The 72,089-nt window shown below is 43.7% G+C and overlaps 4 protein-coding genes across 8 annotated transcripts in view; all 4 read left to right on the forward strand.

The window, feature by feature from the left end:
* The first annotated feature begins 34,099 nt into the window (after nucleotides 1–34,099).
* On the forward strand, nucleotides 34,100–37,421 carry LOC110493432 (ferredoxin-2, mitochondrial). The gene is made up of 5 exons (XM_021567696.2): nucleotides 34,100–34,312; nucleotides 34,889–34,940; nucleotides 35,197–35,303; nucleotides 35,655–35,742; nucleotides 35,927–37,421. Exons 1-5 carry the CDS (start codon nucleotides 34,135–34,137, stop codon nucleotides 36,081–36,083), a joined length of 582 nt encoding a protein of 193 aa, XP_021423371.2. The 5' UTR covers nucleotides 34,100–34,134; the 3' UTR covers nucleotides 36,084–37,421.
* A 673-nt stretch (nucleotides 37,422–38,094) lies between these two features.
* LOC110493431 (transcriptional regulatory protein GAT1) lies at nucleotides 38,095–46,254 on the forward strand. Of its 5 annotated transcripts, none has more exons than XM_036949283.1 (7): nucleotides 38,099–38,249; nucleotides 38,401–38,572; nucleotides 41,039–41,123; nucleotides 41,202–42,604; nucleotides 42,790–42,899; nucleotides 43,432–43,525; nucleotides 45,396–46,254. In XM_036949283.1, exons 3-7 carry the CDS (start codon nucleotides 41,049–41,051, stop codon nucleotides 45,529–45,531), a joined length of 1,818 nt encoding a protein of 605 aa, XP_036805178.1. In that variant the 5' UTR covers nucleotides 38,099–38,249; nucleotides 38,401–38,572; nucleotides 41,039–41,048; the 3' UTR covers nucleotides 45,532–46,254. The 5 variants fall into 5 exon arrangements, with proteins under 5 accessions (XP_021423367.2, XP_036805178.1, XP_036805177.1 ...); XM_036949282.1 differs by having other exon boundaries at nucleotides 38,100–38,249; nucleotides 38,397–38,572; XM_021567693.2 differs by having other exon boundaries at nucleotides 38,101–38,249; nucleotides 38,397–38,572; nucleotides 41,059–41,123.
* A 1,266-nt stretch (nucleotides 46,255–47,520) lies between these two features.
* On the forward strand, nucleotides 47,521–49,107 carry LOC110493437 (forkhead box protein D1-like). Its single transcript, XM_021567704.2, has one exon. It carries the CDS (start codon nucleotides 47,658–47,660, stop codon nucleotides 48,660–48,662), a length of 1,005 nt encoding a protein of 334 aa, XP_021423379.2. The 5' UTR covers nucleotides 47,521–47,657; the 3' UTR covers nucleotides 48,663–49,107.
* Nucleotides 49,108–69,999: 20,892 nt separating this feature from the next.
* lyl1 (LYL1 basic helix-loop-helix family member) overlaps nucleotides 70,000–72,089 on the forward strand; it is an 8,484-nt gene continuing 6,394 nt past the window's right edge. The window contains exon 1 of the mRNA XM_036949284.1: nucleotides 70,000–70,447. The gene's annotated coding sequence lies outside the window, so the exon portion shown is untranslated. The remainder of the gene's footprint in view (nucleotides 70,448–72,089) is intronic.

Below are 72,089 nucleotides of genomic sequence, written 5' to 3' on the forward strand. Positions count from 1 at the left end.
GTGTGGGTAAAATCACTGGGGAACAGTAGTAGGGTGTGGGTAAAATCACTGAGGAACAGTAGTAGGGTGTGGGTAAAATCACTGGGGAACAGTAGTAGGGTGTGGGTAAAATCACTGGGGAACAGTAGTAGGGTGTGGGTAAAATCACTGAGGAACAGTAGTAGGGTGTGGGTAAAATCACTGGGAAACAGTAGCAGGGTGTGGGTAAAATCACTGGGGAACAGTAGTAGGGTGTGGGTAAAATCACTGGGGAACAGTAGTAGGGTGTGGGTAAAATCACTGGGGAACAGTAGTAGGGTGTGGGTAAAATCACTGGGGAACAGTAGTAGGGTGTGGGTAAAATCACTGGGGAACAGTAGCAGGGTGTGGGTAAAATCACTGGGGAACAGTAGTAGGGTGTGGGTAAAATCACTGGGGAACAGTAGTAGGGTGTGGGTAAAATCACTGAGGAACAGTAGTAGGGTGTGGGTAAAATCACTGGGGAACAGTAGCAGTGTGTGGGTAAAATCACTGGGGAACAGTAGTAGGGTGTGGGTAAAATCACTGAGGAACAGTAGTAGGGTGTGGGTAAAATCACTGGGGAACAGTAGTAGGGTGTGGGTAAAATCACTGGGGAACAGTAGTAGGGTGTGGGTAAAATCACTGAGGAACAGTAGTAGGGTGTGGGTAAAATCACTGGGGAACAGTAGCAGTGCATGGGTAAATCACTTGGGAACAGTAGTAGGGTGTGGGTAAAATCACTGAGGAACAGTAGTAGGGTGTGGGTAAAATCACTGGGGAACAGTAGTAGGGTGTGGGTAAAATCACTGGGGAACAGTAGTAGGGTGTGGGTAAAATCACTGAGGAACAGTAGTAGGGTGTGGGTAAAATCACTGGGGAACAGTAGTAGGGTGTGGGTAAAATCACTGGGGAACAGTAGTAGGGTGTGGGTAAAATCACTGAGGAACAGTAGTAGGGTGTGGGTAAAATCACTGGGAAACAGTAGCAGGGTGTGGGTAAAATCACTGGGGAACAGTAGTAGGGTGTGGGTAAAATCACTGGGGAACAGTAGTAGGGTGTGGGTAAAATCACTGGGGAACAGTAGTAGGGTGTGGGTAAAATCACTGGGGAACAGTAGTAGGGTGTGGGTAAAATCACTGGGGAACAGTAGCAGGGTGTGGGTAAAATCACTGGGGAACAGTAGTAGGGTGTGGGTAAAATCACTGGGGAACAGTAGCAGGGTGTGGGTAAAATCACTGGGGAACAGTAGTAGGGTGTGGGTAAAATCACTGGGGAACAGTAGTAGGGTGTGGGTAAAATCACTGGGGAACAGTAGTAGGGTGTGGGTAAAATCACTGGGGAACAGTAGTAGGGTGTGGGTAAAATCACTGGGGAACAGTAGTAGGGTGTGGGTAAAATCACTGGGGAACAGTAGTAGGGTGTGGGTAAAATCACTGGGGAACAGTAGTGGTGTGTGGATAAAATCACTGGGGAATCCAGGGGGAAAAAGCGTGTTAATGGCGTTGTTGCTCTATAACCTGTTAGTGTAAAAACATGTTGACTCACCTACTTGTAGAGAAATGCCAAAACTATCCTCTTCTTCATGTTTCTTAATTAAATGGTATTTTTTGTTGTCCTAGCATACCTGGCTAAACTGCTTGCTATCCTTTCATGGGCAATGATGCGCCAGGCCAGCTAGTTAACATTAACCTACTAGCTACATGTTGAACTTCCATCCTCTCAGGCCAGGGGCACAATGTTTGAATTTATGGTTGGATCAGACACGCAATTATAATCATTGGCCAGTACAGAGAATGAAGTTAAACCACAAGTACAAACCGTTATCTCCGTTCGTGGCTAATTTAGGAGAGGGTTGATTTTAGCTAGCTAGCCACCAGAGGACAAAGACACAAGAGATGCAACAAATTCAACAAATGTTCAATGACGTTTGGCTTCTGATAAATGTGATTGGTGTGAAGCCAAATCCAAACAGGTGTCACAACCGAAGTTGGTCCCTCTCCTTGTTCAGGCGGCGTTCGGCGGTCGACGTCACCGGCTTTCTAGTCACCACCGATCCATGTTTAATTTCCGTTTTGTTTTGTCTTCATTGTACACACCTGGTTTCCATTCCATAATCATGTTCCTTATTTAACACTCTGGCTTCCCCTTTTGTTTTGTGCGTGATTGTTTTTGTCAAGGTGCTCCGTGTACGTGTTCTGGATTGTTCATGTTTATCCTTGTTGGATTATTGTTGATATTGAGTAAATATCGTGGCTTTACTCATACATGTGTCCTGTGCCTGACTCCAATTTTTTCCATTCACCTGGAACAATGACAACAGGCTTTGTTTTGGTATGCCAGGACCATTTCCAGCTGAGCTCACTCAGTTTAGCTCAACACTGATTGGCTATTATAGGGAAAAAAATATCAAGGGAGGCCAAATGCTCGCTGGTTTCCCTTGCATTCAATGCTACGGGCGGCAACAATGTCATACTCTTCTTGTCCACAGGATCAGATAGACACATAGGCTACTGAGACGCAGGGGGCGCTGTTTCCTTCGCTCCGATGCTTTCTCCAGTGAGATACATTTAGCCTCTTGCAAATTGAAGGACGTTTATGAGACACAGAGAGACGAAAGATACATTATTTTGTTTCTTGGTAAATGTTTTGGGAAGCCTGGCTTCCCTTGGCATCCACTAATACACGTCTATCCGCTTCATTAGGGAGCAGGCATAGGGTCTTACCTTCATCATGATACTGATAGAAAATAATAGCAATCTTAAAAAACGTGACTCTCCTTCATATTCACAACCTCCGTGGGCTTTTGGAGTAGCGATCTGGCAAAAAAATAATAGGCCTAAACTTGATTTAGGCTACATTGTGGCATGCTAAATGGTTCTGATTGGTCATAGATGATCAAGCAAATAGATGAGCCATATCACCTCCACTTATTTGCCCAGACAGAAACCATTTAACCAAATAGCCTACACAGATGAAGATTAAGTGAAACAAAATGACATTGATTGACTATCAGAGAAGTAAGGGAAGTCAGGTCCTGAGGCCTCGGCTACTAAGTGACTGTGAGTAAAGCAATCCAATTACTAAACTACATAACATGGCAAAATATTCGAATAAATGAGCCAACTAGACAAGATGATCAGGAACTAACATTTTCCCGGCCTAATTGTAGCCTAACCAATATCCAAACGGAGATTCACTGAAAACAAAAATCGGACATTTTTTGATTTGACAAGACTCGTCCCCAAGCTTGTCTCAAAGCAGCACCATGGCGAAGTCCCCGATCAAAATGGAGCTGAAATGATAATCTAATTGACCACACGCAGGTCCTATTGCATCAAAAGGGTTGTATGACTTTGGGAGTTTCAGTCAGCAACAATTTGATACAATTGCATTAGCCTACTTTATTCCAATATTTTCGTCACAGAGTAATTCATTCTTTGTGGATCCATCCAGTTGTGGTTTAGAAAACAGTGCATGCTCAGTGGTGGGCTATGCTAAGAGACGGACGGAGTGACTTCCCTCGCAACGTTTAGAACTGCCAGGAGGACCATCAAGAGTTAAACAGGGAAGTGTGTGCAATGTCCCCTCAGCATTATGGCTACGTGTCATATCAGTTGTAGGCAGAACTTTACTGACATGTTTAGGCACTAGGATACTAGGTCGTTTGGCGGAAATAAAAGTGTTGGCTTTACTACAGGCAATACCTTTCACATATCATGAAAAGGTGGTGGTATGGTAAAGTTGGCTGGAAAATGTCCGTATGAAAGGGACAGCCTATAATGGATCCATGGATGAGCCAGGAATACTTCAGTATGCAGAGACAGATCCTTCTCTAATTCAGGAGTGTTTAGACTGGAGAGAGAAGAGAGCCCTCAATAACCCCTCACTGGCCACTCCTGAACCCCTCTTTCTCTCTTCCCTTCCGCTGTTCCCACACTGACTGCGTGTGTCTTGTTTCCGCAGTGTCTTTGTGTCAGGAGTAGAGAAGAGATGTGTACACTCACACATCTGTGCTAATGTTTAGTGGAAACCGTAAGGTCCTGATTCCATGTTGGATTGAGATAATTGCTCTTGGTTTGACCCTGGGAAACCAGCTAGCATTATGCAACATATCTTCTACTAGCCCTATAGTGCAACATAGCATAACATGGAAACCAGCTAGCATTATGCATCAGCTGCAGCCTATCTTCAACTAGCCCTATAGTGTTTAATAGCATAACATGGAAACCAGCTAGCATTATGCATCAGCTGCAGCCTATCTTCAACTAGCCCTATAGTGTAAAATAGCATAACATGGAAACCAGCTAGCATTATGCAACAGCTGCAGCCTATCTTCAACTAGCCCTATAGTGTATAATAGCATAACATGGAAACCAGCTAGCATTATGTATCAGCTGCAGCCTATCTTCAACTAGCCCTATAGTGTATAATAGCATAACATGGAAACCAGCTAGCATTATGCATCAGCTGCAGCCTATCTTCTACTAGCCCTATAGTGTATAATAGCATAACATGGAAACCAGCTAGCATTATGCATCAGCTGCAGCCTATCTTCAACTAGCCCTATAGTGTATAATAGCATAACATGGAAACCAGCTAGCATTATGCATCAGCTGCAGCCTATCTTCAACTAGCCCTATAGTGTATAATAGCGTAACATGGAAACCAGCTAGCATTATGCATCAGCTGCAGCCTATCTTCAACTAGCCCTATAGTGTATAATAGCATAACATGGAAACCAGCTAGCATTATGCATCAGCTGCAGCCTATCTTCAACTAGCCCTATAGTGTATAATAGCATAACATGGAAACCAGCTAGCATTATGCATCAGCTGCAGCCTATCTTCAACTAGCCCTATAGTGTATAATAGCATAGAATGTATCTTGCACGAGGATTAGCAGCACAGGTCACTCATTGTGACAGCATAACATGTTGACATTCCAAATCAGAAACACTGTACAGCTGTACACTAAGGGGGTGTGCCCCAAAAACACCCTATTCACTATGTAGTGCACTACTTTTGATCAAGGCCCATCGGATAATATATCTGGGATAGGGTGTCATTTCAGATGCAGACTAACAGTTCCACTCATAGTGCTTCCTTTGAAAACAAGTCATCCACACAGGATTGCCCGTCGTACATCGATTTTACGCTCTCGCCACTCTACATCTGAGCTGTCGTCGAGAGTGCTTATTAATAAATCAACACTGAGCCTATGAACTCTGCAGGGTAACATGTTTGGTATGTGCTCAGTATGGAGGAGCCCCAGCTTGAGAGCAGCAGGGTCTCAGTTCATTAGTTATAGGAGAGGAAAGGGGGAATTGACAAGAAGATGAGCTGTGCTGGCTGCTGCATCACACATCACCATATATAACCTTTAGTAGCTACAGGTAACACACACACCTTCCTGTGTGTGTGTGTGTGTGTGTGTGTGTGTGTGTGTGTGTGTGTGTGTGTGTGTGTGTGTGTGTGTGTGTGTGTGTGTGTGTGTGTGTGTGTGTGTGTGTGTGTGTGTGTGTGTGTGTGTGTGTGTGTGCGTGTGTGTGTGCGTGTGTGCGTGTGTGCGTGCGCTCATGCGTGTGTGTGTGTGAGAGAGAGAGTTAGAAAACAAGGGCTATAGAGTGAAAGAAAGAAAGAGCGAGGTCGAGAGAGAAAGCAAGGAAGAGAAAGAGAGAGTGAGAGAGAAAGAGAGAGGTGGGGTGAGAGACAGACAGACAGATAGACAGAGAGAGAGACAAAGAAAAAAAGAGAGACAAAGAGATCGAAAGACAGAAAGAGAGAGTGAAAGAGAAGTAGGGAGATTGTATGGAGAGTGTATGGAAGAGAGAGTGTGTGGAAGAGAGAGGTAGGGAGAGAGTGTATGGAAGAGAGAATGTGTGGGAGAGAGAAGTAGGGAGAGAGTGTGTGGGATCAGCAGCTGGAGGGCTCTTTCTTTCTCGAGGGGGCCTCTGTTTATTTACTGTACTACACTTCCACTCCTCTTTTTCCTCTCTCCTTCTCCCGCTCTGTTTCATTCCCCCTCTTTCTCATCCTCTAACTCTCCCACTCCCTCTCTCTGTCATCCTCCCACTCACGTCTTCCTCCCATATATTTTAAATGGTTTCACCCACTCTCCACTTTTACCCTACTCTCCAACTCCGGGACTTCCCTTTCCCACTCCCCCTCTCTCCATTTATCTTTTCCGACTCATTATCCCCCTTTCCCAAATGGTCACTCTCCCCTCTTCTACAGTATGTGTTCTTCTGCCCCTCTCCCATTCCCAAACCTTTTCCCATATGCTCCTATATGCTATGTATGATTACCAGAAGAACTAAGAAGAAGAACATCCATTGTTCATCGGTTATGGTTCCCTGTGGCCATTTTTATATACAGTATAAACCATCACACAGCAGCATGCCAGTCAAGTGCAGCGAGTCGGCCTAGATTACATCTAAACTCCATGTTAGTTTCTGTCCCCATGACTCAGTTGTATTTCTTGGTAAAGGTTCAACTTCTCTGTAATTGATCTGGTTTGTTGGTGCACTATGATGAACCGTCATGTTTCCGTGTGTGTGCCAATGTTTCCACAGGAAATGGCCCCGGTCTTAACAGGGTGAGCAGGTTTAGGCTCTGATATGTATTCTGCTCTAGAACAGCCTGAGACACACACACCACACACCCATGGACGTACGGGGGCAGAGGCGCAGGCTTAATTTACCAACAAACCACATGTTCTCAGGGACACCACAGCAGCTCATCAGCAGTATCTTTCAGTCTGTCAACTTTGCCCTCTTACTGTCCTAAAGCTCAACTCCTGACTGAGAAGTTGTTTTTGATCCTTCCCTCCCTCCCTCCCTCCCTCCCTCCCTCCCTCCCTCCCTCCCTCCCTCCCTCCCTCCCTCCCTCCCTCCCTCCCTCCGTCATTGGAAATGACTCTTCGTGTAAAGTGCAGGAGAGTGATATAATATGCCCTATGTATAATTGAACTAATAACAGGTTGGAACGAGATCCCACAGTCACTGGGTCCTGCAGGAATGGAGTTAAAGAACCTGGTATAGCGGGACTAGCTCCAGATGCTTTGGTTTGTGAGTGTGTGTTTGTGTGTGTGTGTGTGTGTGTGTAAGTGTGTGTAATTACATGTGTGTGTATGTGTGCAAATGCATGTGCGTGTGTGCGCATGCGTGTGCATGCATGTGTGTGTGTGTGCCTGCCTCAGCATGAATGCCTGCTGCAAGGCAAACCATGTAGGATACAGGCTCCGGAGAATAAAGTTGTGTGTTTTGCGACACAGGAGAAGAATGAGAATGATCCCTAGCAACACAGCTAGCTCTGTGAAAGGATACTCTATTTGTATCATCTTGTGCTTATTTGGCTGTTTCCAATCACTGTGGCTCTTTCTAGAGAATCCTCAGGAGTACTGGAACTTCCAGAGCTATCTGGATGATAGTAGAGCTTCTCTCTCATTTAGACATTATCTCTATTTTCAGTTTCTAAGACAAACATCTGCTCAGTGGTAGGTATAGTTAGGTCATTTTAATGACTACAAATAATGGATTATTTCTAAGAAAAGAAGCTGAATTCGGAGATAGGCGATGGTAATGGTTTGGTCATATTTATTGAAGACAAAAACAATGTTTTGTTCTCGGAAAAGAAGCTGAGTTCGAGGCTGACGATTAGTTCATTTTAATGAAAGGAAAAACAAGGTCCATGTTTGTGCCTGTTGGACGTAAGCAGCTGGTACAGGTTTTGTTCAGTGTTCAGAGTGAAGGAAAGTATGTCGTCAAGTAGGTTGTTAGCTGTGGACTGACTGCTGTGTTAAGTCCAGAGTCCTTGTCATAAGAGTGTGTGTGTGTGCTCGCGCGTGCATGCATGAAAGCCCAGGAGGTTGGTGGAACCTTCATTGGGGAGAACGGGCTCGTGGTAATGACTGGAGCGCAATAGGTGGAATGGTATCAAACACATCAAACGCATGGTTTCCATGTGGTTGATGCCATTCCATTGACTCCGTTCCAGACATTATTATGACCCGTCCTCCCCTCAGCAGCCTCCACTGGTATAAAGCTTGGTGGATTCTGACTGTGTATGGTAAAGCACACTCTCCAGGCCCAAAATAATGCCTAATGAACCACACCCTCTAACCACTAACCACACTCTGTACTCTGGCTCTCTGTCTGGGGTAGAAACTTCAAACTTCTGGAGTCCATACATGTTGGCTTCCTTTGTTTTTATTCTAATAAATATATTTCCTTCATGTTTCTGGACAACACTATGCCCAGCATGTGTTCTGGCAGGGTTTACTCCCTCCAGTAAACGCACTGCCCTGAAGAAAAAGGCAGAAAGACTGGCCACCATCTCAGCGACGCCTGCCTGCGCTCCCCAACCCCAAACCCACAAAGAATGGGAACGGAGAATAGCGGGAAAGAGAGGGGGATGGAGGCAGGGTACGGGGGAGATGAGAGAGGGATTGAGGGAGGGTTTATGAAAACCATGGATGAAGGCAATCTTTAATAAGGGGGAAATGTGAGTTTCTGTGGTTACTGGTAACGGCACCAGTTGTCTAGGAGGAATATTGTGAGATGTTGAACGAAACAGTTTGTTTACCCAGAGGAGTGAACGAGTCCATAGTCAACGCCCCCCCCCCCCCCCCCCCCCCACACACACACGCATTCAGAGCCGGTCAGCTCTCATGGCTACACTCAATTATAATGGTCTCCATAGACTGACAACATTCTAAACAATCTACAGACCATGCCTCAGATTGATTATGGCCTGTATTGTATTCTCAAAGCATATTAGCCACGTAGCCTCTTAACCTTATATTAACCTTAACCCATGTCTCTTCTCTACAAGTACTCTGTGGGGGGAAGAATGTGGGGAATTTTCCCTTAATGTGCTTACATACCTCAGAAGTCCTTCATTAGTGGCAGGATGTGACATCACTGAAAAAACATGTGTGGGTTGGTTGTCCATCTACTGTCCTTAATCTACACTCTGCCTGGACTAACATCTACACTCTGCCTGGACTAACATCTACACTCTGCCTGACTAACATCTACACTCTGCCTGGACTAACTAATATCTACACTCTGCCTGGACTAACTAATATCTACACTCTGCCTGGACTAACTAATATCTACACTCTGCCTGGACTAACATCTACACTCTACCTGGACAAACATCTACACTCTGCCTGGACTAACTAACATCTACACTCTGCCTGGACTAACTAACATCTACACTCTGCCTGGACTAACTAATATCTACACTCTGCCTGACATAATGTGTGTAAGTGACTAGAGGAGTGATGGATCACTTAAAGATGCACTCTAGTGATTGTGTTACTTTATCACACAGATACAGTAAAGTTTAAAACAAATCTTCATGGAGACAGACAGGCCATTCGAGGATACGGTCTGATGGTGCCCTCTGATGTCATCGGCCTCCCCCCCTTGCTTGTGGAAACAATAGAGGAACCCCCCCCTCCCACTGGTGCCATGTCAGAGGATACCTCGACCACCTATTGAGATGGACATCTAGTTAAGTAAATCAGATGATAAATGATCTGAAAGTGAGACTGGAGTAGGACTTTAAGTATGGTTCATGTAAACTAGTTGAAGCTCCACAGACACCCCTGTGTTACTCCCTTTCCTATGTTTACTGTTAGTCATGGTCAGGGACACTGTCGTAATTTCACGTTCACACTCCCTGAACGTTGTCTACAAAATGTCTTGGAGGGAAAGTTCCAGCTCAACACAAAATGTTCTATATAAGTAATTTGGTTTGGATCAGGGTGCTCTCTCTACTGTAGGCTACATGTTCAGCTCTCCAGTGGTAAACATTCACTTACATAAAGAATGTTCTCCCTCACTGATTGTGCATTTGTTGTCTGGTTGTGTTTTTACTGTAAGCTTACTGCTAGCTGCCTGGGACTGAGGGGCCGTCTCCAGTGGCGTTTCACTGTGTTTACTCTAGGTCTGAGGGGACTGAGGGGCCGTCTCCAGTGGCGTTTCACTGTGTTTACTCTAGGTCTGAGGGGACTGAGGGGCCGTTTCCAGTGGGGTTTCACTGTGTTTACTCTAGGTCTGAGGGGACTGAGGGGCCGTCTCCAGTGGCGTTTCACTGTGTTTACTCTAGGTCTGAGGGGGCTGAGGGGCCGTCTCCAGTGGCGTTTCACTGTGTTTACTCTAGGTCTGAGGGGACTGAGGGGCCGTTTCCAGTGGCGTTTCACTGTGTTTACTCTAGGTCTGAGGGGACTGAGGAACAGTATGTTTGTCTAACCAGATAAAAGGTGGAGACGGCAGGGTGAGATTGAGAGATGGCAGAGACAAGGAGAAAGCAGAGCGAGAGCAGTAGTGCTGTACCTGTAAACATGATTACATGTACTATTATTTATACTAATTAAATGAACTGGTTTTCATGATCGTCATTGCATTGTAATGTATTTGCTGACATGCTGGACCACTATACTGCTTTGGCAATATCTACAAATTGTATTTCATGCCAATAAATCAATCTGAGAGAGAGAGAGAGAGAGAGAGAGAGAGAGAGAGAGAGAGAGAGAGAGAGAGAGAGAGAGAGAGAGAGAGAGAGAGAGAGAGAGAGAGAGAGAGAGAGAGAGAGAGAGAGAGAGAGAGAGAGAGAGAGAGAGAGAGAGAGAGAGAGAGAGAGAGAGAGAGAGAGAGAGAGAGAGAGAGAGAGAGAGAGAGAGAGAGAGAGAGAGAGAGAGAGAGAGAGAGAGAGAGAGAGAGAGAGAGAGAGAGAGAGAGAGAGAGAGAGAGAGAGAGAGAGAGAGAGAGAGAGAGAGAGAGCATAAATATATGGTAAACGTATGATACTACACTATAGTACATGAGCAATTCATTACTGCATTTAAATTAAAAGTGAATAAAATCAAATCCCATTTTAATCTTCACTAAATGTGCACATATGTTATAATGTGCTCAACATATTTTGGGTATTATATGTTGTACAATCATCAACCGCGTAGTCTATAATGTGGTAAAAAAGCAATTAAGAGTCCACAGGATAATTGTTCTTTCACGTCATCAGATATTTAACTCAAATTGAGACCGCTTAGGGTAGCAGAGAGATGCAGAATAAGCACAGCCACAGAAGCCAACACCACAAGAGAACACAACCGACAGTAACTCTGTGCAGATGAGGAGGAGGAGACGGGGGTTTAGTAGCCACCACATTGCCTGACACAGGAACTTCTAGATGCAGTTGGCTCAGTGTCTCTAGGCTGACTAAGCTTACTGAGGAGAAGCCTCCCTGGGAGAACACAATCCAGTGGTCCCATTTGGATGCATGTGATCTAAGCATTATGTGGTTAGACTAGAGTACTGCTTCTACGGTTCAGGGAAAGCTGAGGGTCTTGGCCGACTAGGCATACTGAGGAAAAACATTGGAGAATTCACATGAACTACATGCAAACCGTGATCACTGTCTTGCTGACATTATTTTGTTCTACTTCTCAGGTCTCCCTAACTGACTCCCACAGAGGCAGATATGTAGAGACTGTGATGGAAACCTGGAGCGGCTGATAAGGGCTGCTGTGGAGGAGGACGGGCGCGTATGCTGGGGGGCCACACACACACACACACACACACACACACCACCACCTCATCAAGCGAGTTCCCCACCACCAGTCCAGAACACCCAGATTGAATGAGAACCCTATTGCTCTCAATGGACAGATCTTTCTTGAAGATAACCCACTGAGGGACGATGTTCACAGTGGAGATGGTATCTGAACCTCCATGTTGGATCTCCAGGCCTGGGCTGCACTCCAAATGGTACCCTATTGCCTACATAGTGTACTACTTTTGACCAGGGCCCATAGGGTTCTGGTCAAAAGTAGTGCACTATGTAAGGAATAGGTTACCATTTGGGATGTAACCCCGGACTCTTTGATGGGCACAGGTCCATTATTCAGGAGAGAGGGAGGGGAGAAAGACTCAGTTACCATAGTTGGAAGCCTGACTGTTCCTTAGCAGTGATCTATGCTCTGGCCCTTACATGGGGGTTTCCACCATCACACAGTGTTTGTTTTCAACTGCTGAACGTAGCCTTTAAGATACATATGGGAGTTGTGTTGTAATAGAACGTTAAAGTCAGTATATCTTCAATGCCTCCTAGTTTGTGGTACTGTGTGACTCATTACAGAGGCCTGTAGATTTGGATCAGGTTTTAGAATGTAGCCAACTGTCAGTTTAAAATGTACCATTCCATCCTTGTTATTGTAAGGGTCCAGCGGTTGGAAACGGAACTGCTATTTAAACCGGGTACGTTTCCTAACACCCATTCACTCGGCTCCCTCGGCGTCCCTCGGCTCCCTCGGCGTCCCTCGGCTCCCTCGGCGTCCCTCGGCTCCCTCGGCGTCCCTCGGCGTCCCTCGGCGTCCCTCGTCGTCCCTCGGCTCCCTCGGCGTCCCTCGTCGTGAGTGTTCATCTAACACTCATATCCTCATATTGTACTGCAGGAGAACTAGAGACCCAAACCGAGCCCTAACCTTTCATTTACTATGAGCAATGGGAAAAATGTATGTCAACAGAATGTTTTGTAAAACGCAACCCAGAAATGCTGCTGTGGTTTTCACTTTTCAGAGACATCTGGTGGTTGTCTTTCATATTGTTTTGGACAGTGATTCCACTGGGCAAAGACGTCATAGCAACCCTCCAATTCGGATCGATTTTTTTCTGATTTGATTGAGAACTAAGAAACTAAATCAATGAAAATCCCTGTGTTGATGTATATTGAACTGGACAGAAATGGCTAACAATGAAAGACCACAACACCAAGGTTTCTCTCTCACATGGACATTTTCCACTCTGAGATGTTTAGGAGCAGTGGAAGACAGGAGGTCAAGAGGTCATCAAAATACTCCGTAAAAACACAACTGAAATGGCAGAGTGCCAAACTCCCGGGAACGTGATCTGGATCCAATTCCTGGTCCAATAAGCTGGACCCGGAATAGGAGCCAATATTCCGCTAAGCTCTTCCCATTCCCAAACCCCTCCGGAATACTTCATAACATTCCAAGATTCTTTCCAACATCCTTCAACAGTGTGCAGGTGTGCTATTAGTGTGATACTACAACAAACACATGTCAGTGGAAAGAATGTAGCCTAATGCCTGTTCACTTACTTAGTTCTGATCCTATAGGGTATGATGTTAGTCTGCCTTAAGCATAGTAAATGAGACATTGAAGTCTTTCTTCGAAGGGGGAATTCCAAACTGTGGCGGAGATCATTGTATATCTGTTCCACTGGAATGTGTGGAGATTCTTTCCCTTCAGCTACACCAGATAAGAGATCAAAACGCTCAGCTCCAAGTCTGTGGGTTACCATTTCATTAAAAACCGCAACCCCAAATGTTTTTTGGTGGATTCATTTTCGCACATTCATTGTCTTGGCAGAGAATCTAGATTCAAAGCCCAAATGCTGGGAAAAGCGATTAAATACACAGTCATCTATCTGTCTGGTGTCGCTGGTGGGTGTGTTTCAATGTTTGGTTGTTTATGCCTGGTTTTGCAGTGTGTATATGCTGTGGAGTTCCCTCAGTCATACCGTAGTAGACAGGTGGGTAGGGACTAGAGGAGGTAAGCGTGCCAGCAAGGCAATGTACAGGACCCTGTGTGTGTGTATGTGTGTGTGTGTGTGTGTTTGTGTGTCACTGTCTGTCTATGTATGTGAGTAAGCCCTCTTGCACTGTCTGTCTGGTTTATATTGATTGTCACACAGAGCGGTAGTTCAGTCGGAAGTGTCTTTGCCCCACATCAACCCTCTGGGCTGTCTGGATCTCCCTTTAATGAGGAGGGAGATGATTGAGTGATCTATCATTAGCAAGGATTTCAGTATATATTATGAGAGACAGTAACCACAGTTACAGTAGTATTTCTGTGTGACACAAGACAGGGTGTGTGAAAAAGTCTTATTAGAGACATATCCTAAAAACTGAAGATGACTCAGTGAACACTCAGTACTTTGTGCTTAGGTGCACTTTGTGTGTTTGTGTGCCAGCATGCATGTATGTGCTTGAGTTCGTGTGTGTGAACACACATCTGTGTGTGTGTGTCAGCCTGCAAGTGTGTGCCACATAAGTGTGTGTGTGTGTGTGTGTGTGTGTGTGTGTGTGTGTGTGTGTCTGTGTGTGTGTGTGTCTGTGTGTGTGTGTGTGTGTGTGTGTGTGTGTGTGTGTGTGTGTGTGTGTGTGTGTGTGTGTGTGTGTGTGTGTGTGTGTGTTTGTGTGCCAGCATGCATGTATGTGCTTGAGTTTGTGTGTGTGAACACACATCTGTGTGTGTGTGTCAGCCTGCAAGTGTGTGCCACATATGTGTGTGTGTGTGTGTGTGTGTGAGGTTAGGGGAAAAGCACAGGGGGATCTGGAGTGGTGGAGGGAAGGTTTACTTTTAACCCAACAGGAAACCCTGTGGCAGTAACTCACAGAGGCGGGTGACAGGGCTCCGCATGATGCCAGGGACTGATACACCCTCCTGGGCTTGGGGCCTGGCCACCCTCCCCTACTACCACCCCCTCTTCCAGGAAGAACCAGAGCAGAGCAAAGATCGTTCAACTGCCACCCACCCAGCCTGGCCTTATCAACATCCCTCTGGCCTGAGGGGTTGGAGGGTAGGGGGGGGGGGGGTTTGGCTGGTGGGCTGGCTATAAGGGGGCTTGGGGTGGAGAGGGTCACAAAGGCTGTTGTGGTTTAGATCTAGGTTTAACAATCCTTCTTTAATCTGTCTCCTCTCTACAATGATTCAAGTGGATTTAACAAGTGGCCTCAATAAGGGATCATAATTTTCACCAGGATTCACCGGGTCAGTCTGTCATGGAAAGAGCAGGTGTTCCTAATGTTTTGTACACTCAGTGTAGTTGAACTGAGACTGTGACTGACCACACAATAAAGTGTCTTCTCTAATTCTATTCAACATATTACAAATCATTTTTATTTATCTATCTAGTCCTTATTTGATCAGTTTGATTTTAAAATAGCTCATTTGCATGAGATTAGTTTTCAGGACAATTTGGCCCTGATGAGTCCACACATACAGACACAGACACAGACACAGACACACACACACACACACACACACACACACACACACACACACACACACACACACACACACACACACACACACACACACACACACACACACACACACACACACACACGCTCGCATGCACACACACACACACACAAATCTACCGAGACCTTATCCCGAGATCTCAGTACGGGTGGAAAAGTTCCCAAAACCACAGAATCAATGCTTTGTTTAAATTGTTGGTCCTTTCCCTAAATCAAGATAGCTCTTCACAGTGTGTGAAGACAAATGTCTCTCTCCAGGTTTTATGCTGAAGAAAAAAATGCTGTATATGCTGGGGTCAGACTTGTAGATCAAATCTGATGAATAGAGGAGTAACATCCCTGCTAGAGAACAGTGGGCTCTTTCAGTGGACCCATGCCGTAATCTGTCTTGGAATCAATTCATGGTTTAGGAAATCATTTCATCTAACTGCCTTTGGAATCATTCATTTTTAGTGAATCCTTTCAGTAATATACCAAACAGTTCAATTACTTTTAGGGAATCATTCAACTTATTCACCCAGGAATCGTTTAACTTTTAGGGAATAATTTCACCTACAGTACCAGTCAAAAGTTTGGACACACCTCCTCGTTCAAGGGTTTTCCTTCTTTACTATTTTCTACATTGTAGAATAATAGTGAAGACATCAAAACTATGAAATAACACATATGGAATCATGTAGTAACAAAAAATGTAGTAATAAACAAATCAAATTATATTTTATATTTGAGATTCTGTAAAGAATCCACCCTTTCCCTTGATGACAGCTTTACACACTCTTGGCGTTCTCTCAACCAGCTTCACCTGGAATGCTTTTCCAACAGTCTTGAAGGAGTTTCCACATATGCTGAGCACTTGTTGCCGGCTTTTCCTTTGCTCTGCGGGCCAACTCATCCCAAACCATCTCAATTGGGTTGAGGTCGGGTGATTGTTGAGGCCTGGTCATCTGATGCAGCACTCCATCACTTTCCTTGGTCAAATAACCCTTACACAGCCTGGAGGTGTGTTGGATCATTCTCCTGTTGAAAAACAAATGATAGTCCCACTAAGCGCAAACCAGATGGGATGGCGTATCGCTGCAGAATGCTGTGGTAGCCATGCTGGTTAAGTGTGCCTTCAATTCTAAATAAATCACAGACAGTGTCACCAGCAAAACCCCCCCACACCATCACACCTCCTCCTCCATGCTTCACTGTGGGAACCACACATGCAGAGATCTTCCGTTCACCTACTCTGCGTCTCAAAAAGACACGGCGGTTGGAACCCAAAATTTGGACTCATCAGACCAAAGGACAGATTTCCACCAGTCTAATGTCCATTGCTCGTGTTTCTTGGCCCAAGCAAGTCTCTTCTTCTTATTCTTGTCCTTTAGTAGTGGTTTCTTTTCAGGAATTTGACCATGAAGCCCTGATACACGCAGTCTCCTCTGAACAGTTGACGTTGAGATGTTTCTGTTACTTGAACTCTTTGAACCATTTATTTGGGCTGCAATCTGAGGTGCAGTTAACTCTAATAAACTCTGGGTCTTCCTTTCCTGTGGCAGTCCTCATGAGAGCCTGTTTCATCATAGGGCTTGATGGTTTTTGCGACTGCACTGAAGTGTTCTGTATTGACTGACCTTCATGTCTTCAGGTAATGATGGACTGTTGTTTCTCTTTGCTTATTTGTGCTGTTCTTGCCATTCTTGCCATTCTTGCCTTGCAGTCATGAGTGAACAGACAGTACAGGGCGGGACTGAGCACGCACCCTTGAGGGGCCCCCCGTGTTGAGGTTCAGCGTGACTAATGTGTTGTTACCTACCCTTACCACCTGGGGGTGGCCCGTCAGGAAGTCCAGGATCCAGTTGCAGAGGGAGGTGTTTAGTCCCAGGGTCTTTAGCTTAGTGATGAGCTTTATGGGCACTATGTTATTTCATAGTTTTGATATCTTCACTATTATTCTACAATGTAGAAAATAGTAAAAAATAAAGAAAAACCCTGGAATGAGTAGGTGTGTCCAAACTTCTGACTGGTACTGTATGTCTGCCTAGGAATCAAAGGTAAGCCTTTAGATTGGGATCTAAGGGCACAAAGGCACTGTTGCGGTAAACCATAGACTCTGTCTCTATCTATAATCCAAATGCAGCCTGGACCCTGCCTGCTGTAGACAGACACATCACAGGCAGGAAGGCATGCCAAAGATCCCTCTCTCTTATCATCTCTGTCTGTGTGGTGATAAGACCTTGAGGCTCAGACAATAACACTGCTGCTCAGGTACGGATGTTACACTCCACACGTTCCACTCCCAGGGAGTCAGACACAACAGGAGTAGCATTATGGATAAACCTAGGCTCCAATGGTATAGGTTTTCTTAAAAGAATACTTGAAATAGCTATGTTTGAGCTTGCCTGCTGCAATGGATCCGATCAAGCAGGCACCAACTAAATCAAAAAGCAGTGCTTGTAGTATTGTTTTGCCTGAAGTTTCTCTGTCCATTTTCTCCTAAAAGTGGTAGCATCAGAGCCCAGTTGGCAAAGATGTATCTCTCCAATTGATTAAAGTTTGTTCTTTGATTCATTTGGGGGTTGGATGAGAAGCGAGTGAGTGGGAGTGAAAGAGACAGAAAAGGAGAGATGGAGAAGTGAATGATAGGGAGTCTTCTGCCAGTATAAGCACTAGTGATATATTGACTTGGACTCGGTCAACAACTGACCTCAGTTCCAGGCCCGTTGAGACGCTCCTCTTACCCCTTGTTCAGGTCAAAGATGTTTGAAACAGAGATAAGTACAAAAGGTTTCACATTAGAAAGTCATGATGACCGAAGAGCTTTAAAGAAAACAACCACATTGCTACCATAAATGGAGTTTCTTGGTATTTGTTAGATCTTTGGAGCAAAATTGTCCTCCAATTTAACGTAATGGACAATATATGTCAAAGTCACTTATTGGCCAGGACTTCCTGGTTAAAAAAATATTTAATAGATAGAAGTGAAATGGTGGACAATGCATAAAGTGAAGAAGTAGCAGTGAAATGCTCCTTTCATTGTTGTGCCTTAAAACTCCACATCTATGACTGTCAGGAAAGCAGAAGACCCAATTGAAAGGTAGGAAGTGAATATGCATTTCTTTAGCCTGTCTGCCTGTCAGTGTCCAGCCTACCAATAGTTTCCCTACTGCTGGTTCCTACCATTGAAATAGTATTATTCTTTTGTTCCTCTGTCTAGCATGACTGCCCGTTGTTGGAGACGGCAGTAAGGAACATAGCTGTGGTTTGGAGAGGAAGAAACCATAGATCTCTACCAAATGGCACCATATTCCCTACATAGTGCACTTATTTTGACCAGAGCCCAGTTAATAGTAGTGCACTATATATGGAATAGGGCGCCATTTGGGATGAAACCCATAATCCATAATGAATTGGGCACGCAGATAAAACAATGTCAGAAAAAAAGAGCAAAGAGAGACAGACAGAGCGGACCGCACACGCACTAACGTAACACCAAAGAGCGAGGGAGTCTGTTGTTATGTGAAGATGGGAGACTATTGCCAAGTGGGCGAGTGTGCTCAAGCAACCGGGTCCAGTCCAGGCAGTGTGTGTTGGTTTAGCTGTGTGTGTCAATGTTGGATATCCTCCCCTCACTCTCTTCTGAATGCAATATGTGGTCTGGTGGTTAGGAAAATGTTGGTGGTCAGCTGAAAAATCACACTCTAGTTGGGAGGAATTGTTCTAGTTCGCACTTGCTGGGGCGAACACTTCATTGGGTCAACCAGTTTACAGAAATGAGAGATGATTTACAGCCTGTTTTTCTCCTTTCATGACTCCCCCTCATCAATGTGTGCCAACGTATAAATCAGTTACCTTTGCAGCTTTTTAGAGGTTGCTTAAAAACTGGAGTCTTAAAACATTCAATGGTATTACAGGAACCCATACTACCATTATGAACCCATACCACCATTATGAACCCATACCACCATTATGAACCCATACTACCATTATGAACCCATACCACCATTATGAACCCATACCACCATTATGAACCCATACCACCATTATGAACCCATACCACCATTATGAACCCATACTACCATTATGAACCCATATATTCGTGGAGTACAGCCACATGTGAAGTAAACCAGGACCCAGTTCATCATGGGGTTAACACTTTGTAATCCCTATGGAACTTTCTATCCAATGTCTCACAGGCCTCCAGTCTGAACCTTGACTAGTCAGACTAGGTTAACTGGGGTCACCAAACGTCCCTGCAAACAGATCAAGACATAACCCCCTCACTCCCCATAACTCCCCCAAACTCACCACCTCAACTAGGGGTCACGGAAAGTCCCTGAGACAGATCAAAATATAACCCCCCCCTCCCCACCTTAAACTCACCAGCTCACCTGGGGTCACCAAACGTCCCTGAAACAGATCAAGACCAGACCCCCACTCCCTAACCACCCCTAAAACCCCAACTCATCACCCCTCCAACTCCACTAAGTTATCATCCCCCCCACCTTTCAACATTACGAAGATATCCGGTCCCCAAGCCGCTCCTCTCCACTCCCCAGAGAGACCATCAATCATCCTGCTGTCATGACAACAGGGGAGGGCCCTGGGCTGGCTGATACTCCCAGGGTGTATCTGTGTTCTGTGTGTCAGACTGGGTAAAGTGATTGACAGGTCAGTCTACCATGGCAACTTGGAATGCTGTGGCTTTATTCGGCCCCCTTGAACTTTGCGACCTTTTGCCACATTTCAGGCTTCAAACATAAAGATATAAAACTGTATTTTTTTGTGAAGAATCAACAACAAGTGGGACACAATCATGAAGTGGAACGACATTTATTGGATATTTCAAACTTTTTTAACAAATCAAAAACTGAAGAATTGGGCGTGCAAAATTATTCAGCCCCCTCAAGTTAATACTTTGTAGCGCCACCTTTTGCTGTGATTACAGCTGTAAGTCGCTTGGGGTACGTCTCTATCAGTTTTGCACATCGAGAGACTGACATTTTTTCCCATTCCTCCTTGCAAAACAGCTCGAGCTCAGTGAGGTTGGATGGAGAGCATTTGTGAACAGCAGTTTTCAGTTCTTTCCACAGATTCGATTGGATTCAGGTCTGGACTTTGACTTGACCATTCTAACAACTGGATATGTTTATTTTTGAACCATTCCATTGTAGATTTTGCTTTATGTTTTGGATCATTGTTTTGTTGGAAGACAAATCTCCGTCCCAGTCTCAGGTCTTTTGCAGACTCCATCAGGTTTTCTTCCAGAATGGTCCTGTATTTGGCTCCATCCATCTTCCCATCAATTTTAACCATCTTCCCTGTCCCTGCTGAAGAAAAGCAGGCCAAAACCATGATGCTGCCACCACCATGTTTGACAGTGGGGATGGTGTGTTCAGCTGTGTTGCTTTTACGCCAAACATAACGTTTTGCATTGTTGCCAAAAAGTTCAATTTTGGTTTCATCTGACCAGAGCACCTTCTTCCACATGTTTGGTGTGTCTCCCAGGTGGCTTGTGGCAAACTTTAAACAACACTTTTTATGGATATCTTTAAGAAATGGCTTTCTTCTTGCCACTCTTCCATAAAGGCCAGATTTGTGCAATATACGACTGATTGTTGTCCTATGGACAGAGTCTCCCACCTCAGCTGTAGATCTCTGCAGTTCATCCAGAGTGATCATGGGCCTCTTGGCTGCATCTCTGATCAGTCTTCTCCTTGTATGAGCTGAAAGTTTAGAGGGACGGCCAGGTCTTGGTAGATTTGCAGTGGTCTGATACTCCTTCCATTTCAATATTATCGCTTGCACAGTGCTCCTTGGGATGTTTAAAGCTTGGGAAATCTTTTTGTATCCAAATCCGGCTTTAAACTTCTTCACAACAGGATCTCGGACCTGCCTGGTGTGTTCCTTGTTCTTCATGATGCTCTCTGCGCTTTTAACGGACCTCTGAGACTATCACAGTGCAGGTGCATTTATACGGAGACTTGATTACACACAGGTGGATTGTATTTATCATCATTAGTCATTTAGGTCAACATTGGATCATTCAGAGATCCTCACTGAACTTCTGGAGAGAGTTTGCTGCACTGAAAGTAAAGGGGCTGAATAATTTTGCACGCCCAATTTTTCAGTTTTTGATTTGTTAAAAAAGTTTGAAATATCCAATAAATGTCGTTCCACTTCATGATTGTGTCCCACTTGTTGTTGATTCTTCACAAAAAAATACAGTTTTATATCTTTATGTTTGAAGCCTGAAATGTGGCAAAAGGTCGCAAAGTTCAAGGGGGCCGAATACTTTCGCAAGGCACTGTAGGTATGTTAATTAGGGTTCATTTAAAGTTCTGTTTAATGATTACACCCGTCTCAGGCAAAGTTATAAGTACTTCAATTGAATCCAACAACATATGAAACAAAAAGGTTCATCAATTTGATATTGATTAATATGTTTTTAAATGTGTTTCTCCAAAGATTATAGAAAACAAACACCATCAGGACTGAGCGATGGCTTCCTTGATGTGTTGTGGTCTTTGAAATTATTTGTTATACAACCCTGTCACCCTTCTGTTTCTCTATCTCAGGTTAAAAGGTCAAAGGTTAACCGTTTCAAAAGGTCAACAGTCATACTGTCAATACTGTCTATTACTTGGCCAGACACTGGTAGCACACCAACGACTCACAAACAACAAACAAACCACAGACAAACCAAGCATAAGCCTTACTACTGAAGTCTGTGGGTTAGCAGAGCTGTGGTCCATGTGCCTCAGTTGGTAAGAATGTGGCTATAAACTGTGGAGTTTTGGGAGAGTGAATGGGCTCAATGATTGTGACAGCTTTTCACGTCATTCCACACATAAGGCATGGAAAGTATAGCACAAACCATACAGTAAATATATCTCTGAATCACCACATCAATGTCACAATGCCACAGAGATCAGAAAGATGTTAATTGACATAACAATCAAAACCTGCAGAAAGCACAGGCACAATTCACACACACCATCAAAATGTCACAATCAGTGTGCAAATGTCTCAGGGACATCACACATCATCAAATCTAGGCTCAAGCTATCAAACAAATAAAGAAACAATTAGTCAAACTTATCAAACCTTTATTCTCATGTAGTTTACATTTATTTATTTTTTTGTCATTTTGTAGATACTCTTATCCAGAGTGACTTACAGGAGATATTAGGGTTAAGTGCCTTGCTCAAGGGAACATCAACAGATGTTTCACCTATGTTTCACCTCGGCTCACAGATGTGAGATGTTTCACCTCGGCTCTGGGATTCGAACCAGCAACCTTTCGGTTACTGGCCCAATGTTCTTAACCGATAGGCTACTCACCAAACTCTGTTCCATAATTTTCAGTTTAATTTCATAGATATTCTTGCGTTCCCATGCAGACAGAGGCTTTCAGGGCATAGGGGCACATAGTAACCTGTTCTTTATTACTTACGTAGCTTGGACAGGTTGAGGTTTGTGTGTCATCTGAAGGACCTGAAAGAGAAAGGAGTCCCGATACTGCTTGTCTTGCACAAGTCTACATTCACTCAGGCAGACACAGAGCAGCTGCAAACATGAGATAACGATGAGATGAGACGACATGAAATATGGTGTTCAGAAGACGTGTTCTGACCTGCCCTTTCGCCGACACACTCTTTTAGAGGCCATCAAATATCCCAGGATGACAGGATGATGCAAAGTGGTATGGACGACCATAATATCATTAGAAGATGTTTGAATATTAAAATTCTTCAAAAACACATGCACACACACACACAACACACACACACACACACACACACACACACCAACCATGATCGAGTGTATAGAGTTTCACGTTTCAAGTTGTATTGGTCACGTGTAGAGAAACCCATAGGAAGAGTCTGCTAACATATAACTCTATCCCCGACGGCCTGTCCTGGGTGGAAAGACCTGGGAATATCAGAGTATCAGAACACAGCCATAGGCAGAACTGGAGACTTCTCAGAGGGGAGTTCCAGAGGAGCATGACGACTCCACTAACCTAACATGCCCAGGCCACCGCTGAGGAGGAAAGGTAAACCCAGGCCTGCCTCTGGGGAGAGAGAGGGGGAGAATGTCCACTGGTGTGTGAGCGTGTGTGCGAGTTTGTCTGTGTGTGAGCGTGTGTGTTTGAGTTTGTCTGTGTGTGAGCGTGTGTGTGTGAGTTTGTCTGTGTGTGAGCTTGTGTGTTTGAGCTTGAAGTAAGACAAGCATTGCTTTCCCATCGGAGGATATTCAACCCAATGCTTAGAAACCAAGGATAGAGCTGAGATAATATTGACACACTTATGCGCTCACACACACACACACTCAAGTCACCACAAGAATGGCAAGAGGGGACAGGCTCGCAGCTAGAGACCATTTCATCTGTAGGTCATGTGTGTAACAGTTTAACAGTCCTCCACCCACCACACCCTTACAGAGCCGCAGCTGACGACCCAAGGGCTCAAGGATGCACCGGGATGGGACACTTCCTGGTCCCTAATGGAATCCACAGGCACACAGGTGAAGACTCCCTGGATCCTAACATTAACTGAGAGACAGTTAATGTTCATCCCCCTAATTTTTACGGTTTACTATTCTTGTGAGGACTTTTGGCACTCACTCAAACACACACACACACACACACACACACACACACAACCTTCAGGATCAGTGTGTGTTACTGACAAGCCCTCAACCAACAATGCAGTTCAAGAAATAGAGTTTACTAAAGTAAAAAAAATCACAAAAAAAACAAACACAAGAAAATGACATAACAATAACGAGGCTATATACAGGGAGTACCAGTACCGAGTCAAAGTGAGGGGGTACAGGTTAGTCGAGGGGGGGGGGGGGGGGGGGGGGGGTTCAATGTAAATAGTCCGGATGGCCATTTGATTAATTGTTCAGCGGTCTTATGGCTTGTGGGTAGACGCTGTTAAGGAGCCTTTTGGTCCAAGACTTGGCGCTCCAGTACCGCTTGCCGTGCGGTAGCAGAGAGAACAGTCTATTACTTGGGTGACTGGAGTCTTTGACCATTTTTTGGGCCTCTACTTTTGGGCCTGCTCTATGTGGTTGAAGGATGAATGAACAGGAAGAGGAACCAAGCTAGCAATCAGAGCTGAAGTCGCCCACTCTTACTTAGGCCCCGGCGACCTTGACTGACTAAAGACCTTCCCTGAAGACTCATAGAAGAAGAAAGAATTACCTCTATGATATTTTATAGTGACCCGAAGGACTCACAGTAGAGGAACTCTATACAGCCATATTGGGGCTGGTACTGTATATTACTCTAGATTTAAGACTGACTTGGGGCCTGTAATGTATATTACTCGAGGTTTAATACTGACTTGAGGTCTGTACTGTATATTACTCTTGGTTTAAGACTGACTTGGGGCCTGTAATGTATATTATGTGAGGTTTAAGACTGACATGGGGCCTGTGCTGTATATTACTCTACTTATAAGACTGACTTGGGACCTGTAATGTATATTACTCTAGGTTTAAGACTGACTTGAGGTCTGTGCTGTATATTACTCTACGTTTAAGACTGACTTGGGGCCTGTACTGTATATTACTCTACGTTTAAGACTGACTTGGGGTCTGTACTGTATATTATTCTAGGTTTAAGACTGACTTGGGGCCTGTGCTGTATATTACTCTAGGTTTAAGGCCGTCTTGAGGCCTGTAATGTATATTACTCTAGGTTTAAGACTGACTTGGGGCCTGTAATGTGTATTACTCTAGGTTTAAGACTGACTTGGGGCCTGTAATGTATATTACTCTACGTTTAAGGCCGTCTTGAGGCCTATGGACAGATCATGATAAAGCACCAGACTTCTTACACTAGAGGAATGACTCATTTTATGGGGTTGTATATCACATCTCACATGTCAACAAGAACGCCCCACTGTGGAGTTTTTACTGCCATGAAAGCTTTAGTATTATTTGTTAGTCATGTCTCGAATGGACATTTCAAGGCTGAGGATGTTTACCCCTGAGACTGTTGAATTGGCCCAGGGCGCAGAAGAGGAGTGTGTGTGTGTGTGTGTGTGTGTGTGTGTGTGTGTGTGTGTGTGTGTGTGTGTGTGTGTGTGTGTGTGTGTGTGTGTGTGTGTGTGTGTGTGTGTGTGTGTGTGTGTGTGTGTGTGTGTGTGTGTGTGTGTGTGTGTGTGTGTGTGTGTGCGCGTTTAGGACCCCACCTCTAGACTCCAGTAAAAACATAATCTTTGTCTCTTCATCGTCCAGTGACCTCAGTCCAACACAGTCCCCCTCACTGCCTGCCTGGATCAGATAGGCCCTTGCCAGAGATATTAGAGAAAGTAGGAGATAGAAATCCCATTGGGAAATGAATGGAGAGACGTACAACGCCCCACCCAGCAGACTGTCGACCAATCACGTTCACGTTGTCATGCTGCGTCACGTAGTTGGTAAGCTAATCATCATGCAATCCCTTCTCAAAGTCAGGGTATGAGTCTATTTTCCTTGAAAGTACATAATATCATGATTCCAAAGCTATACGATATTACATAGAACAAGTTAATTATCTCACATCTTCTTGTTCACAAAATTCATGCTAATGTTGTTTTTATGAGCTAGCGCCCAATTGACTCCCAGTCACTTTTCTTCTTATTTTGTATCATGGCGTTTGCACATTTTGTTTGTGCATGCCGCCACCTACTGTGTTGTAGTGTGTGGTCGATCACGTAGCCTACATTTTGTGATACAAAAATAAAAAAATGCACCACCAACTAACATCTACAGTGGCAAGAAAAAGTATGTGAACCCTTTGGAATTACCTGTACTTCTGCATAAACTGGTCAAAAAAATGTGATCTGATCTTCATCTATGTCACAACAATAGACAAACACAGTCTGCTTAAACTAATAACCAACAAACAATTTTACATTTTCATGTCTTTATTGAACCCCCGTGTAAACATTCACAGTGCAGGGTGGGAAAAGTATGTGAACCCTTGGATTTAGTAACTGGTTGACCCTCCGTTGGCAATAATATCCTCAACCAAAATGTTTTCTGTAGTTGCGGATCAGACCTGCACAATGGTCAGGAGGAATTTTCGACCATTCCTCTTTACAAAACTGTTTCAGTTCAGCAATATTCTTGGGATGTCTGGTGTGAACCGCTCTCTTGATGTCATGCACCGTAATCTCTATCGGGTCGAGGTCAGGACTCTGACTGGACCACTCCAGAAGGCTTATGTTCTTCTGTTGAAACCCTTCTGTTGTTGATATACTTCTGTGTTTTGGGTCGTTGTCCTGTTGCATCACCCAACTTCTGTTGAGTTTCAATTGGCGGACAGATAGCCTAACATTCTCCTGCAAAATGTCTTGATAAACTTGGGAATTCATTTTTCCATTGATGATAGTCAGCTGTCCAGGCCCTGAGGCAGCAAAGCAGCCCCAAATTATGATGCTCCCTTCACTATACTTTACGGTTGGGATGAGGTTTTGATGTTGGTGTGCTGTGCCTTTTTTTCTCCACACATAGTGTTGTGTGTTCCTTCCAAACAACTCAACTTTAGTTTCATCTGTCCACATGATATTTTGCCAGTAGCACTGTGGAACATCCAGATGCTCTTTTGCAAACTTCAGATGTGCAGCAATGGTTTTTTTGGAGAGCAGTGGCTTTTTCCGTGGTGTCCTCCCAATAACACCATTCTTGTTTAGTGTTTTACGTATCGTAGACTCGTCAACAGAGATGTTAGCATGTCCCATTCTTCTTAACCTCAATGAGCATTCTGCTCTGTGCTCTTGCAGTCATCTTCGCAGGACGGACACTCCTAGGGAGAGTAGCAACAATGCTGAACTTTCTCCATTTATAGACAATTTGTCTTACCATGGACTGATGAACATCAAGGCTTTTAGAGACACTTTTGTAACCCTTTCCAGCTTTATGCAAGTCAACATTTCTTAATCTTGGGTCTTCTGAGATCTCTTTTGTTCAAAGCATGGTTCACATCAGGCAATGTTTCTTGTGAATAGCAAGCTCACATTTTGTTAGTGTTTTTAAAGGGCAGGGCAGCTCCAACCAACATCTCCAATCTCGCCCTGTTGATTGGACTCCACATTAGCTGACTCCTGATTCCAATTAGGTTTCGGAGAAGTCATTAGCCTAGGGGTTTGCATACTTTTCCCAACCTACACTGTGAATGTTTAAATGATGTATTCAATATAGACAAGAAAAATACAGTACTTTGTGTGTTATTAGTTTAGGCACACTGTGTTTGTCTGTTGTGATTTAGATGAAGATCAGATCTAATTTTATGACCAATTTATGCAGAAATCCAGATAATTCCAAAGGATTCGCATACTTTTTCTTGCCACTGTATATACCACTATTACATACCACCAACTAACCTTCCAACTATATACCAATATGTCATAAAGAAATTAAATAACCACCCCATTCCACTACTTTGACCCTAACTGATCCTGGTGCAGGTTTTCTTTCGTTCAACACACCTTGTAAAACCTTGTATGTCCAAGTACTTCTCTGCAGCTGCCACCATCTGTTGTCTGTGATTTACCTACAATTTGTGTGGTACAGTTGATAACCATGGTAATGAATGCTAAGAAGCCAACCTCACTGAAGCACAAATCCGTATCACTCTCTATAGGCCTCGGCCTACTACTCAGCCTTGACCCATCATCCTCTATTCTCTTCACTGCCTTAGCATACGACACCTTCTGTTCTACTCTGACCCTGGCAACCTCAACCTGTCTCACACTGGGCACTTCTGATCCCCAGCTAAATTGGCACCAAACAGCGGGAGTCACAGACAAGGAATCTTCTATTTCAGTTGCTACACCTCAACACTTAAAGCCACCCCAGTAATCACATAATCACTCTGTTCAAAGGCACCCTGTTCCGGAGAGCAAAGGTCACACGGAAAAAACATAAAAATCATCACAAGTCCACTTTGTGCTACCTTCACCGATTTAACAGTACCAAACTTAATTTCTACCCAGCACGAGACTACACATGGATCAGCCAAAAGGTAGGTATCCAATTTCTCCAGAAGTGTCACTCCCCGCACAATTGGCCTAGCGTCATCCGGGTTAGGGATGGCTTGGCCGGTAGGGATATCCTTGTCTCATCGCGCACCAGCGACTCCTGTGGCGGGCCGTGCGAAGTGCGCGCCAACCAAGGTTGCCAGGTGCACGGTGTTTCCTCCAACACATTGGTGCGGCTGGCTTCCGGCTGGCTTGCGCTGTGTTAAGAAGCAGTGCGACTTGGTTGGGTTGTGTATCGGAGGACGCATTACTTTCAACCTTCGTCTCTCCTGAGCCCGTACGGGAGTTGTAGCGATGAGACAAGATAGTAGCTACTAAACAATTGGATACCACGAAATTAGGGAGAAAAAGGGGTAAAATAAAAAATAAATAAAAAGAAGCGTCACTCCCACTGGGCCCAACCCAGCTAGCAATGAGGAAGCGGCCCTCTTCCGGGGGGCCGAAACTGATTGAATCGGCCCAGAATCGGGTGTCGGACTCGGCCCGGAATCAAAATGAATCACTGCCCAGAATCGGCCCAAGTACATCAATCCGTTTCCATCTACCGGAATTCAGACGACTTTGCCAGCATCTTACCAGAATCCCCCAGAAGCGGCCTGATGCAAATTTAAATAAATGTATACAAAATGACCCAATTTAGTAATTTTAAATATTACTATTATACATACAAATTATTACCCAAAATAATTGTGTCAGAGGAACCATGCGCCTAGCCCACCACAGGAGTTGCTACAGTGCGATGGGACAAGGACATCCCGGCCAGCCAAACCCTCCCCTAACTCGGATGATGCTAGGCCAATTGCTCATCACCTCATGGGTCTCTCGGGTTGCGACCGGCACGGGCATTGAACCAGCATCTGTAGTAACACAGTTTGCACTGCGATGCAGTGTCTTAGAACACTGCGCCACTCGGGAGGCTTCATCCACAAAGTTTTAATGCTTATCAATTGCCTTGCACAAAGTATCAAAATTCTAAAATATTACTTTAACAGGACTCTTAAAGAATGTTATTTAAATGTTAATTGTATTTTTGGATCACAGAAACAATAACAAAATATGGAAAAATATATAAAGAGAGAGTAGCCCCAATCTGCCGGAGCCCCAAGTAATACATTTGGGGCAGATAACTCACACCAGAATCGGCCCGAGCTCAATTCCCGCAACCTAGCCATAAGTATTACTGTCGAAGGCGGCCCAGACGTCGGCCGAGTCTGACTCTCAGCCGAAATCGTCCCAGATCCACTGTGCTTGCTGGGAAATCATCAGGTTCAATTTCTGAGCCATCAGAGCTATCACAGACAGCAGAATAGGGTTTGTACTTGGCGCCATTCTTCCTCAACACACATCTTCCCACTGCACTCGGCTCTTCTCCTTCTTCCTCTCTGTCAAAAACCACGTCTATCTGTTCACCACGCTCATACCACTCCTTCATCTGCTGTACTGCTTGCAGAACACCCACTGATGGCCTTATTCTTCTGTTCCATCTCTGGCCTCGCCATGCTCCCAAAACTTGCCACAGTCGCCAGCCAGGTCTCCTCCTCGTCATCCATTTTAGCAAACAATCCAACTTCACCACCTAGTTTCAGTCGCCGGTTGACAGCCTCCTACTCACTCCTTGAAGGAGAGGTCTCCAAACTTCCGGTGCCGACAGAGATGGCTGCCTCGCTTCGCGTTCCTAGGAAACTATGCAGTATTTTGTTTTTTTAATGTGTTATTTCTTACATTGTTACCGCAGGAAATCTTAGGTTTTATTACATACAGTCGGGAGGAACTATTGGATATAAGAGCAAAGTCAACTCACCAACATTACGACCAGAAATACGACTTTCCCGAAGCGGATCCTCTGTTTGGCCCACCACCCAGGGCAATGGATCGGATCCCAGCCGGCAACCCAAAACAACGGCGCCGTAGAAGGAGCAGACGGCGCGGTCCTCTGGTCAGGCTCCGTAGACGGGTACATCGCCCACCGCTTCCGAGCATACTACTCGCCAATGTCCAGTCTCTTGACAACAAGGTAGACGAAATCCTAGCAAGGGTTGCCTTCCAGAGAGACATCAGAGATTGTATCATTCTCTGTATCACAGAAACATGGCTCACTCGAGATGCTATCGGAGTCGGTACAGCCACCTGGTTTCTTCACACATCGCGCCGACAGAAACAAGCATCTCTCTGGTAAGAAGAAGGGCGGGGGTGTATGCCTTATGATTAACGAGATGTGGTGTGATCTCATAACAACATACAGGAACTCAAGTCCTTTTGTTCACTTGACTTCCTCACAATCAAATGCCGACCGCATTATCTACCAAGAGAATTCTCTTCAATCATAATCACAGTCGCGTATATTCCGCCCCAAGCAGACACATCGACGGCCACATTTATTGTAGCTGGGGATTTTAACAAGGCTAATCTGAAGACAAGGCTTCCTAAATTCTATCAGCATATTGATTGCGCAACCCGGGCTGGCAAAACCCTGGATCATTGTTGTTCTAACTTCCACAACTCACATAAGGCCCTCCCCTGCCCTCCTTTCGGAAAAGCTGACCACGACTCCATTTTGTTGCCCCCTGCCTATAGACAGAAACTAAAACAGGAAGCACCCGAGCTCAGGTCTGTTCAACGCTGGTCTGACCAATTGGATTCCACGCTTCCAAGATTGCTTCGATCACGTGGACTGGGATATGTTCCGCATAGTGTCGAACAACAACATTGATGAATACGCTGATTCAGTGAGCGACTTTATTAGCAAGTGCGTCGGTGATGTTGTACCCACAGCATCTATTAAAACATTCCCCAACCAGAAACCGTGGATTGATGGCAGTATTCACGCAAATCTGAAAGCGTGAACCACTGCTTTTAATCAGGGCAAGGTGACCGGAAACATGACCAAATCCAACAGTGTAGCTATTCCCTCCCCAAGGCAATCAAACAAGCTAAGCGTCAGTATAGAGACAAAGTAGAGTCGCAATTCAGCGGCTCAGAAACGAGAGTGATGTGGCAGGGTCTACAGTCAATCACGGACTACAAAAGAAAAACCAGCCCAGTCGCGGACCACGATGTCTTGCTCCCAGACAGACTAAACAACTTCTTTGCCCGCTTTGAGGACAATACAGTGCCACTGACACAGCCCACTACCAAAACCTGCGGGCTCTCCTTCACTGCAGCCAAGAAAGCTAAGGTAACTGAGCTAAATGACTACCGCCCCGTAGCACTCACTTCCGTCATCATGCAGTGCTTTGAGAGGTATAGGTCCACAGACGACGCAATCGCAATCACACTGCACACTGACCTAACCCATCTGGACAAGAGGAATACCTATGTAAGAATGCTGTTCATTGACTACAGCTCAGTATTTAACACCATAGTACCCTCCAAACTCCTCATTAAGCTCGAGACCCTGGGTCTTGACCCCGCCCTGTGCAACTGGGTCCTGGACTTCCTGACGTGCCGCCCCAGGTGGTGATCTCCACCCCGCTGACCCTCAACACTGGGGCCCCACAAGGGTGCGTTCTCAGCTCTCTCCTGTACTCCCTGTTCACCCACGACTGCCTGGCCATGCACGCCTCCAACTCAATCATCAAGTTTGCAGACGACACTACAGTGATAGGCTTGATTACCAACAACGACGAGACGGCCTACAGGGAGGAGGTGAGGGCCCTGGGAGTGTGGTGTCAGGAAAATAACCTCATACTCAATGTCAACAAAACAAAGGAGATGATCGTGGACTTCAGGAAACAGCAGAGGGAGCAGCCCCATATCCACATCGACGGGACAGTAGTGGAGAGGGTGGAAAGTTTTAAATTCCTCGGTGTACACATCACGGACAAACTGAAATGGTCCACCCACACAGACAACGTGGTGAAGAAGGCGCAGCAGCGCCTCTTCAATCTCAGGAGGCTGAAGAAATGTGGCTTGTCACCAAAAACACTCACAAACATTTACAGATGCACAATAAAGAGCATCCTGTCGACTCCATTTTGTTGCCCCCTGCCTATAGACAGAAACTAAAACAGTAAGCACCCGAGCTCAGGTCCGACCAATCGGATTCCACGCTTCCAAGATTGCTTCGATCACTGGTACGATCACTGTATCACCGCCTGGTACGGAAACTGCTCCGCCCATAACCGTTAGGCTCTCCAGAGGGTAGTGAGGTCTGCACAACGCATCACCCGGGGCAAACTACCTGCCCTCCAGGACACCTACACCACCCAATGTCACATGAAGGCCAAAAAGATAATCAAGGACAACAACCACCCGAGCCACTGCCTGTTTACCCTGCTATCATCCAGAAGGCGAGGTCAGTACAGGTGCATCAAAGCGGGGACCGAGAGACTGACAAACAGCTTCTATCTCAAAGACATCAGACTGTTAAACAGCCATCACTAACATTGAGTGGCTCCTGCCAACATACTGACTCAACCCTAGCCACTTTAATAATGGAAAAATGTATGTGATAAAAGTATCACTAGCCACTTAAACAATGCCAATTTATATAATGTTTACATACCCTCCATTACTCATCTCATATGTATATACTGTACTCTATACCATCTACTGCATCTTACCATCTTGATTTAATAAATGTATCACTAGCCACTTTAATAAACAATGCCACTTTATTTAATGTTTACATACCCTACATTACTCATCTCATATGTATATACTGTACTCTATACCATCTACTGCATCTTGCCTATGCCGTTCGGCCATCACTCATTCATATATTTTTATGTACATATTCTTATTGATTCCTTTACACTTGTGTGTATAAGGTAGTTGTTGTGAAATTGTTAGGTTAGATTACTTGTTAGATATTACTGCATGGCCGGAACTAGAAGCACAAGCATTTCGCTACACTCGCATTAACATCTGCTAACCATGTGAATGTGACAAATAAAATTTGATTTGGTTTGATTTCCCTGTCCCAGAATGCACCGGGCAGCCCATTGACGATGTATGGGCACTGTAAACAATGGTCATTAATACGATTCCAATCGAGTTTCCCATTTCCTTAAAAGTATCAATTCAATTCAAGGGCTTTATTGGCATGGGAAGCATTTGTTAACATTGCCAGAGCAAGTGAAATATATAATAAACAAAAGTGAAATAAACAATAAAAATTTACAGTTAACATTACACTCACAGAAGTTCCAAAATAATAAATACATTTCAAATGTCATATTATCTGTGTATACAGTGTTGTAACGATGTGCTAATAGTTAAAGAACAAAAGGAAAAATAAATGAACATACACCTGGGTTGTATTTACAATGGTGTTTGTTCTTCACTGGTTGCCCTTTTCTTGTGGTAACAGGTCACAAATATTGCTGCTGTGATGGCACACTGTGGTGTTTCACCCGGTAGACATGGGAGTTTATCAAAATTGGGTTTGTTTTCAAATTCTTTGTGGATCTGTGTTATCTGAGGGAAATATGTGTCTCTAATATGTGTCTCTGACCACCCCTACACACGCATGGCTAGGCCTAACTCAACGTATGTTTAATTAAAAATATATATATTCAACCTGAACTGAAAAGACAAATGATAATGTTGGTTGTACCCATAAAACCTCAACTACATAAAACAATAGAGCTCGAATTTGAGGCTTGCAGTATTTCATATTTCATTCGTTAACATTAATTAAGGTATCAGTACGCGCACTCCTTGGGGGTACATCCACATAGGATAAAGTAACCTAGTTGTTCTTTGATATTTTTTAAATGTATTTAACCTTTATTTAACTATATACAGACATCACAGATATACAGACATTGCAGACGAGGGTTGTTGGTACACAAAGACTGAGATTTAAACTTTTTTTTTTTTTTAAACATTAATATATGCGAGCACCAGAATTACGTTCTCTTTAGAATTTGTGATAAAGGCAAGTTAGACAAGTCAGACTAAAAATTGTTTTGTTCGATAAATGTGTGTTGCAACAGCGCCCTCTGCCGCTCAAATAACCGAAGACAGTCCAAACATGCGTATGTCATTGCTACTTTTTTATTGGCTGCTTTCATTCACGTGATCAAAACATAATCATGGCGGTCTCCGCTGGAGTTCGGTCGAGCGTGGGGCTGACTTTGAGACTTTCTAGAGTTATACCAGATTGTAGCACATGTCCTTTCAACAGGTTGAATAGTTATTTGAATGGTATAGCTAGTTCGTCGAATGTTGATCGTTTTCGGACGTTGAACCGACACTTGCAGACATCCAAAGGTGAGTTGATCGGTTGCTAACTATCGCAGCTACACTTGGATTGTTATCTAACGTTAGCTAATTGTTCAGCTTCCATGAAACCAATCCATTTATATCAATTTAGTGCTAGACAGCTGCTAACAAGTTAGTTAGTTATGTCTACGAACATCGTAACTAGGTACTATTGGTAACTGCATTTCGGGCACTTAAGGGCATTTAAGGGCACTGCATTTCGATGCTTGAGGCGTCACTACAGACATCCTGGTTCGATTCCAGGCTGTATCACAACCGGCCTTGACTGGGAATTGGGAGTCCCATAGGGCTGCGAACAATTGGCCCCGGGTCGTCTGGTGTTGGCCGTCATTGTAAATAATCAGTAGTTTTTTTTTTACTTACTTGCCTAGCTAAATAAAGGTTACATAAAATTACACCCACATTGGCATCTGTTGCTAAGAATGTTTGATAAATTGTGTAACTAATCTCCAAAGCTGCACATTCCCTGTAACTAAGTTGGTCTCAAAGTCGTACAGTAAGTCAGACAATCCGTAAGAGGATATGGAACTGAACGTCAACGATGTCTTTATTTTTTTTGTGAAGGTCTGTACCAAAGTGAGGCGGGTGCAAGTGCAGAAGACCCCCAAGAAGATGTGTAAGTAACCATTTTGCCAGTGCATCATTTAGCTAATTGATTGTTAGCTATTTATGTATTTGCAATTTTCACTCCATTACAGTACATACATGGTCAGGTTAGTAACCCTAACCCTTATGCAGACAAACTCAAGGGGATATATACATACTTTGTTACCGATTTTCCTTAATGTCAATTGAGGGCATCATGCATTTATCACTTGCATTGTCATTTGTGAACTGAGTTTTTAATATTGTTGTTTTTGGTCTGCTCTTAGGGTGAATGTGGTTTACATAGATAGATCAGGACAGAGGATTCCAGTGAAGGCCAAAGTGGGAGACAATGCAATGTACCTGGCCCATAGGCACAACATTGAACTGGAAGGTGAGTGCTAATAGGGTTTGTGATGACATCAATAGAGAATTCAGGTCAAAAGTTGGTGATTGATTTCTCCATTATTGTATTCCTGAAAACTATTTTTTATTTTATTTAACTAGGCAAGTCAAATTCTTATTTTACAATGATGGCCTACACCGGCTAAACCCGGACGGCGCTGGGCCAATTGTGCACTGCTCTATGGGATTCCCAATCACGGCCGGTTGTGATACAGCCTGGATTCAAACCAGGGTGTCTGTAGTGACGCCTCTATCACTGAGACGCACTGTCTTAGACCGCTGCGCCCGGGAGCCACACTTACATCTGGTTTCTTTCTTCCTGTCCATGTGTGATTTTAAGGAGCTTGCGAGGCATCACTAGCTTGCTCAACGTGCCACGTGTATGTGAACAGAGACCATGTCGACAAGCTACCAGAGCCTGACGAAAGGTACGAGATTGTTTTATTATAAGATATGCCATAGTCTATGAGAGCTCATGTCATTGCACGTCTTATGGTTGTACATTGCCCCTGTCAAACGCATACTATGAAAAACAAAACTTTTTTCATTGTCAACAAGACTCTTATAATGCAATGCAAATCAATGGCTTCAATTTGATTCTTCTCATCCCAGAGAGGATGACATGCTGGACATGGCCCCAGCGCTACAGGAGAACTCCAGACTTGGCTGTCAGATCATCCTCACCCAGGAGCTGGAGGGCATAGAGCTTACCCTGCCTAAGGTCACCAGGAACTTCTACGTGGACGGCCATGTTCCCAAACCACACTGAGGACACTACACTCCACACTAGCACCCTACTTAGTGTGAAGCAATGTATTGGGCATGCATTCTAAGTAGTATGCTAGTATGGATGTTGGAACACGGCCCCTCAGGACTGAGTCGTAAGAGAGAGAGAGAGAGAGTCGCTTGAAGGGTCCCTCCCAAGTCAAGAATGCTCTTACATATCCACATGACTGTGTGACCGAAGACAAAAGCTATATACCAGTCACTGGCTGCATTTTGACAGCGCCCCTGATGGGATTGGTCAAAAGACCAATTAGTGGAAAAAATATCAGAATTGGGCTGCCTGTGTAAACGCAGCCTCTGAAATGTGTTGTATTTGGCTCACACTGAAAGTAATGCTGATTGTGGAAGAAGAGTTAGGTGGTTTTCAGCATTCATGTATAAATATGTCATGTGTATAGAAGAGTTCTCAGGCCAAGATTGAGATGTCTATCTATCAATGTCACAAACAGTTCTTTGTTTCATAGTAACCCGAGTCAGCATTTCAGAAAGGCCTGTTGCTACGCAAATAACTTTGTGTTCTTGAATAGAACATTCCATGTTACAACTCATTTACAAAGGTCAACATACACACATCTCAGGTGGAGCTTCCAAATAGTCTTGTCTCTACAATAACAGCACTCACATACAGCTAATGAACAGGATGTTATGTCTACGTATACATAGCTTTCACCATTATATCTACTTATGGCCAGTTTCTAGGAATTTTACTGTTGTGGGTGTGTGGTGACTAGTCAAGACCGTAACAAGCCCATCCACAACACTGAAAGCCCTTTCCCTACATCAAGCCTGTCAGGAATCATTAACCGTCTCTGATGTAGCACTTTTGCAGTGTGTTTTGTAAGCAGAGGGCAGCTTGAGATCGATTGGAATGGAAAGGGTTGAATCTGTTAGATAACTAATGATGCCAAGGAGATACTTGGGCTGCATTCACACAGGCAGCCTCATTTTGATATTTTTTTTCCAATCACAGATCTTTGCACATCAAAGCTGATCTGATTGGTCAAAATGCAGCCTAAACCATTTTAAACTGACAGATGCATTTTGTCCAATTCCCAAGTCATTTCTGTTTCTGTCCATCCATACCCAGTAATGATTTGCCTTGTCAATTCACCGTTAGTCTCATAACTGTCCATCAAAAAACACCTGTATCCAGTATTAGTTGGCTCCTTTACGAACCTGGAATGCTTTCACTTGTACTGTAATGAATGTGTCTGTCATACGCACAAAACGTGTAGGTAGGTGTATTATGTATATATGGTATATCTCAAATTTGCAAGTCTATTTTAGATTTGTGCAATAAAAATACCAAAAGTTTGTACTAGTCTGTCTTAAGCCCTATGCTTTTTAAAAACCACAATGAAGGCAATTGAACACCACAAGTGCAGTATAACACCAGTCCTTGAGAGCAGTTTAAATCCTCAAAACCCAGGAAATGGAAACCAATTGCATAATCGACCAATTAGCAATATCATACAAGGGTCAAGAAAACCACCTCAGGTCCTTTGAGGACTGACTTTGAATACCACTGCTAAAATGGCTGCGTTTAGGCAGCCCAATTCAGATAATTGGTCTTTCGACCCATCACAAATCTTTTCCCGAGCTGATCTGATGGGTCAAAACACCAATTAGCGAAAAATGGTCATAATTGAGCTGCCTTTCTAAACAGCCAATGTGTCACTGCTAAATACTGATACATTGTATTTGTTTTGTGTGGGAGATCATTTTAAATGGTTCAAGATAAAGCATCGCAAGTCAAACTCAACAGTAGACCTACAATTTATACCAAGAACCTCACTTCACGTGTTTTGTAATGGATGACTATTCGTACAAAACATTAGTAGCCTATTTACCTGTATGTAAAAACGTTTTATATACAGAAGAAACCGAGGCGCCACAAGGCCGACAATTCGGGAAAATCCAGAACGCAAATCACTCAACCCACACTTGTATGTGTTTATGCAGGCCAATCAACTTCAATCACAGACATCTGTGGCATCCTGTAGGCCCAACAACAAATGCATTGCGGCGACGTGACTATCAATTTCCTGAAGCTCGTGATCAAATTGGGGGAAATAACTTGTCATCTCTCTCAAGACAGATTCAGTGAGAAAACCAAGGGTGATTCTGCATGTTGGCCCTGATCGCCTTGGTAAGAGACAACCGTGATCACCAACGTGATCAGGGCATTACATAATCAAACGATTGAACTCGATAGTTTCAATAACTATTTAATCCGATCGATCACAGGGATCTCATAATTCGATTTTTAACATTTAAATACTTGATATTTTCTAAGGTAGGATGTGGAGATATTGTGTGGCAGAAAAGTTCGTATTCAAACGCACGGCCTCAGTGTGCCCTCAGACTGAGCAGTGAGCTCGAGCAAGATGTGTCATCCTTATTCAGGACGTTAATCAAATAGTAGAATGCAGATGATTACGTTTTGAGGAGAAATTCATACAATTTGACAAAGTAAGTGTGTATCAATGGGCTATATCGTGTTAGTTAGAATGTCATTGTAGGCTTACTCATTATTTGCTAAAGGTTTGTTGGGCCATTAATTCTAAGCTCTGCTCACGAAGCTAATTTGATTTGACAGCTAATTCAGACTGTTCTAGAAGTTAAGAGTAGTAGGGTACTAATAGGCTACTTTACAATCTTTTTGGATTGAATTATTATAGTATAATGAAATCAACTCATGTGTAATAATTTATTGTAATTTGTAAGTATTTTGTTTTTATTTAGGAAGTGTGTGTATACCGGTAAAAATATTTAAACACCTAGTCATTCAAGTGTTCTTTATTTTTTACTATTTTCTACATTGTAGAATAAAGTGAAGACATCAAAACTAGGAAATGACACATTGAATCATGTAGTAACCCAAAAAGTCCTAAACAAATCAAAATATTTTTGAAATTCTTCAAATAGCCACCCTTTGCCTTGATGACAGCTTTGCACTCTTGGCCTTCTCTCAACCGGCTTCATGAGGAATGCTTTTCCAACAGTCTTGAAGGAGTTCCCACATATGTTGAGCACTTGTTGGCTGCTTTTCCTTCACTCTGCAGTCCGACTCATCCCAAAACGTCTCAATTTGGTTGAGGTCGGGTGACGCAGAACTCCATCACTCTACTTCTTGGTTAAATAGCCCTTAAACACCCTGGAGGTGGGTGTCGTTGTCCTGTTGAAAAACAAACAATAGACCCCCTAAGTGCAAACCAGATGGGATGGTGTATCACTGCAGAATGCTGTGGTAGCCATGCTGGTTAAGTGTGCCGTGAATTCTGAATAAATCACAGACAGTGTCACCAGCATAGCACCTATTTCTCCATGCTTCACGTTGGGAACCACACAAGCGGAGATCATCCTGTTAACCTAGTCTATGTCTCAAAGACACGGCATTTGGAACCAAAAAACTAAAATTTGGAATCATCAGCCCTAAGGACAGATTTCCACCGGTCTAATGTCAATTGCTCGTGTTTCTTGGCCCAAGCAAGTCTTCTTATTATTGGTGGCCTTTAGTAGTGGTTTCTTTGCAGCAATTCAACCATGAAGGCCTGATTTTCACAGCCCCCTCTGAACAGTTGATGTTGAGACGTGTCTATTACTTGAACACTGTGAAGCATTTATTTGGGCTGCAATCTGAGGTGCAGTTAACTCTAATGAACTTGTCCTCTGCAGCAGAGGTAACTCTGGGTCTTCCTTTCCTGTGGCGGTCCTCATGAGAGACAGTTAACTCTAATGAACTTGTCCTCTGCAGCAGAGGTAACTCTGGGTCTTCCTTTCCTGTGGCGGTCCTCATGAGAGACAGTTAACTCTAATGAACTTGTCCTCTGCAGCAGAGGTAACTCTGGGTCTTCCTTTCCTGTGGCGGTCCTCATGAGAGACAGTTAACTCTAATGAACTTGTCCTCTGCAGCAGAGGTAACTCTGGGTCTTCCTTTCCTGTGGCGGTCCTCATGAGAGACAGTTAACTCTAATGAACTTGTCCTCTGCAGCAGAGGTAACTCTGGGTCTTCCTTTCCTGTGGCGGTCCTCATGAGAGACAGTTAACTCTAATGAACTTGTCCTCTGCAGCAGAGGTAACTCTGGGTCTTCCTTTCCTGTGGCGGTCCTCATGAGAGACAGTTAACTCTAATGAACTTGTCCTCTGCAGCAGAGGTAACTCTGGGTCTTCCTTTCCTGTGGAGGTCCTCATGAGAGACAGTTAACTCTAATGAACTTGTCCTCTGCAGCAGAGGTAACTCTGGGTCTTCCTTTCATGTGGCGGTCCTCATGAGAGACAGTTAACTCTAATGAACTTGTCCTCTGCAGCAGAGGTAACTCTGGGTCTTCCTTTCATGTGGCGGTCCTCATGAGAGCCAGTTTCATTATAATGCTTGATGGTTTTTGTGACTGCACTTGAAGAAACTTTCAAAGTTCTTGAACATTTCCATATTGGCCTTCATGTCTTCAAGTAATGATGGACTGTCGTTCCTCTTTGCTTATTTGAGCTGTTTTTCCATAAATGGACTTGTTTTTTTTCCAAATAGTGCAAGCTTCTGTATACCAACCCTACCTTGTCACAACACAACTGATTGGCTCAAAAGCATTAAGAACAAACTTTTTAAGGCACACCTCTTAATTGAAATGCATTCCAGGTGACTACATCGTGAAGCTGGTTGAGAGACTGCCAATAGTGTGCAAAGCTGTCATCAAGGCAAAGGGTGGCTATTTGAAGAATCTCAAATATAAAATATATTTTGATATGTTTAACCCTTTTTTGGTTACTACATGATTCCATATGTGTTATTTCATAGTTTTGATGTCTTCACTATTATTCTACGATGTAGAAAATATTAAAAATCAAGAAAAATTCTTGAATGAGTAGGTGTGTCCAAACTTTTGACTGGTACTGTATTCAGCTGATCCACTTTCCAATTGTTTTCTTTCCACAATATGGGCACATCAACATGAGCACAGGAGCCATTTACAGACCAGGCAGCCAAGGGACCATGGAAGATCCGGACACCCAGGAGGGCCTGCAGGTGTGTGTGCTGTGCTGTGCTTGAGGTGGGTCAATATTATCTCAGTGTGTGGTTGAGTCTTCTTTTATTTTTCTTCAGGTGACCCAGTCCACTATCCTCTACCTCATCCAAGAAGCCTCCAAGCTAGCAACTCCCACCCCTGACCACAACCGCTCCATAGACTCAAAGCCTAAGACTTTACCTGTATCAAATGAAAGGTCTAAAAAGAATCAAGTGTCTGATCATAGACCTTCTCCTCCTCAGCACAATTCCTCTCTCATGAGCCTTCATAACCAGCCAAAAGATGACTTAGAACAATGTAGGAGACATACAAACTCAGTCCTGCCCAGCCGTCATAGTAGCAGCAGTCCGTGGGAGTTGATGAGCCTGATCAACATGCAGTGTGAGAGACTCCTCCAATCAGATGACCAAGAGGGAACCTCATCTAGGGCTCAGTTGGTTCTTATTGACTCTGACAATCATCCTCCTGAAGGTGTGGGGTACAGTAAGAACACTGTCCCTGTCTGCCCCACTCTAGTCAGTACCAGAGGGGATTCTCCCCATCCGCATGTCGGGTCCAGGGGAGAGATGGGGGAGTTGGGTGGAGGTGGTTATTGCTCACCCACATGTCCAGGTACCAGTTCTCAGACCTCACCGGATGTCAATGGCAGCTACAAAACTAAACCTGGTGTGGGAGCTTCAGACTCTGACGTTGTAACGAACAAAGAAACAGGAGCCACATTTTGTCTTAACGGTGATGGATTGTCTGTGAGTGAAGAAAGCAGAAAGGTCCCCTGTGCCTTAGTCCAAGACGACAACACAGTGAAGGAGGTCCGTCCTGAGGCAAAAGATGGGCTGTCAGTTAAACATCCGTCTGTGTCATATATAAACCTGTTTGAGCAAACGCTTGTCCACAAAGTAGCTACAATTAAGGATGCAGCAAGTCTGTCGTCTCCCTCCGTAGACCCCATGACATGCTTACATCCAGGCCCAGAAGAGCTGAACCTTAACATGACCCTGGACTTCAACTCAAACATATGTTTTACCTTTGACCCCAAGGAAGACATGCTACCAGCCCTGAACTCCCCTTATAATACTATGTTGCTCATATTGAACAGTGAAGCAGGGTCTGTGATTGTGAACGCAAAATCAGCACAAGATGGCAGTTTTGCAGGCGTCAAAGCAGAGCTCAACGAAAGCTCCATGGAAGAGGACACAGACACAGTACAAGATACCAGTATTATTACAGACTCTCCGTTGGACCTCACCCAAAGGTGCAAGGACTTGGAGGACGACATGGACACTATCCCCGCAGCCCCCCAGTCTCCCTCTCTGTCTGACCCCATGTGGAGATCCACCAAGGCCCCCAGGAAGCAGCTCCGTCCCAGCCGGAGTGTGGATGTTGGAGACCCAGACTTCCAGGGAGTGACGTTCCAGATGCAGACGGAGCTGGACGACAGCAGGGAGCAGTGTCGCCTTCTCATCACCTCCAAGAAGTACAGGTATGGTTGATGTCAGAGTGCTTTGCTCTTTCTCCTCATAACTCAAAAACATATATTATATTATTTAGAGCTGCCGTAATAAACCGTATTATGAAATTAAATTTGTATGTCACAAATTTCCTTATGCGGTATATTGTTGTAAAATATCTCACAATGTTCTCTACAAACTTGTGTGTGTGTCCTAGTGAAGAGCTCTCTAGTGGTCCGACCAGGAGGTCACTGAGAGCAGGCAGGTCCCGTTCATCCCAGAGTTCCATGAGGACCAGCAGCTCTGAAGAGAGCGACCCCTCCTCCAGTGACTACCAATCTCTATCACTCTTCACCAGGAGGGGGCGCCACTACTGCACAAAACAATACCAGCACCGTAGAAATAGGCAGAACACTACACTCTTAGAAAAAAGGGTTCATGAGAGGTTAATTGCAGGGACTGGGTGTTTTGTGTAGAACGATCTCTACTCCAGTAATCCAGGAGGGGGTACCATTACGACACAAATCCAAACACTTTAACTAGAACCATAGACAGGTGGAATGCATTTGATGAGGGGGAGTTTTAATGGAGGTATTTTGGGAAACGGCTGTGTAAACATCCTAAGACTTTAATGAGTACCGACGTGTACAGTGTTGAGGGCAGGGTTGCGAGATCAGGTTGTGCTTTGGCACTCCCACTCACCGTGCACCTAGAAAGAAAACCGAATGAGAGAGAAGCCGCATACTGAGTCATGGAAACATGTCATTTCAGTATTCTACAACATATATTTAGGAGGATTAGGGCACAAGGCCTGTTTGTTTGTTTGTACTGATAGCCACTCCTTTCTCCTCCCCATCAGAGAATAAGATCTGTGCCTCTTGCTGCACCATGAAGACTCCTCTGTGGCGAGATGCTGAGGACGGTACCCCGCTGTGTAACGCCTGTGGAATAAGGTGAGTCGCGTTAAATACAGTGCATTATCAAGCACATCGTCATGGCCCAGAGTTTCTCCTCGTCAGGTCGCGTGGCCATGAACTCTGACCCTGTGGTTATAGTAAATGGTGACAGTGACATAGATGGTTTGATGACCACAATATTGCATAACCCTGTATGTGAGCAGAATTAGAACTTAAAGGACACGTAAGGCCATCAATCACTGTGACCTACAGTTGAAGTCGGATGTTTACTATAACTTAGGTTGGAGTCATTAAAACGTGTTTTTCAACCACCCCACAAATTTCTTGTTAACAAACTAAAGTTTTGGCAAGTCTGTTAGGACATCTACTTTGTGCATGACACAAGTAGTTTTTCCAACAATTGTTTACAGATTATTTCATTTATCATTCACTGTATCACAATTCCAGTTGGTCAGAAGTTTACATACACTAAATTGACTGCCTTTAAACAGATTGGAAAATTCCAGAAAATTATGTCATGTTTTTAGAATCTTCTGATAGGTTAATTGGCATAATTTGAGTCAATTGGAGGTGTACTTGTGGATGTATTTCAAAGGCCTACCTTCAAACTCGGTGCCTCTTTGCTTGACATCACGGGAAAATCAAAAGAAATCAGGTCTACACAAAAAGTGTAGACCTCCACAAATCTGGTTCACCCTTGGGAGCAATTTCCAAACGCCTGAAGGTACCACGTTCATCTGTACAAACAACAGTACGCAAATCTAAACATCATGGGACCACGCAGCCGTCATATTTCTCAGGAAGGAGACTCGTTCTGTCTCCTAGAAATGAATGTACTTTGGTGCGAAAAGTGAAAATCAATCCCAGAACAACAGCAAAGGACCCTGTGAAGATGCTGGAAGAAACAGGTACAAAAGTATCTATATCCACAGTAAAACAAGTCCTATATCGGCATAACCTGAAAGGATGCTCAGCAAGGAAGAAGCCACTGCTCCAAAACCACCATAAAAAAGTCAGACTACAGTTTGCAACTGCACATGGGGACAAAGATTGTACTTTTTGGAGAAATGTCCTCTGGTCTGATGAAACAAAAATGGAACTGTTTGGCCATAATGACCATCGTTATGTTTGGAGGAAAAAGGGGGAGGCTTGCAAGCCGAAGAACACCATCCCATCCGTGAAGCACGGAGTTGGCAGCATCATGTTGTGGGGGTGCTTTGCTGCAGGAGGGACTGGTGCACTTCACAAAATAGATAGCTCCATGAGGAAAGGAAATTATTTGGATATATAGAAGCAACATCTCAAGACATCAAGTCAGGAAGTTAAAGCTTGGTCGCAAATGGGTCTTCCAAATGGACATTGACCCCAAGCATACTTCCAAATTTGTGGCAAAATGGCTTAAGGACAACAAAGTCAAGGTATTGGAGTGGCTAGCTCAAAACCCTCACCTCAATCCTATAGAAAATGTGTGGGCGGAACTGAAAGTGTGTGCAAGCAAGGAGGCCTACAAACCTGACTCAGTTACACCAGCTCTGTCAGGATGAATGGGCCAAAATTCACCCAACTTATTGTGGGGAGCTTGTGGAAGGCTACCCGACACGTTTGACCCAAGTTAAACAATTTAAAGGCAATGCTACCAAATACTAATTGAGTGTATGTAAACTTCTGACCCACTGGGAATGTGATGAAAGAAATCAAATCTGAAATAAATCATTCTCTCTTCTATTATTCTGACATTTCACATTCTTAAAATAAACTGACCTAAGAAAGGGAATTTTTACTAGGATTAAATGCAAGGATTTGTGAAAAACTGAGTTTTTAATTTTTTTTGGCTAAGGTATAGGTAAACTTCTGACCTCTAATGTATATCCCCTGTTATTCTCCTCCATGTCTACTTACTCCTCAGGTATAAGAAGTACAAGGTACGCTGTCTGCAGTGTTGGCACATCCCTAGGAAGGAGGGCAACTCCAACTCGCGCTGCTTCAAATGTGGAAACTTATCACGGCTGGCTACGTCCCAACGCAAGCACTATGCCTTGTAGGGGAAGGGAACACACTTAGGCCTTGGCATGAGGTCCTAGACACTGATACCACACAGTCCCCTTCCAGGTACATGGTAATTGGCCACACCTCCTGACTTTGTGACTCTTGGAGTTATTTGATCATTTATTACATCACATACTGTCATAGTGTGTCACGGTGTTGGCTGAGCCATGGTGAGTCACAGTCTGATGGGTCTGGCTGCTTTTAGCACTGTAGCATGCGCTTGTCACTTTAGGAAGAAAGAGTTCAAATGAAGAACAGTCTCCTGCTTGGAGGCTGTGTCTGACAATAGACTGTCTGTCTGAAATGACCCTGACACAAGTAGTGCACTATACAGGGAATTGGGAGTCTCTGGCCAAAGGTAGTGCACTTTTGGCCAAAGACGGTGCCCTGCTTTACTGGGAATAGGTAGCCATTTTGGACTGTTTACTCCCCTTGTTTACTAGGCTTGACCTTGGTGCTATCCAGTTTGTATGTTACATTAAGTTCAATTAATTTGAGTGATATATTATCTGTTCTTGTTTAGTTTGTAATTGTTTTTTAAAATTTGTTTTTCTATTTGGTTGTTTCTGGACTGCCCTTAGCATTAACTGGCTGGATTAGAGATGAAGCAATTCCTTATCTTGACTGTTTCCTGTAAACAAATAAAAAATAAACGTTTGTGTTAGTGTGTACTACACTTTTGGGTTTGGTGTGCATAAAATTCATGTTAACATATCTTATTCGGTTTGTTTTCATTTCATCTCTCAACCCTCTGAATGTGTGTGCCTACGACTTGGTCTAGAATGAGGAATATGAATTGATGCGGAACCATATTCAAACTGATTTGTGAGAATTGCTCCAGGGATGTTTCTATGCTTAAATTAAATGCAATTAGTGGGACTTTAAAATGTATCAAAATAAGAAAGATGAAAGTTTAATATCAGACACTGCTGCAGCAGGATTGAATACATGACCTGGCCTGTGCAGTATTTTGTGCCTGTAGTGAAACGGCTCTTTTCTTTTGCCAATGTCTTTTTCAAATCAGAAAAGTGCCAAATCCATTCTGAAATAATAACTACACAGTATTAGCCATGTGCTTGGCCACCCACTTGCGTTATCTGCTGGAAATATTGGAATTCTCATGAAGTATTTAGTATAGACCAGTTTTAAATTAAAATATGTCTACTGCTAGCTTGTCTTTCACATAAGTGGCCTAACCTAATAACATTTAGTTAAATCATATATTATTCGTTATAGCTGGCCATGGAAAGAATGGCTAATACATGATGAATTGTAATTGATTGTACAATATCGAGCTAGCTAGTGTCTTTAACACCCTTACAATGTTTATGCATTACTGCAAAGAGACCACACGTAAAAGCGCAGCAGGTGTGCGTGTGCTCTGGCACCGAAATCATTTTGTCCTAGCTCTCTAGTTCAGTGCTTCTTCATTAATTTCTCCTTTCAGAAAACAATACATTTTTAACCATATTTGACTTAAGTGAAATAAAAGCCATCATAAAAGGATGCTCTGGATCGAGAACTGGGTAGGATAGGCATTTGTTGTGGGAGACCGATTATATTCAAATAAAAGGCTGTAGGTATTCAATAATGGTTTTACAAATGGGAAAACGGGATATATTCTTGAGTCCTGTTATCTGTTAAACGTGTCGAAGAAAACTGACAATAGTTCACCCATCAAATTATTACAATCAGGCTTCTGATTTGAGTACAAAGTGAATTTGTATCGAGTGTATGACAACAAGCCCCAAAGACTGTTCTAATGTGCCATTGTGTGTTGGACATAGTTGTCTAATGGCCTATGCTTTATTCCATACGTTAGTTCTCCCCAAGATCAAAAACACGTTTGTAGGCCTAATGATTGTTGTGACTGCTTGTGATGGATGTTTACGTTAGTAAGTCTTTGTCGTAATTATTTTCAGGACTGAAGAGGAAGAGCAGCAGGAGGAGGGGGGTGAAAAGTATTTTGGGGCAGCTGGGTTTTCTTTTTTTTGTTGTTAATGAAAAGCAAAAAGGCAGGAGGCAGGCCCGTCGCGTGTGTCGGCTCTGGCTGGTGTCCGACCCGAGGCTCATCATCTCGCCTGTTGGCGCATGCAGGTGGCACCGGACCCGCGAGAGGATTATGACCCTGGAAGGAGAGCTCGAACTCATGGAGAGGGCAGATGCCGACGTGGATGGAAAAGGGAACAAAGCTACACGGAACCAGGGGTATGTATCTTTAACCAAAGAAGACGGGGCCGATTTGGAGCAGCAAAGCGCTGCGTCCTTGTCTCCAAAACAGCCAGCGAAGGATACGGAGGATGAGGGTGACTTTACGCCGAACTGCACAGAGAGAATCGCTGCCTCGGTGAAACCTCCGTACTCCTACATCGCTCTTATCACCATGGCAATCCTCCAGAGCCCGAAGAAAAGACTGACTCTCTCGGAGATATGTGACTTCATCAGCCAGCGCTTCACGTATTACGGGGAGAAGTTCCCCGCGTGGCAGAACTCCATTCGTCACAACTTGTCCCTCAACGACTGCTTCGTCAAAATGCCCCGGGAGCCCGGTAACCCCGGGAAGGGGAACTACTGGACGTTAGACCCTATGTCGTCTCATATGTTCGAGAACGGGAGCTTCCTACGGCGGAGGAAACGTTTCAAACGGCAGAATTACCGATTTGGGATGATGGACACCCGGTGCCCGCTCGAGCGCAGCAGCGTGCTCCCTGGATTTTCCTTCTACGGGACAAACGGAATAGGGCCGTGTCATTTTCAGGTACCCGGTTTGGAATTGTACCATCACTTGGGCATCGAACATCATTCTGTTTCTAACCAAAGCATCCCACCAGTGAGCAGCATCTTGCCCGCGCTCTCCTCACTTTTATCAAGGAATTCGAACGTTGTCCAAAATACATTTCTTCCACATCCGTCTCTTAGCTTTGAGAATTTCGAAACGACGCGCCGCTCAGCCTCCACAGTGGCCCAAGCTTTGGTCCCCGGATCTTCATTTCTGTCCCCGGCCTCGCTCCATTCAATGGGCGCTCCGCATCTCTGGAGCTTTCATCCCGAGTACCACAAACTACGCTCTCTCCCCAACTCCAGCCGTATAGCAAATGAACTCTTGCAGCAACTTGGTGACAAATAGCTTAATCAATAGTGTTTTCTGTATTGACGAGGATTCATTAGGGAAAACCACCTTTCATAGATTTGTATTTATTCAATTAAACAAATGCTTCAAATGAAAAAAATATATGTTTTGAAGATGTGTCAATTGAGTCAACATTTTTAACAATGTTAGTGGCCAACCCAAAAAATATGTTTTGCAATATAAATGTTTGAGGCCTATATTTTGTGTAAATAAGCACTTTATAATTAAATGTTTTTATTTAATTTATAACGACATTTGGCAACATCATTAATTGTAATGTTGAAAACAACACTGATTTTTTTTTAAATCAAATTGAACATGTCAGATTTATTATACAACTTCTCTTGATTCACTAACGCAGAACCTCTCCGAATTAGCCTAATCTCCCAAATGTGCCAATCTTGCCAGTGGCAAATGTAATCTCTATACTTTGACAATGTTATATTTGCCTTATTTATCTTTAAGGCGAAGTGTGTTTTCCTACACGGTGGAATCAAAAACACACAACATATTTGGAGCGCAAACAATGTGGAGCCCTGAAACATAAAACCACAAGTTTTCAATAGCCTTTTATTTTGAAAGGTGCCTGGTCTTATTTTTGTTAAAGTTGACAATATTTTGTTTGATTGACTGGCGTTATAATTTTACAAATTATCATTTGAAAATGTTTCATTCAGTAGCTTAATTTCTGCTACATTTGGACATGCCTGCCTGGCAGAAAACATGAGCTTCACCTGCTTGGGTACGCGAGTGGAAACCGTTTAAATGTGACGACATCATTGAGTTTATTTTTATTTTACTCTTCGTGTCAACGTGTGATTGATTTCCAAAAAAAATGTAAATTTGTTTTAAATGTGTAATGTATATGCGAGATCTCACAGTGCACACACACATCTGCCCATTCTTCATCTCTCGCTCGAGTTTCTCTGTATGCGTGTGTGTGTGAATCGGTGCGTGTCCTGCACCCCTACATGTGTTAGAAGGCATTCCACAGTCAAAACGAACGCCTTGGTATTATAAAGGCCTACAGTTCCAAATCCGGCACGCTAAATAAGTTATGAAACATCTGCTTGTTCTGTGATGTTGCTACACGATTAATCAGACGCATCTAGAGAGATCCAGCCTACATTAAACATCACATTGTTATATTGAGTGTAATGTGCAGTTGTTTACTTCAATGTAGCATATATTTATCTGTGTCTATAGATTATGTGTGCTGTCTTGGACTTGGGCTATAGTGTTTACCATATGCCTGCTTCTCCGTTTCAGAAAGACCCATGTCAGCATTACTACACAGCTTTAACACACTCATATTACTCACTTTAGTTGAAACCATCAGTGGATACAGCATAGGGATACTATTAATACATACATTTGTGGATGGGAGTCATTATTGAGTTTTGGGGATGGATGGACATGTGTTTTGGAGCATTTGATCTCCTGCTATAAATCCTAGTGTTATTGGATTGCTGAGCGTCGGAACACAAAACCTCTCCACTTTCCACCGTTGGTCATCTCTTTGAGCAGTTTGTTTTTCCTGGCTTTTAATCAATTATACCTTTTTCTCCTTCCCCCGTTCCCTTGCCTCTGTTTAACTGTTCTCTCTGTGTGTGTGTGTGTGTGTGTGTGTGCGCGCGGCACCCGTGCGCCCCATTAAAACTCAACTCTGCACTGTGTTTTAAAGGCCCGTGTGCGAGCATGGCGGGCGATATGAAGGAGTGTGTATTTGGAAAAGGGGACCCCCCTCGTGGCAGCAGATGACAGTGACATATAGCAGGAGTGCCACCCAGAAGGCCTATGAGCTCACACTTCAGCCATGCATCCACAGAGAATGAGAGAGATGAAGGGAGGAAGGGATAGATGGAGAGAGAGAGAGAGAGAGAGAGAGAGAGAGAAAGTGTGTGCACGTGCACAAGTGTTTGTGTGGAGCTTCTGAGTTTCAGGAGAACAAGGATACAGATGATGGTGCCAGAAAGGAGTTTAGTAGAGGACAGGGACTCAAGTGAAGGAGAAAGAGATGTGTTTGAAAAGGGGAACATCTGAAGAGTAACAGAGAGAAAGAGAGTTTAACAATGGTGATGGTGGTGACAAAGAGTGGCTTTGATTTTACAGTCCGGTATTTACCCGGTTACTGAGAAATGACATCATAATTACCTATAATTACATTTGGATCTTTGTGTTTTACTGAAACAACCACTCCTATGTGCCGTTAAGTACCAGGTAGTTTAGAACTCTTTGAAGTAAGTGCAACAATTCCATTCTTACCACAGAAGTGTAAATAGGGACTGTCAAGTAAAATCCTTCCATCCTATTCTGAAGAAATAACTTTAACCGCAATGTTCTTACGCCAGGACCTGTATTCAAAAAGCATCTAAGAATAGAAGTGCTGATCTAGGATCAGGTCCCCCTTGTCCATATAATCTTATTCATTATGATATAAAAGGCGTGTTGCCACGGCAAAACTGATCCTACATCAGCACTCAGAGACATTTTATGAATATGGTCCTAGATTCTTTTCTATTACTTTTAGAGATGTGATGCACCGAATGTTTCCAATGATCTCATAGCTAGAAATAGGACCACAACAAAAGCAGGAAAAAATAAAAGTCCAAATAGCCCTATTTTCTCTGCTATGTTTAGCCTCGCTACGTGATGTCAGAGAAGACAGCCAGATGTCATGACTTCACCCTCACTCACCCCTTAACCGATCCAACACATATCAATCTGTGTGTGTGTGTGCGCACGCACGCGCACGTACACATCTGTACCACACATCAGTCACAAACCCCAGTTTCCAGGTCAACAAACAGCACCAGCCATTTACTTCTTAGAGGAAAGACAGATTGACAGAACTGTAGGAAAGAAAAATGTAGGAAAAAACCCCAGATACTACCCAGGTCTAGTGTGATTTGTAGGTGGAGGGGTATTTAGTTCGGATTAGCCTCTGATAGAAAAAACTGTTGACTTGGTGTTAGAAACACACACACAACTATGCTGCTCTCCTTGTGCCACCTTGGTGTACGAGGCAGGGTGGACTAGTGTGTATGTGTGTGTTGTGTGTCTGCTTCTCTGTCCTACTGCTCCTCACTTCCTTCTTCTCTCTTCTCTCCTTGTCTCCTGCTTATCTTTCTATCCAAACTCTCACCTTCTTGTCTTTGCTCAGCCCCCCTCTCTCTTTCTCTTTCTTTCATTCTTTCTTTCCTTCTTTCCTTCTTTCCTTCCTTCTTTCCTTCCTTCCTTCTCTCTCTCTCTCTCTCTCTCTCTCTCTCCCTCCTCTGCCAGTCTGCCCTCCTGTTGTAGTTCATATCTGTATTCTAGGTCTATGCCACCCAGCCGTCTGTGTAGTGAATGTGCTGTTCCTCCAGCCCAGTGCTAGGTAGCTCACTGTGTTGGTGGTCCCTGGTGTAAGCTGCATCCTCCTCCTCTCCTGTTCCTTTTTTTTTATATAGCAAACACAAAATGGTTCCTAATTCTCTGCTGCTGAAGGGTTGTTATTTGTGGCTTTTGGCTGGGGCAGCAGAGCCAGGCTTTTAATTAGAACAAGCTGCTGGATCTCCAGTTGTCTTTTCTTCCTTCGTGGCCTGAAGGACTCTCGCTCCAGATCTGGAATAGTACAGAACAATTCATTAGGTTCTCAGACACTTAGGGTGGTTGTGATCTGCCTGGGTGGAACCTGTTGATGTATGAGATTGAGTCCACACTTTATTTGGATCGTCCAGATAGTCCCTCTGTCGATGCTCTAGAGGTTGTCTTACTATCAACAAACTATCCGTTGATAAGCAACTGCTTGCTAAGGTTAGGTTTAGAATAAGGATTAGGGTTAAGTTTAGGGTTAGGATAAGGGTTAAGGTTAGAGCTAGGCTTAGGGTTAGTAGATAGATAGTCTACAGACTATCAGTTACATTTCAACTATCCAAATAAACTGTTACAGAGATTGAAGCAGGCTAGTGGTGGTCTCCTGTGCCTAGGGTTATGGGTTAGAACGAGGGAGGGAAGGAGGGAGAGAGGGGGGGGGGTGAAAATCTAAATAAAGAGTTTCTCACAGTATGTTCCGGAGCGTTTGGGGGCTGGACAGACAGCGCTGTTCTGTGTGTCGTCCTACAGCCCATAAATTCATAAATATACCCCTGCCATCCCTACCTCTCTCTTTCTCCTCTCCCTGCTCTGTGTCCAGCTCTGCCTCCAGTGCTCATAAAACCAGGGCTGACAGGTGCTGGAGACCCAAAGCAGGACTGAGGGGGAGAGAGAGAAGGAAAAGGAGTGCTTTTACAGTGTTTTAATTGTAGACGCTACAGTGGAGGGTGCGTTCAGACAGGGCAACACAGTGCTACAGATCTAGGATCAGCTTCACTCCCCAAGTCCTAACCTGACCTAAGACTAGACTGACCTAAGACTAGCATTTACAGCACAGGGCAACACAATGCTACAGATCTAGGATCAGCTTCACTCCCCAAGTCCTAACCTGACCTAAGACTAGACTGACCTAAGACTAGCATTTACAGCACAGGGCAACACAATGCTACAGATCTAGGATCAGCTTCACTCCCCAAGTCCTAACCTGATCTAAGACTAGACTGACCTAAGACTAGCATTTACAGCACAGGGCATCTTAGACCTATTCCCTGAAGCCAACACGCCTCCATACCTGAACCACATTTCCTCAACCCCGAGAGGGGGAGAGGTAGGGGGAGAAAGGGCGAGTCAGCCAGACCAGTGGGGGAGGGAACGACAGTGTCAATGGTAGCTTTGTTATTTTAAAGGAGGACTCGTTACTCCCACCCTCTCCTCCTTCCCCCCTTCCCCAGCCTTGTGGGTCCAGCCAGTTACACAGATGGGAGCGGGGGGATTGCTAGGATGTTTTCCGGGGTCGTTTTGACGATCCCACATACCGCACTGCCAGACCACCCTGGTGGAATTATTATTTGGTCATGTAAATGTGCATGAAGAGATTCTCTCTCTCTCTCCTTTCCAATGTTCATATTATATTCCCTGATAGTTCGCCTGGTTTCACAGCTGTCACACCACTCATTTAGCTACAGTAGGCCTAGCATCATTAGCTACAGTAGGCCTAGCATCATTAGCTACAGTAGGCCTAGCATCATTAGCTACAGTAGGCCTAGCATCATTAGCTACAGTAGGCCTAACATCATTAGCTACAGTAGGCCTAGCATCATTAGCTACAGTAGGCCTAGCATCATTAGCTACAGTAGGCCTAGCATCATTAGCTACAGTAGGCCTAGCATCTTTAGCGACAGTAGGCCTAACATCATTAGCTACAGTAGGCCTAATTAGTGGCATCATTTTTGGAATACAGAATGCATTGCTGGTATTTGTATTTGTGTAATGACCGATGCTGGAGATGAGAAGCAGGTACGGGGAGTCAACATTTATTCAGGAACAGACAGGTAACAAACAGGAACTGCGTCAGCACATGGGTAAACAACAACAATTAATGCTGAAGTAGGGAACAGAGCGGGTAACCAGACAGTATTAGGGGAGGTAATGATAGAGGTGATTGAGTCCAGGTGAGTCCAATAATCGCTGATGCGCGTGATGGGGGGAAGGCAGGTGTGGGTGATGATGGTGGCAGGAGTGTGTAATGCTGGGGAGCCTGGCACCTTCGAGCATCAGGGAGGGGGAGCAGGAGCAGGCGTGACAGTACTCCCCCGGGCGAGCCTGACGGGCCGGAAAAGGCACGGGCGCTGGACTGGGAGCCTGGCGAGCCGGCTGAGGCATAAGAGCCCGACGATCCGGCTACGGCGTGAAAGACGGTCGATCCCACTGAGGCGTGGGAGCCCAATGCTCCAACGGAGGCATAGCAGCCTGGCAAGCCAACTGGGCGTAAAAACCTGATGATCCGGCTGAGGCCCGACGTGGGATGGGCACCTTCTGAGCCAATCCGGGGCAAGAACCTCTCGAGCCAGCTAGGGCAGCCTGAAGAGCTGGCTTAGGCACCCCCGGTTCCATCGGTGGCGGGCCCCGGACCCGACGTCACCACCATCCGGAACACCAGCACTCCCCGATGCTTTGTATGATGGATTCTGTATTCTGTAACTACCGACGCTGGCGATGAGAAGCAGATACGGGGAGTCAACATTTACTCAGGTACAGACAGGTAACAAAACAGGAACAGCCTCAGCACACGGGTAAACAACGACAAACAACAATTCATGTGGAAGTAGGGAACAGAGCGGAGAACCACACAGATACAGTATATGGGAGGTAATGACAGAGGTGATTGAGTCCAGGTGAGTCCAATAATCACTGATGCGCGTGATGGGGGGAAGGCAAGTGTGCGTAATGATGCTGGCAGGAATGCGTAATGCCGGGGAGCCTGGTGCCTTCGAGTGTCAGGGAGGGGGAGAGGGGGCAGGCGTGACAATTTGAATTCATTATGGATCCCCATTACTCTTCATGGGGTCCAGCAAAATTAAGGCAGTTTATACAATTTCAAAAACATTACAGTACATTCACAGATTTCACAACACACTGTGTACTCTAAGGCCCCTGTTCCACCACTACCACATATCTACAGTACTAAATCCATGTGTATGTGTGTGTATAGTGCGTATGTTATCGTGTGTGTGTGTGTGTGTGTGTGTGTGTGTGTGTACATGTGTCTGTGCCTATGTTTCTGTTGCTTCACAGTCCCTTCACAGTGGTAATATACTGGACCTGTATGAACAGCGTGGTAATAAACTGGACCTGTATGTACAGCGTGGTAATAAACTGGACCTGTATGTACAGCGTAGGAATATACTGGACCTGTATGTACAGCGTAGTAATATACTGGACCTGTATGTACAGCGTAGTAATAAACTGGACCTGTATGTACAGCGTGATAATAAACTGGACCTGTATGTACAGCGTGGTAATGAACTGGACCTGTATGTACAGCGTAGTAATAAACTGGACCTGTATGTACAGCGTGATAATAAACTGGACTTGTATGAACAGCGTGGTAATAAACTGGACCTGTATGTACAGCGTAGGAATATACTGGACCTGTATGTACAGCGTAGTAATATACTGGACCTATATGTACAGCGTAGTAATAAACTGGACCTGTATGTACAGCGTGATAATAAACTGGACCTGTATGTACAGCGTGGTAATGAACTGGACCTGTATGTACAGCGTAGTAATAAACTGGACCTGTATGTACAGCGTGGTAATAAACTGGACCTGTATGTACAGCGTAGGAATATACTGGACCTGTATGTACAGCGTGGTAATGAACTGGACCTATATGTACAGCGTGATAATAAACTGGACCTGTATGTACAGCGTAGTAATGAACTGGACCTATATGTACAGCGTGGTAATAAACTGGACCTGTATCTATAGTGTGGTAATAAACTGGACCTATATGTACAGCGTGGTAATAAGCTGGATCGGTATGTACAGCGTGGTAATATAATGGACCTGTATGTACAGCGTGGTAATATAATGGACCTGTATGTACAGCGTGATAATAAACTGGACCTGTATGTACAGCGTGGTAATATAATGGACCTGTATGTACAGCGTAGTAATATACTGGACCTGTATGTACAGCGTAGTAATATACTGGACCTGTATGTACAGCGTAGTAATAAACTGGACCTGTATGTACAGCGTGATAATAAACTGGACCTGTATGTACAGCGTGGTAATGAACTGGACCTGTATGTACAGCGTAGTAATAAACTGGACCTGTATGTACAGCGTAGTAATATACTGGACCTGTATGTACAGCGTAGTAATAAACTGGACCTGTATGTACAGCGTGATAATAAACTGGACCTGTATGTACAGCGTGGTAATGAACTGGACCTGTATGTACAGCGTAGTAATAAACTGGACCTGTATGTACAGCGTGATAATAAACTGGACTTGTATGAACAGCGTGGTAATAAACTGGACCTGTATGTACAGCGTAGTAATAAACTGGACCTGTATGTACAGCGTGATAATAAACTGGACCTGTATGTACAGCGTGGTAATGAACTGGACCTATATGTACAGCGTGGTAATAAACTAGACCTGTATCTATAGTGTGGTAATAAACTGGACCTATATGTACAGCGTGGTAATAAGCTGGATCGGTATGTACAGCGTGGTAATATAATGGACCTGTATGTACAGCGTGGTAATATAATGGACCTGTATGTACAGCGTGATAATAAACTGGACCTGTATGTACAGCGTGGTAATATAATGGACCTGTATGTACAGCGTAGTAATATACTGGACCTGTATGTACAGCGTAGTAATAAACTGGACCTGTATGTACAGCGTGATAATAAACTGGACCTGTATGTACAGCGTGGTAATGAACTGGACCTATATGTACAGCGTGGTAATAAACTGGACCTGTATCTATAGTGTGGTAATAAACTGGACCTGTATGTACAGCGTGGTAATAAGCTGGATCGGTATGTACAGCGTGGTAATATAATGGACTTGTATGTACAGCGTGGTAATATAATGGACCTGTATGTACAGCGTGGTAATATAATGGACCTGTATGTACAGCGTGGTAATATAATGGACCTGTATGTACAGCGTGGTAATATAATGGACCTGTATGTACAGCGTGATAATAAACTGGACCTGTATGTACAGCGTGGTAATGAACTGGACCTGTATGTACAGCGTAGTAATAAACTGGACCTGTATGTACAGCGTGGTAATAAACTGGACCTGTATGTACAGCGTAGGAATATACTGGACCTGTATGTACAGCGTGGTAATGAACTGGACCTATATGTACAGCGTGATAATAAACTGGACTTGTATGTACAGCGTAGTAATGAACTGGACCTATATGTACAGCGTGGTAATAAACTGGACCTGTATCTATAGTGTGGTAATAAACTGGACCTATATGTACAGCGTGGTAATAAGCTGGATCGGTATGTACAGCGTGGTAATATAATGGACCTGTATGTACAGCGTGGTAATATAATGGACCTGTATGTACAGCGTGATAATAAACTGGACCTGTATGTACAGCGTGGTAATATAATGGACCTGTATGTACAGCGTAGTAATATACTGGACCTGTATGTACAGCGTAGTAATATACTGGACCTGTATGTACAGCGTAGTAATAAACTGGACCTGTATGTACAGCGTGATAATAAACTGGACCTGTATGTACAGCGTGGTAATGAACTGGACCTGTATGTACAGCGTAGTAATAAACTGGACCTGTATGTACAGCGTGATAATAAACTGGACTTGTATGAACAGCGTGGTAATAAACTGGACCTGTATGTACAGCGTAGGAATATACTGGACCTGTATGTACAGCGTAGTAATATACTGGACCTATATGTACAGCGTAGTAATAAACTGGACCTGTATGTACAGCGTGATAATAAACTGGACCTGTATGTACAGCGTGGTAATGAACTGGACCTATATGTACAGCGTGGTAATAAACTGGACCTGTATCTATAGTGTGGTAATAAACTGGACCTATATGTACAGCGTGGTAATAAGCTGGATCGGTATGTACAGCGTGGTAATATAATGGACCTGTATGTACAGCGTGGTAATATAATGGACCTGTATGTACAGCGTGATAATAAACTGGACCTGTATGTACAGCGTGGTAATATAATGGACCTGTATGTACAGCGTAGTAATATACTGGACCTGTATGTACAGCGTAGTAATAAACTGGACCTGTATGTACAGCGTGATAATAAACTGGACCTGTATGTACAGCGTGGTAATGAACTGGACCTATATGTACAGCGTGGTAATAAACTGGACCTGTATCTATAGTGTGGTAATAAACTGGACCTGTATGTACAGCGTGGTAATAAGCTGGATCGGTATGTACAGCGTGGTAATATAATGGACTTGTATGTACAGCGTGGTAATATAATGGACCTGTATGTACAGCGTGGTAATATAATGGACCTGTATGTACAGCGTGGTAATATAATGGACCTGTATGTACAGCGTGGTAATATAATGGACCTGTATGTACAGCGTGGTAATATAATGGACCTGTATGTACAGCATGTGTGTAACTTAGACCATAAAGCAACTTTGCAGCACATTTCAACAAAAGTTGTCATAAAGGGCAGATATTTAAAACACGCTATAGAGTTGACAGATGGGCCTCAGATCATAAAAAGAGTTGCTACATTATAAGAAGTGTTGCTACGTTATAAGAAGTGTTGCTGCATCATATGAAGTGTTGCTACATCATAAGAAGTGTTGCTATGTTATAAGAAGTGTTGCTACGTTATAAGAAGTGTTGCTACGTTATAAGAAGTGTTGCTACATCATATGAAGTGTTGCTACATCATAAGAAGTGTTGCTACGTTATAAGAAGTGTTGCTACGTTATAAGAAGTGTTGCTACATCATAAGACGTGTTGCTATGTTATAAGAAGTGTTGCTACGTTATAAGAAGTGTTGCTACATCATAAGAAGTGTTGCTACATCATAAGAAGTGTTGCTACATCATAAGAAGTGTTGCAACATCATAAGAAGTGTTGCTACGTTATAAGAAGTGTTGCTACGTTATAAGAAGTGTTGCTACATCATAAGAAGTGCTGCTACGTTATAAGAAGTGTTGCTACGTTATAAGAAGTGTTGCTACATCATAAGAAGTGTTGCTACATCATAAGAAGTGTTGCTACATCATAAGAAGTGTTGCTACGTTATAAGAAGTGTTGCTACGTTATAAGAAGTGTTGCTACATCATAAGAAGTGTTGCTACATCATAAGAAGTGTTGCTACATCATAAGAAGTGTTGCTACGTTATAAGAAGTGTTGCTACGTTATAAGAAGTGTTGCTACGTTATAAGAAGTGTTGCTACGTTATAAGAAGTGTTGCTACGTTATAAGAAGTGTTGCTACATCATAAGAAGTGTTGCTACATCATAAGAAGTGTTGCTGCATCATAAGAAGTGTTGCTACGTTATAAGAAGTGTTGCTTCATCATAAGAAGTGTTGCTTCATCATAAGAAGTGTTGCTACATCATAAGAAGTGTTGCTACGTTATAAGAAGTGTTGCTACGTTATAAGAAGTGTTGCTACATCATAAGAAGTGTTGCTACATCATAAGAAGTGTTGCTACGTTATAAGAAAAGTTGCCACATTATAAGTCATGCAGAACTCCCCCACGCACCGCCAATCCATCTGTCAATCAAAAGTCATGACTAGGAATCTTACACACACACACACACACACACACACACACACACACACACACACACACACACACACACACACACACACACACACACACACACACACACACACACACACACACACAACAACCCTGAAATGAAACCACTTGCACCACATTGTAATTTGACCCATGTGATTATAACCCTGCTACAAGTCTGGTCTCCATATGGTCATTCAATACAAATCCATTCAGGCTCTTATGTCTTTCAACTCGGCTCATGTGTTGTGTTTTGTGAAAGAGTCAGGCTTTTCTCTCTCTCTCTGGTTTCCCCCTTTTCTTGTATTTCCTAGTGTGTGAAGTGCATCCCAGCTCTGTCTGGTTGCTGACTGACAGTGGTCTACTGAGCTGAGTTTATGCTGTGCTTGAGTAAAGCAGGGCAGGACTAAGGCTCAGAGGCCTGTATTGAGCCTGTACAGATGACTCAAGACTCATATTCAATTGTTTATGAAGTGGGCTGTCATTTATATAATGTATCACAGACTCCATATGTTTTATTTACATCATATTTACATTTACATTTACATCAGCAGATGTCACAAAGTGCTGTACAGAAACCCAGCCTAAAACCCCGATCAGCAAGCATGCAGATGTAGAAGCATGGTGGCTATGAAAAACTCCCTAGTTTTTCCTAGCCACCATTCATCTAACACATTCAACTCTGCTTTGTGGAGGTCTGTTCTCTTCCCTGGTTAGTCACTCAAAAAGGGGATGGAAAGGTGTTGTTTTACAGCCCTTTTATACAGCCGGAGCAGAAACAACACCCCATTACGAGGCCAACGTGAATAAAACTAATAACACCCTATAACCAAGAACGTTACCACATATAACCTTTAATAGTTACAGGTAACACACACACCTTCCTGGCTGTGTGTGTGTGCGCGCGTGTGCGTATGTGTATGGACGTGTGTGTGTACGTGTGTGTGTGTGTGTGTGTACATGGGTGTATGTGTACATGTAGAGAGATATGAGTAGGGATAGTGTATGGGGTTAGAGGGTAATCCGTGATGTTTTATTTTCTCTGCATACCGGTTGAACTAAATCTCATTATGAGTACAAGTTATTTATTGGGTCGTTTCAGCCAACTATGAGAAACATGTGGAATCGAAAAATGTTTTATAAATAAAGTTATTAACCTTTGTCTCAATGCATGCCAGAGCCTTGTATGGGCCGCTGCCCTGCACACACACACACACACACACACACACACACACACACACACACACACACACACACACACACACTGACCGTTTTGTTTTATAAATTGCACGATAGCCAGGACCACCAAAACAGAGATTGTTTTTTATCATTGAGAAGTGCAATTACAATCTAATGCTGTGTTACAGGCCACTTCTTTCCCTGTTAGGCTTTATTTGATAAATTTGGCTGCAGCTTTCATCCTGGGTTTACAAGGCTAAGAGCCCTGAACCACCCATGTAGAGCATGTTAAACACAGGGTTCACCCACTGTAAGATACGTCAACAGCTAGACAGCAGAATGCAGACACATGGGTATGTGTGGTGACTGGGAAGGACAGAGTGAAAATTGTGGTCGTCCTTGGTGATTACAGTATCGATAGTCCTGTTCTTCTAAAGTGTATCACATCTATCCCCATGGCACATACATTCCCCCTCTTCATCACCATCACGTCTATCCCCATGGTACATACATTCCCCCTCTTCATCACCATCACATCTATCCCCATGGTACATACTGTACATTCTCCCTCTTCATCACCATCACATCTATCCCCATGGTACATACATTCCCCCTCTTCATCACCGTCATGTCTATCCCCATGGCACATACATTCCCCCTCTTCATCACCATCACGTCTATCCCCATGGTACATACATTCCCCCTCTTCATCACCATCACATCTATCCCCATGGTACATACATTCCCCCTCTTCATCACCATCACGTCTATCCCCATGGTACATACATTCTCCCTCTTCATCACCATCATGTCTATCCCCATGGTACATACATTCTCCCTCTTCATCACCATCATGTCTATCCCCATGGTACATACTGTACATTCTCCCTCTTCATCACCATCACATCTATCCCCATGGTACATACTGTACATTCCCCCTCTTCATCACCGTCACGTCTATCCCCATGGCGCATACATTCCCCCTCTTCATCACCATCACGTCTATCCCCATGGTACATACTGTGCATTCCCCCTCTTCATCACCGTCACATCTATCTCCATGGCACATACATTGCCCCTCTTCATCACCATCACGTCTATCCCCATGGTACATACATTCCCCCTCTTCATCACCATCATGTCTATCCCCATGGTACATACTGTACATTCTCCCTCTTCATCACCATCACGTCTATCCCCATGGTACATACATTCCCCCTCTTCATCACCATCACGTCTATCCCCATGGTACATACATTCCCCCTCTTCATCACCATCATGTCTATCCCCATGGTACATACTGTACATTCTCCCTTGTCATCACCATCATGTCTATCCCCATGGTACATACTGTACATTCTCCCTTGTCATCACCATCATGTCTATCCCCATGGTACATACTGTACATTCTCCCTCTTCATCACCATCACATCTATCCCCATGGTACATACTGTACATTCTCCCTTGTCATCACCATCATGTCTATCCCCATGGTACATACTGTACATTCTCCCTCTTCATCACCATCACGTCTATCCCCATGGTACATACTGTACATTCCCCCTCTTCATCACCATCATGTCTATCCCCATGGTACATACTGTACATTCTCCCTTGTCATCACCATCTCCCTGTTTAGACAGGTGGTCTTCCTTATTCATCACATTCAAGTAGATCTATGAACCCTTGGGAGGTGGGTGGAAGAAGGGATAGAGAGAAAGAGAGAAAGACTGAACTCCAGTTCTTCAACATCATGGCCAACACCCCCCCCCCCCCACTCTCTCTCTCTCATCCTTTTTACTTTTCATTTCATTCCATGAAGTTCACATCTGGATGGCAGATGTCTATCTCAGGCAGAACATATTAGTTCTCTCTCCCTCCTTCTTTCCTCTCTCTCTCTCTCTCTCTCTCTCTCTCTCTCTCTCTCTCTCTCTCTCTCTCTCTCTCAGTTCATTCTCTTTTCCCTCCGTCTCTTTTTGTGAGTGCAGGCAGGCATGGTGATAATCCTCCTCTCTTCCACCTGGCCTGGACCACCCACTCTCTCACAGCACTATAGAACTGAGCCAGCAGCCCACCAGCAGAGAGGCAGAGCAGAGGCTGGGAGAATACCAGAACAGCACCACCATGTGGTGAACTTGGAGAACTGCACCGGGAATTACCAGGAGGACTTCAACTGTAGTGGTGCCAGCTTTGTCTGTAGGCTACCGCAGGCCTATGTCTCCACCTAGAGGGACGTGTACAGAGACTGAACACGAGTTGAGTCACGTAGGTTAACCATCACATGGGAACAAGTTATTTGGGAAAATTGTGTGAGTGAGTGAAAGTGGAAAAGTGATGTCGCGGTATTTCCTATTTTGCAGAGCTTTCGACCAACATGGCTCACCGCCCTCGGCTTCATCGTCGGTCATGCTGAATGAACCCGGAACGCCGGAACCCATTTAGAGTGGAATTTGGACGGTGCCCGTGCTGTTGATGGGGAATATGAGTGGAGAGAGGAAGAAGATACTCTGTTGTGGTACACAGTGTCATCGTGATCCTGGGGGATTACACACTCACACGGATACATACACACACTCACACGGATACATACACACACTCAAAAGGATACACGCGCACACACACACTGACGTGCCGCTCACACACACAGACGTGCTTGCACACGCACTAACACACGTGCACGCAGACGGAAAACTTGCTCGCAAGAATACAGACACACACACACATTCACACACTGACAAGCACAGACGCATGTATGCACACACACACACACACACACACACACAACCCCTAACCCACTCAGCCATTGTAGTTTCTCCTTTTGGAAGTATCTGTGGTGCCAAAAGGGGAAGTGGGATGAGCACGTGATAGAATGAGGATGAGGACTTGCCGGGGGTCAAGGGTCATATAGGGAAGGTGATTGTAGCAGAGACCGTGGCTGTGAGGATAGGATAGGTCCCATGTACCACTTACCAATTGGTGGGTTGAAATTGCATTACCCAGTAGTTAATGCTTTAACTGTGGGGACAGATTTTGCTTTGTGGCTGTGAACTTTGTGTTAACCGTGGTATCTGCTGTTAAAGGAAACGATCCTCTTGTATCATTCCAACAGCCATTCTCCCTCTCTTTCCCAGCGGGTCAAGCCTCTGTCCATAACTGAGTTGCTATAGTACTTCACCCTCTCTAACTCTCCCCTCTCCCCCGCTGCCCTTCCCAGCCAGTCAGAAACATGGGGCTCTCAGTGCAGTGAGATTCCGCTGCATCCGTGGTGTGTGTGAGTGATGGGCGTTGGTGGTCCGCTGCTTTCACACCTGTGGCTGTGGCAGATATATCCTGTTTGGAAAGGACCGAAGGCCTCACCAACGCCCTTACGACCCCCCCCCCCCCTACACACACACACACACACACACACCATCTCACCTCCTCTGCTGCCAGGAAATGTGCACAGGAAACAGCTGTCCCCTGCGTCCGTTCGACCCCCTTCCGGCCAGGTGCATCCTGGGAAAGAAGTGATGTGTGACTGTCGACTGACGTTCAGCTCTTCTATGGCGTCGTTATAACCCAGCCAAATCACTATTACGACTGAGTGTAGAGACATAATTGTGTAGATTGACACATTTCCCTGTACTGCAATTCTATTGATAATGCTAACCAACATTTAGTAAGTGCAATGTTCGTTTAGATTCTCCCTGACGATCACAGAGACCAGATAGAAACACAATGATAAATACTACAGTCTACCTGTATGAGTAATTGTTCTGGGCTCCATCTCCTATAAAAGTCCTATCTAATCAAAATCATAGCATTTGGCACATTCACCCAGCTCTCAGATTGCCTTAGTCTTTCTATGTATTGGCCTAGATTCCAGTGCTAAATGGACGCTCACCTAATGGGAGTTCACCCCATCATAACTAATGCATTTTGTTCTGTTTGAAGAAGAATAGCCAGACTCCAAGACAACCAGGAGAAATAACACCCAAATACATCTGTGGTTATGAGCTTAGACGTGTCTGTAGTCTGTCCCACTGGCCGTCACGCACACACACACACACACACACACACACACACACACACACACACACACACACACACACACACACACGCTGTACTGTATTGTTTGTCACTTTCTCCATCTATAGCACTGCGAGTATTGCCTCAAACAATTAGGCCGTACTGATTCCTATCACCAGACACACAATAGTGTTTACATGAGGCTGAGGAAACGTGGCCATGGAGCCCGTCTGTGTGTGCGCTTGAACGCTTATGTATGTGTCTTGGTGTGCGTGAATGTGTGTGTGTGTGTGTGTGCTTGAGTGCTCATGTACGTGATTGTGTGAATGTGTGTGTTTGCGTGTGTGTGTGTATGTTATGAAGCATGTAGTCATTTGTTAGTTTGTTAAATGATGTGGACTTAATGGAGTTAAGATGTACAGACATAGACGAATATCTGTATATCATGAGTACTCACATTGGTATATGGTGGTCCTGTACAGTGATTACTTTGGTGATCCTGTACAGTGATTACTTTGGTGGTCCTGTACAGTGATTACTTTGGTGATCCTGTACAGTGATTGCCTTGGTGATCCTGTACTGTGATGACTTTGGTGATCCTGTACAGTGATGACTTTGGTGATCCTGTACAGTGATTACTTTGGTGATCCTGTACAGTGATTAATTTGGTGATCCTGTACAGCGATGACTTTACTGTTCCTGTACAGTGATTAATTTGGTGATCCTGTACAGTGATGACTTTACTGTTCCTGTACAGTGATGACTTTGGTGGTCCTGCACAGTGATGACTTTTTCCATTTCACCTTGCTCTTCACTCATCGTTAGGACATGTTGTACAAACCAGCTGTGATCAATATTGTTACAGTGACACACACACACACACACACACACACACACACACACACACACACACACACACACACACACACACACAGTGGTGTAAAAAGTATCCATTTGTCATACTTTAGTAAAAGTAAAGACACCATGATAGAAAATGAAAGTTACCCAGTAAAATGCTATTTGTATTTAAGGTAAATGTAATTGCTCAAATATACTTACGTATCAAAAGTAAAAGTATAAATCATTTTTAAATCCTTAAATTAAGAAAACCAGATGGCACAATGTTCTTGTTTGTTTAATTTCCGCATAGCCAGGACCACAGGCCAACACTCAGATATTATTTTCAAACTAAGCATTTGTGTTTAGTGAGTCTGCCAGATCAGAGGCAGTAGGAATGATCAGGCTTTTTTAAAAACTTAAGTACTTTACACCACTGCACATGCACAAACAAACACACGCATGCACACACTGATGCACACACACACACACCAATTACCTGCAAATCCTCCCTATTGACCAAAGCTGTAATTACACTATACAGGCTCCTGACAATGTCTCAGGACATTTTTATTAAGAAGAACGTTGAGAGAACGTGAGAGAACGTTGTCGCTCTGACATGAAAACAATCTAACATTAAAACCGAGCCGAAACAACTCTGATTTCTTCCTCGGGACATTTATATTGAGCTGATTGTTTAGTGTTTTGCATGAGAAAACGTTGTCGGCCTGACATTAAAACAAATCCTCTCTGCTTTCTTCCTCGGTCAGGGGTGAAGCGGAAGTGGTCTGTTAGGGTTTTGTTGCTATTATTATTCCTGATCTACAGTTCGGGTTTCACACAGTACCGCAGGAGCCCAAATGAAAATGTCAACAATTTGTCTAGTTTGTTCTCTCTTTTTGTCACGGGTGAGAGAGCATAAAAGAGTTGATTGTCTGTGAACTCTGAGGTCAGTTAGGCATGCAGTCTTTGAAGACGGAGGCCCAATCTGACTGGGGATGTTTTGTGTTCAACTGGACTGGGCTGCCGTGCACTCTTTTGATGTCAGCTTTTAGAACGGATAAAGGCTTTACAGACAGAGCAATATAAATGATCATATGTACATGTATTTGTGATGAAGTTTGTTAAACACTTGCCTCTGCTCTGAAGGGTCTACCTTCAGCTCACGCTCTCTTACATGTATATTGCACTGTATGTGTAATGTACATTTTGTTTAATACTTATTCGAAGTATATTACTACCAATTTAATGCAGAAGCACAAGGTTAAGTTATTGCCTGAGGACTCACGGGTCATGGAACAGAATATATATCTGGTAGCAGGCAAAAAGCCTGACTCAGGGGAATTGTCTTCAGACCCCATGTTGCTTTTAATACGTTACACGCAAATCCACCCAGATGATACAGCCTTGCTACAATATTAGATGTAGTTATATTTATTTGAGTGCTTTCAACTGAAACTGCAGGTGCTTAACTCATAGGAGCTATACCCATAGTAGCTATACCCATAGTAGCTATACCCATAGTAGCTATACCCATAGTAGCTAAACTCATAGTAGCTATACCCATAGTAGCTATACCCATAGTAGCTAAACTCATAGGAGCTATACCCATAGTAGCTATACCCATAGTAGCTATACCCATAGTAGCTATACTCATAGGAGCTAAACTCATAGTAGCTAAACTCATAGGAGCTATACCCATAGTAGCTATACCCATAGGAGCTAAACTCATAGTAGCTAAACTCATAGGAGCTATACCCATAGTAGCTAAACTCATAGTAGCTATACTCATAGGAGCTAAACTCATAGTAGCTAAACTCATAGGAGCTATACCCATAGTAGCTATACCCATAGTAGCTAAACTCATAGTAGCTATACCCATAGTAGCTAAACTCATAGTAGCTATACCCATAGTAGCTAAACTCATAGTAGCTATACCCATAGTAGCTATACCCATAGTAGCTATACCCATAGTAGCTAAACTCATAGTAGCTATACCCATAGTAGCTAAACTCATAGGAGCTATACCCATAGTAGCTATACCCATAGTAGCTATACCCATAGTAGCTAAACTCATAGTAGCTATACCCATAGTAGCTAAACTCATAGTAGCTATACCCATAGTAGCTAAACTCATAGGAGCTATACCCATAGTAGCTATACCCATAGTAGCTATACCCATAGTAGCTAAACTCATAGTAGCTATACCCATAGTAGCTAAACCCATAGTAGCTAAACTCATAGTAGCTATACCCATAGTAGCTATACCCATAGTAGCTAAACTCATAGTAGCTATACCCATAGTAGCTAAACCCATAGTAGCTAAACTCATAGTAGCTATACCCATAGTAGCTATACCCATAGTAGCTATACCCATAGTAGCTAAACTCATAGTAGCTATACCCATAGTAGCTAAACTCATAGTAGCTATACCCATAGTAGCTAAACTCATAGTAGCTATACCCATAGTAGCTATACCCATAGTAGCTATACCCATAGTAGCTAAACTCATAGGAGCTATACCCATAGTAGCTAAACTCATAGTAGCTATACCCATAGTAGCTAAACTCATAGTAGCTATACCCATAGTAGCTAAACTCATAGTAGCTATACCCATAGTAGCTATACTCATAGTAGCTAAACTCATAGTAGCTATACCCATAGGTGCTATACTCATAGGAGCTAAACTCATAGGAGCTATACCCATAGTAGCTATACCCATAGTAGCTATACCCATAGTAGCTAAACTCATAGTAGCTATACCCATAGTAGCTAAACTCATAGTAGCTATACCCATAGTAGCTAAACTCATAGTAGCTATACCCATAGTAGCTATACCCATAGTAGCTATACCCATAGTAGCTAAACTCATAGGAGCTATACCCATAGTAGCTAAACTCATAGTAGCTATACCCATAGTAGCTAAACTCATAGTAGCTATACCCATAGTAGCTAAACTCATAGTAGCTATACCCATAGTAGCTATACTCATAGTAGCTAAACTCATAGTAGCTATACCCATAGGTGCTATACTCGTAGTAGCTATACTCATAGGAGCTATGCTCATAGGAGCTAAACTCATAGGAGCTAAACTCATAGGAGCTAAACTCATAGGAGCTAAACTCATGATGATTGGTTTAATATGTAAACGAACAGTGATACTTAGACTATGCCATCACAGGTCCCGAATGGTCATCATTCTCTGGGGCCTTTGCAATGTTTGTCTTTCAGACTGTCTGGGTAGGAAATGACGGAGACAATAAAAAAGAGGAATTGACCTTGAGAGAGAGAAAGAGAGAGAGAGGAAGCAGAGTCTTGAGGAAAGTTACTGAGATGACAGTATTGGCCACCATGCAATGCAGTGCCACAGGTGTGATGATGTAATCACAGAAACAACCCGGACGGTCTCCATTTCTATATTTTTCTCTCTATCCTTTTCTTTCTCTCTCTCTGTCTACCTTTTCCCACCTCTGTTGATCCTATGGTAAACACTTGTCAGAGCCAGGGTGCTGCAAGTGCTGCAGACAGGGAAGTAGTTTAAATAGGACATGGATATATTAGGTTTCCCCAATAAGATCTATTGTCTGTAGGTGTCTGCATGGCTTCCTTTGTGGTGTTATTCTATTGTGATGCAAACACATTCCCTCCATTATGGTTACCATCCAAGTCCCTTCATATTCTAGGATTGGCTGCCCTGGTGGAACGACGCGTGCCTGTGTGTGTGTGAACCCATGACTGTATGTCTATACAGAGTGAGATTGTATGCGCATGCGTACGTGTGCATGCGCATGTATGCGCGAGCGTGTGTTGGTATTGGGGTTGGGGGGAGGGGGAGAGGAGAGGAGAGGAGGGGGGTACATTTCCTTATCTGCCGGCCACAGGCGGCTTTGAGAGCGTTATCAGTAGCCACCACATTGTACTAGCACATCCTCTTGTCCAGTGGGGAGCGGAAAAACTCTCCTTGCAACGAAGTTCTCTCTCTCTGTCTCTCTCTCTTTCTCTCTCTTTCTCTCTTCTGTGTCTCTCAGTCTATCCCTTCGCTCTCTCTCCCTCTCTCTCTCGCTCCCTCTCGCTCCCTCTCTCTCTTGCTCCCTCTCTCTCTCTTGCCCCCTCTTTCTCTCTCTCTCTCTCTCTCTCTCTCTCTCTCTCTCTCTCTCTCTCTCACTCTCTCTCACCTCTCTCTCTCGCCATCCAACTAGAGCTCTGTCTCTTCCTGGCATGGAGGGAGAGGAGGGAAGAAAGTAAAGAAAGAGAGATTGGGAACTAGAGAATGACATAAGAACACGAGTACGACATGGTCAGCATCACCTTGTCAGCTTGTGCGCCTTCGTTCAACAGAATCACCACAAAGGACTCAAAAGGGCATTATGTTAATTTTGTTATTCCTTGACCAATTTTTGACTTCATCTCTTGGTCTTTTGGATTTATGATATTACATATTTTTTTAAACATTACTGGAGTTCCCAATTTATTTAAGGAGGACGGAAAGTAGATGTGCCATGTGCTACCTTACCTATGGTACTGTAGGGTCCTGTGGGTAAACAACTGTTCTGACAGAGCACGCTGGTTCTCATGCTGCGTAGGTGAGTAGGTCTGCACTGGTCAATTTAAATATTACTGTATAGGGTAAATGCTATTGAGTTCAAAGCCATTTATCGTAAGTTATTGTTGTTAATTTATTGCCTGAAGTTATAGTTCATTTTTCTTTGTGCTAATTTTTTTTATGGAGGAAAACCTGTTATGTGTTATTGCCTGTTCTTTGATCAAATAAATATTGTAGAAACCATTACAATAAAATACATGTTTGTGTATTTACCACAGCTATAATAAACAGAACATCATATACATAAAAAATATGTATCTTTGCAGCCATACAGATATAAGACCACCAAATTATATTCATAATTTATGACTTGAAATGAACAACAAATGAGTGCATTGAGTTTACACAGAAATACAATATGACAACAACAACCAAAAATCTGAATCGTTACGAACATTAACTAAAATGTAATCAAGTTCAAATTGAATTGTAGACATAAAGGCAGCTGAACATTGAAGGTAACATACTCTTCATGACACAAGTAAATGGTCAAGCAATTAATTAAACATTATAATTTGATCACAAAAAAACATGTAACAAAAAGAAAGACTTCAACACATCTTTGGGAGTATTTGTTCCATTGTCGTTTTTTATTATTAAACTTTTCTATGAATCAAATGTTTATATTGAAAGCTCACCTTGCCTGTTCTCTCTCTCAAGATATATGTCATTTCTTCCCAATGATCTACACGAAATACTTTAGAATGTCAGTGGAAGAAAAATTCACAATTTTTTTGTTAGATGAATGAAAAAGTAAACAGTAATATTTCTTGATTAGATAAGTATTCACCTCCCTGAGTCACTACACGCTAGTAACAGCTTTAGCAGCGATGACAGCTGTGAGGCTTCTTGGGTACGTTTCTTTACACACCTGAATTGTGCAATATTTGCCCATTATCATTTTTAAAATTATTCAATCTCTGTCAAGGTGTTGGGGATCAAGGCTAGACAGCAATTTTCATGCAGATTTAAGTCAAAACTGTAGCTTCACCACTCAGGAACATTCACCGTCTTCCTGGTAATCAACTCCCGTGTAGATTTGGCCTCGTGTTTTAGGTTACTGTCCTGCAGAAAGGTGAATTTGTCTCCTAGTGTCTGTTGAAAAAAAAAAAAGCAGACTGAACCAGGTTTTCCTCTAGGATTTTGCCTGTGCTTAGCTCTATTCCGTTTCTTTTTATCCTAAAAAACTCCCCCAGCCTTTGCTGATGTTGAGCATACTGTTGCCATGATGCAGCCACCACCATGCTTGGTAATACAGAGGCAGGTACTCAGTGATGTGTTGGATTGGCCCCAAACATATGGCTTTGCATAAGGAGAAGAGACGGTTGCACAATCCAGCCATGAATAATGAATCATCCAAGTCTTGCAGAAGCAGAACCTAGAAGACAACTGTGAACTTCCTTGAAATGAGGAAAACACACACGCAGTATGATACCAAACAATGGACACCCATGACAACCATGTTGAGCCTGTCATCAGCCCGTGAGAGGGCCAGGGATACTAGATTTAGCTTTGATGTAGATTATATATGGAAAAATGTGTCATTTTAATTTCCTAATTAATTCAAAATTCTTAATCTATCTTTATTTTATATTCACCACTTCCAGAAGAAGAATTATCAC

This window comes from Oncorhynchus mykiss, chromosome 17 (genome assembly GCF_013265735.2).
Source record: "Oncorhynchus mykiss isolate Arlee chromosome 17, USDA_OmykA_1.1, whole genome shotgun sequence".
Classification (NCBI taxonomy): domain Eukaryota; kingdom Metazoa; phylum Chordata; class Actinopteri; order Salmoniformes; family Salmonidae; genus Oncorhynchus; species Oncorhynchus mykiss.

Bases quoted from the DNA above. Each gene is read 5' to 3' on its own strand.
- LOC110493432 (XM_021567696.2), top strand. From the start codon at position 34,135: ATGGCGGTCTCCGCTGGAGTTCGGTCGAGCGTGGGGCTGACTTTGAGA. The intron at 34,313-34,888 runs GTGAGTTGATCG...TTTTTTGTGAAG, and splicing joins ACACTTGCAGACATCCAAAG to GTCTGTACCAAAGTGAGGCG. The intron at 35,304-35,654 runs GTGAGTGCTAAT...TGTGATTTTAAG, and splicing joins GCACAACATTGAACTGGAAG to GAGCTTGCGAGGCATCACTA.
- LOC110493431 (XM_036949283.1), top strand. From the start codon at position 41,049: ATGAGCACAGGAGCCATTTACAGACCAGGCAGCCAAGGGACCATGGAA. The intron at 42,605-42,789 runs GTATGGTTGATG...TGTGTGTCCTAG, and splicing joins ATCACCTCCAAGAAGTACAG to TGAAGAGCTCTCTAGTGGTC. The intron at 42,900-43,431 runs GTGACTACCAAT...CCTCCCCATCAG, and splicing joins AGAGAGCGACCCCTCCTCCA to AGAATAAGATCTGTGCCTCT.
- LOC110493437 (XM_021567704.2), top strand. From the start codon at position 47,658: ATGACCCTGGAAGGAGAGCTCGAACTCATGGAGAGGGCAGATGCCGAC.